Here is a 72,089-nt window from a genome sequence, read left to right as displayed (position 1 = left end):
AAGGAACATTCTGAAAGATTGACAAGAGGAAAGATTACAGTGATTAGTGTCGTCGTAACTCCTTGGGTAGATATAATCTACCAGTCTTTCTGAAGCAAATTACTACAGGACTTTACTCATAAAACAACTAAACTCTCCAACAATAAATTGAGCAAGAGAAGGAAAACAGAAGAAGTGAACAATTCTGTAAATATACATTATAATCTCTTACCCACAAGACATTTGAAAGATTTAGAACAGAAAGTACATCTAGTTTCTAATATCTTACTAGAAGTAATGGTAAGAAAGGGACAATAAGACAAAATACATGCATTAAAAAAGAAAATGATTTTGTAAAAATAAAGGAATAATTTCATTGTAAAAAAGATTCAGAACTTAAGGAAACTAAAACAGAAATTATACTTAAAAGCAAAGATCATGAAAAAAAGAAATATTTTAAAGAACAGGCACAAAATGGTTACAATTGGTAGCCAATAAGCTTATGACAAAGTCATTCTTTTCCATTGTAGAAGAAAATATTTGTTAATGAAGAATAATGCCTTGAAAATGTGATGTAAGTGCAGAAAAGTGGTGTTTATCTTTGGCTTGTGATGCTGACATCAACAATAGAGTGCTCATATTAACCCACTGCCCTTAAAAATAAACAGCAGTGCACTTTAATCTTGGTGTTTTTACTTTAATCTGAGATCAGTCCCTCTGCTTTGTTGAACTACAATTAAAGGGGGAGAAAACATGTAGAAATTAAGCAAAAATTATGAGTACTTTTTAGAGCACAAGAACTTTATTAAATCCTCGTTTAGGCTGTTATGTCAAAACATTTCGAAGATGCATGAAGCCCCTGTGCCATTCCAGCTTTATGACCACAATCATTTATGTTAAACACTTAAGGAGTATTTATGTTCTCAGTGTTAAATATTAGTCCTTGCAAACACAGCTCTGGGTGCTTGCTCCTCTGCATTCCCTCTATATTTGCTCTTGCAGTTTCCAAGTGGGGCAGCCCCAGCAATGCTGAGTTCTCCAGGCCTCCTTCCAGCTCTATGGAAACTGGTGCAAGTCAGGTCTTTGATTTCAACTGGAAGCAGACCAAGACCTGAATCTGGTGATTAGATGAGTGCTCAGTTTTTGCAAATCTGTCCCCCAGAGTGAATTTCTGCAGGGCAAAGGGTCACAGGGAGGTCTGAGTGTGGCAGTGCAGGTCCCACACCAGCTCTCCTGCAGCGCTTATGGGCTGTATGTGGTGACATTCCCGTATGGCACTGAGCAGTTCCCATCTCTAAGGTAGAAATGCCTTTGTTCCCCCCTCATGGCTCTCTTCTCTGAGTACCCACCTACTCTCTTGATAGTCTCAAAGTGCCACTCCTTCAGCAGTGAAGGGGCAGAAGCCAGGGAGAGATTAGGTGGAAGCTGAGACAACCCCAAAATACATCCACTGATGGAAACAAAGAAAAGCTGCAACACATGCTCTTGTGTCTGTACAAGCAGGATGACACAAACTCCTGGCTTGTCATTATGTCACTGACATCAACTGGTTTGCTCCTCTGCTTGTGCTGCCTGTGTGTGGGGTTTAGCATCTCTGGTTGTTGCAGCAGAGGCTGGCCCTGCCTGCCTGGCTGGTATGTGCTTTGCCCTGAGTGATGGTGGCCAGAATTTTGCTATAAAATGGTGCCATGAATCCTTCAATTTAAGCACTGTAATTGCCTTTCTCTAAAGAGACTCCTATGGAAGAAAGGTAATTTTTCTGTGCAGAGCTGCTCAAGCACTAAATGCATCACACACTGCACTGGAACACAAACAAGTCCCAATAAGTGAGAGTGAATTGATCAAGAAGGGATGACAATGTTGTGAGAAGTTTGACTGACATCTCCATTTAACACCCTAACTTCTATAAAAATGCTCCCCTGATATTTCTATTCATTGAAATGTTAAAAAAGGGAGAACAAAATGAAATTACTTCTTTGGTTACTCTAAACATAAATTTAAAAACCCAACCCTTTCAATCCACTGAAAGGAATCTGAAAATCATGTATTTTAGTAAACAACCTGTTTATATCTGCTCACAACTTTTGGACCATCTTAAATGCAGCCTTTTCAAGCAAAAGTTTGTTCCTCTGCATCTGCTGCACATTGGTGTGTCTAGGTGCTACTGTAAAGCAGTACATGCATCAGTTTGTGTGGAACTGAGAAGTGAAAAAGAGAAGACCACCAATTTCTATCCTGCCAGATCATTATAACTGAGGACTGTCCCTTTCCCTTTTATCAAGTGCTCAGAACCTTCTTAAAAAATATACTCTGCTTTCTTTTGCCAGAACACAAATGCCAAACCTCAGAAAGATTGCTGTACTTTGGAGGTTTCAGAGCTGAGGCAGCAGTGAGCTGAGCACTGGCTTGAAAACACATTGATTCTCTATAGAGAAGCATGGTGGCACAGAACACAGAAAGGAAAACAAAACCTCTCAGCAGCATGTGTGTCAAACCTACAAGCATCTAGCATCTTTCTGGGATGCTCTGCCTTAGCACAGACCCATTCACAGGGTAAGGTGCAATTTAAGAAAGTCAAGGACCAACTAACAGCACCACGTGCTCACTACAGTAACACAACCAGTAGGATGGAAATGAGGGATCAAGTAAAAAGTGAGATCCTGAATGAAGGTGATTATTTTAAGACACTTGTTGGAAGATAAGAAAGGAAGAAGAAAACAGAGGGAAAAAAATTGTGTTTTCCCAGCTGCAGAGCAAATCTGGGATGTACCCAAACGGAAAGACTTGCCATGTACTATTGTGATTTCTCTTGGGGACTCGAATAAAAAGGTGCAATCTTCAACATCAAAAATCCAACTACTATTTTTTAGGTGGATTTAACTGAATAATAGCCCTGATGTTTGTACTGTTGGTGTACTGAGAATATCAAGAAAATTTGAGCAATATCCCTCCCCCAGACAAGGGTTGCACATTGATCACTTTAAAGAGCTTCCTTCATTTTTTTCTGCACTGCAAAACAAGCTCTGTAGCAGGTTGTGCAGCACACATCACACTCAGGCTTTTTGCAACCTGCAGCTTGTAAGTCATAAACTCCAGGAGCCTCCCTGGCAGGTCTGAGAAGCTGTGCTATATCCTTGCCCTGAGAAGCTGGCAGTCACATGGGATCCACTTCTCTGGCTGTTCTAACATACCATCATTATATTTCCTTTCATTTGGCTGGCATCACAGAAAAGGGTTCGCTGAGGAGGACATTCCACACTCCTTGCTGGATGTGTCAGGAGCCTTTCTTCACTGCAGGGCTGCCCACATCCTGCCAGGACTGTACGTCACTCCCTCACATTCCCTCACAGGGCATTAGCTCATGGGGACTCTACAGAGATGTGTTATTCCCCCAGAAGGACCATTTCTTACAACAGACTTATTTTTGGAAATTTCCTATTCCTCTTTGCGTTTCTCTGGAAACAGGTGAGGAGAGGGGTATCCTCTAAAAGACCTGTCTTTTCCTGTAAGCCTGAGAAACTCTTTGGAGGTGAAAATACAATAGAGGAAAGCTGTTTCATCTCCCATCAGCTAAAGCAGGAGGTTTACAGCTCACTACTCAACTCCTGAGAGATCAGAAAGCTGTGCATGAATATGTAGGTATGCACAAGACAAGCAAAGCAGATGTTGTAGCAATCTCTGCTGGGGCATCTTAGATCACAGAAGCTAACCTATGGCATCTTTTCCAGCTGCCAATTTAACTATTCCCTCCTCCCCTTGCAAACACAGAGCTCTCCCTGCAAGACTGAACTGCTTGAGCCTAAGGAGTGAGCTGAGCTGAGAGGGCTGTGGCTCTCCAGCTATCTGTGCAATGGGCTCTGGAAGTGCAGCTCTACATCCCCAGCCCACCACAGCCAGCCCCTGAGCATTCCCACCTCCAGAGCTAAGCACATTCCTTTATCCCTGAGCCTCCCAAATGAGCCTGCTGCTACTAGGGTAGGCACCTCACTTGTCCCACACTGAGTTTTCCAGTTAATTCTACCTACAGAGCATAGGGGAATCACAAGGGGCCAAAACCTTCTAAATTAACGAGTTACAACTGTAAGACCTTCCTGCTGCCAGACCCACACCTCTCTACCCACCACATCTGCAGGATTTCAGGAATTAGCTAACCCTTTCACATGCTATTTTGCTGGTAGGGAAGAGCCATCAGCTTTCTGTGCTGGGTGAGGCAGAAGGAATCTCACCACATTTCATGTCACCTCCCTCTCTGCCTTGAGTACTAAGTGGGCAAGGCCAGGGCAGCTCAGAAGGGAAATACACTGTTGTGCTGGCAGGAAGAAACTGCTGTCAGAAGATTCCTTCAGCTTTCTACCGCCAGGGAAAATGTAGCTGAAGAAGGAAAGCATGGAAATTGCTGGCTACAGAGGAGTCAACCCATATCCCTGTCAGCTCCTACAGGTGGCATCCACCTCCCTGTAAAAGCAGACTACATACTGTCAAAGACAGAAGACACCCCAGTTTTTAGTTAAATAGTTTCTGTGTTTCTCAGTAAAATAGTTTCTCACTGACAATACATCACCTGTTCCTCATTCCTGTTAATAAAAGCAGAAATACTTGCAATCAAACCAAAGCACAAATAGCCCATTGAAAAGGAGAGGCAATACTCAACCTCAGAAAGCACCACTGAGGTTGCACTGGGAAGGCATTGAGAATACAACCTCTGAAATACGGAGAATGACTCTGTCACTTTGCTTCATAACACACCCACACCCACCATGTCTTTGACACCTCAGTGAAGAAAAAGGTTTGATTCTTCTGTAATAAGGACAACCAAAAATGTGACAGCAGACAGCTGCTTGTACAAACTGCTGCCCTGACACTTTTCTCTGACTGATGATGGTGGCTAATAGCAGAGGAACTTAAAAAGGGGGAAATCTGTCAAGATGTAGAAAGAACTAGAAACAAAATCAAAGAACAATACAGACTTCCACGTATTTTTAGTATTTGTGTAGATATTATTTCCATGAGACTAAGCACCATGAATAAACTCACAAGGGAAAGCACAGAGAATCAGACCTGGAAAATACTGGGAGTTAACTGCAAATTTCTCCTGCTCAGAAGTGAGTGCTCAGTGCACTCTGGCTCCTCTGAAAATCTCAGCTTCCATTTAGGTATTTGCTGGGTCGCTTTTCTGTTTAACCAGAGTTACTAAGGAGATCATGTTTTAGGTTTCAGCCTAATCTTTAGAAAAAAAAAAGAACAGAATAAATGGAGAATGATATTATCTGATTTCAGCACACAACACTAAGCAAACATTGGAGTATCTTCTGCTAGCACAGTTTCCTCTGGCTCTTCCTTTGGGGACATTCTTGCAGCAGAGATGACTGACCACATACAGCCATGCCAGACTTTGTGGGTTTGTTCCTTTCTGCCTGGTTCATGTAAGAGCTTACAAATCTGTGGCTGGTGACAAGCTAGGAGAAGCCATGGGAGCTCAAGCTGGAAGACTTACATTTCCCAGTGCAGAAGTCCCAGAGTTACTTCCCAAGAGTTATTAACATCACAAAACTACAACGGTCCCAACTGACATTACATCGACCAGTGAAAACTCAGTACTTCACAACCATGCTTCCTCCTGTGCTGGCTCCTAATGGAAAGATGAAGGTCATTGTTTCTCTCTGCTGTACCTGCACAAACTCCACTGCTACTGCCTTGTGGCATCCAGTCAGCTTCTTCCAGGATGAGATTGTGAGGCTTCCTAGCTCCATCCTCCTGCCTGTCCTCACACCTTCCCATCAGGTTCCTATTGAAGGAAACCACGTGTCCACCTCCAGATCTGGCTGCCCTATGCACTGCAGACACTGTGCCCCCACCTCTTTAAAAACACAATCAAATGTATTCCATTTCAGGCATAGCACATGACCTGAGTGAGAATTTTATTGCAATTATTTACTGCACTGTTGCTGGGATTTGACCAGAAGCTTCTCCTCCTCCCATAAGTTCCGTGATCACAAGATAGTAAAAACTGCTAGGAATTGAAAGTTATTGAAATGTGAAGGAAGAACTACAGCAGCTTCAGTGCAGCAGACCATCTCACTCCTCAGGAAAGTACCCACAGAAATAATTGCTTGGATGGTTATGCTTTTTTTTCTAAAAAATACAGCAAGAGTCACAAAGCTGGGCTTCTCCAAACAAACAAAACCACACCAGCGTAACTGCAAGGACACGTCTCTTTGAGTCTGAAATGTTTCTCTTGTGTCCAGAGCGTCCACTGAAAGTTACAGATTATGTTGGCTTTCTTCTCCACCAGGCCTAAGTCAGAAAAGCTAATAATTTGAGGAGCTGGCATTTTGTGACTCACTTAGCCTCACCAAGGCAAGCATAAACTGTGCACTAATGCAGATGTTTGAAGGGGGAAAGAGCTGTATTTTCTCTGGAAGAGAACGGGGAAGTGACAGCCATGGAGATTTAAATGACAGTGTGTGGCATTAGGAGCCATAATTAAAAATCATTATAGGTTTCACAGCAACAAATTATCATTACATGCTACTTCATCAGAAAAACAGTTACAAATTAATAGATTGACCAGTCTGGAAGGAGAAAAGACCAGAAGGGAAAAAAAAACCAAACATGACACAAACAATCCTCTGCTCTTAAGTGATTTGAAAATGAAGGAAAAGAAGAATCCTAGAGATCTGACAAGTGCTACTTAGGTATTGCTAATGCACATGGTTCAGTGCAGGCAGCTTCTGCTTGAGGAGGGGGCAACATCATAGGGCATTCCGTGTTTTTCTGATAAAGGAAGTTCAGAGCTTGAAGCAGGAAAGTATGGACACACTGCCCTTTCTTTTGTGTCCTTCCCCCTGCTTTACAAATGGTGGATCACCCGTAGAAGAGACCTTACAGCACCTTCCAGTACCTGGAGGGGCAGCAAGAGCAATGGAGAGGGATCCTTAACAAGGAGCTGTAGTGACAGGACAAGGGGCAATAGCTTCAAACTGTCAGAGGATAAATTTAGATGCATGTTAGAAATTCTTTACTGTGAGTGTGGTGAGGCACTGGCACAGGTTGCCCAGAGAAGTTGTGGATTCCCTGTCCCCGGAGTGTTCAAGGTCAGGTTGGATGGAGCTTTAAGTAGAGGGAGATGTCCCTGCCCCTGACATGGTGGGGTAGAACTAGAGGATCTTTGAGGTCCCTTCCAATCCAAACCGTATAACTCAATGATTCTTTGATTCTACCTCCCTGTATGTCAAAACTTACTGCACCTGATCCATATTAATGGAAAACTTCTCTCCAAAACCTTCTTTCAAGGCATCCGTACTGTAAAATTGAACAGGTCTGGGAGACAGCCTTGAGCTCCTTCACTGGTTTTTTGTGCACTCTAGAGTGTCTTTGTGCAAGGACTTTACAGAAAACTCTGTTCAGCTCTGACCAGGGCAAAGCACCAAGAGACAGGTCACTGAATGTGGAAGATGTAGTTCTGGATATATTGATAGGCGTCTGATAAAGCTCATAATAATGTAATTTAGCTAAGTGCTGTTCTTTCACATTGTGTTGTTTCCAGGTCTGGAAGCAAGTAATTCCAGAGAGAGAGAACTCTTTTTCCTTTACATGTGTCCAGCTACTTGACATAAAATATAATGAGAATGATACTAAGAATGATCATCAAGGCTCTGAGTAATTTAGTAATGAGTCATACTGGCTCCATATCCTTGTGAGGTTCCTAAAGGTGATCATGAGTTATTTTTACTGTCTGAAAATTACCCTTTAGTGAATAAGGAGAGCACAGGTATGTCCCTGTAATGCTGGAAATGGAGACTGTGAGCCCCTGGATGACTGACACCAGCCTATCATTCAATCCCACATATACTGATCTGAACGTTTGCACCTGGAAGTGATGGCAAGTTATTCCCACTGTTGGGGAGTAACCCATGGGTGGGCTGTGCTCAGTTCCTAAGTCTCTACTACGTCCCCCTTTGGACAGGGGAATAACTAAAATAAATAAATAAATAAAAGGACTGAGCACATTCAGAGACTGTATGTCCCCTAGACTAGGGCTATTACATCAGGGCTGTTCCTGAATAGAGGCTCTCTTTGCATATGGGTGTGAAAATCTCTTCCCCAGAGAGCAAAGAACAGTTTCAAATAGAAAAGACAAAGCAGAAGAACAGATACAATTTCTTGCTAACAGTGGGCATCCAGTCTTTTTTTCTACCAGTTATGTGCCCTTCTCCTTCACTGATCAATCTGAGTTATGGCAACACAAACTCCTTGTGTGCCTTAAGCAACTACTGATAACAAAGCAAGATCTGTATTTGTAAACAGACAGAAACATGGATTATTCTGTTACAAAATTAGAGATTCAAATTACTATTCTATATACCTGAAGACCTCCCAGCAGCTCCTTAAGAAACTGGAGCTTTGTCATAACAGATGAGGTTGGATTGTCTCATCCAGATTTAAGATGGTTAAAAGTTTGATGGACAAGGAAGAGGTACCCACAGTAGGTTGCATCTGCATTCAGTACTGGAATTTCTGAGGAGCATGTTTATTTAAGGACATTGAAAATAAGCCAAATGAAGTTTACCTTGGAAAAGCCCAATTCTTTGTGTGCACTGCCTACAAGCAAGGCCCAAATGGCCACCTCTGATGTAAAATAGCTCCGTGGTAGATGCCAGAAATCATCCAGCCATATGGTCATGCAATGCAGTTCTTCTCTAAAGAACTCTTCCTTTACACCATACACATCCTCAGAATGAGAAAAGGATCACTGTGCTTAGTCCAACCCTTTCACAACTGCCCTGCTCTGGTTTTCCAGGCTGAACACCATGCCTGGGACCATACTTTTTAAACCAGTGATCTGCCATCAACTAATTTGTCAGTAAGTCACCACATTACAAAGCCTTCCTTGGGGACAGAAAAAGCCAACAAACAAAATTCCAATTGGTCAGGATGCTAAGGTGTGAATCTTTGCATTTCTCATGACTCGATCTACAAAGATCTTTCACTGCATCCAGAATGGATGCTCAGAAGACTTCACTGAAGAAAAAAAAAAACTTACAGCACTCACCATCCTTTCATACTCACATAGCACTTGTCAAACAAACAACAGGCAGAAAATGGCAGAATGTTGTTGAGTGGCTTCTAAATTTTTTGCATTTTTTCCTACAGTTTGGCCATTGTATTGTGTTTTGCTTATTTATGGCACCAAGTCTCTTCCACTGAGCCAACAATTTCTCTTTTCTTCATCAAATTAAAACCAACAAAGATAATAACAATATATGTCTAATATGATACATGATTAGGAACCAGAAATTTTAATAGAAAGATTATTAAGTACAGTAATTTCACGAATACAAGCCGCACCAATTTGACCAAAATTTTGGTGGAAACCCGGAAGTGCGGCTAATATTCCGGGGCGGCTAATCTATTAACAAAATTCTAAAAGCTGCCAACACGGAAGTGAGAGCCCGCGGCAGCCCCAAGCCAAGCTGGAGCCCGGCCGGCCCCGGCTGAGGTGGGAAAGCCTGGCAGAGGCGGGGCCAGCAGTGTGGGGGGCGGGCGGCAGAGCCTGAGCCAGCAGGGCAGGGCAGGGAGGGCGGCAGAGCTGGGTCAGTAGGGCGGGGGAGCCCGGGAGAACTGGGGCTAGCAGTGCAGGGGAGCATGGCAGAAGCAGGAAGGCCGGCGGGTGGGGCTGCCTGGCAGCGGGGGAAGCCCAGCAGAATCGGGGCCAGCAGCGTGGGGGAGCCCGGCGGTGCGGGGGCCTGCAGTGCCGGCCAGGGCGAGGAAACGCGGCGGCGGTGCAGACGGGAGGGGGCGGCCGGCGAGCCTGGTGGCGGCGGCGGCAGCCCTGCCGGCGGGGCAAGCGAAAGCGGCGCCGCTCGCGAAAGCGCCGCCACTCGCGAAAGCGCCGCCGCGCGCCGCCGCTCGCGAAAGCGCCGCCGTGCGCCGCCGCTCGCGAAAGCGCCGCCGCTCGCGAAAGCGGCGCGGCGCGGGGCGGGCGCGGCGCGGGGCGGGCGCGGCGCTCGCGAGGCGCGGCGCGGGGCGAGCGAAAGCGGCAGCGGGGCGAGCGAAAGCGGCAGCGGGGCGGGCGGCGAGCCCGGCGGCGGCAGCCCTGCCAGCCGGGCGAGCGAACGCGGCAGCGGGGCGGTGCTGACGGGAGAGGGGGGCCAGCGAGCCCGGCGGCGGCGGCAGCACCACCCGGCCAGCCCCGCCGAGCCGTGGCGCTGAGCTGGGCCACCCGGCCCCGTCGGCAACCATGAGCGGGCCGAGCCTTCCTGGCCCCGCCCCGAGCCAGTAAAGCCCGCTATGCCGCGATCCTGTTACTAATTGGCCAATTTGTGAAAGCTGCGCACGGATTCTCGTGACGAACGAAAGTGCGGCTAATATTCGGGGTGCGGCTTATCTATTGACAAAGACAGCAACATTGTCGAGGCACCGGGGGTGCGGCTTATAATCCGTGCGGCTTGTATTCGTGAAACTACTGTATATTAAAAGGTATGAAGAAAAAGAGTAGGACCTTAAAGCCAGGTGACAGTAGCTGATTTAATCAGAAATAATTATTAAAACATGATTACATCATGCTCATAGGATCTCCTAAAATATCAACAGAAAAAGAACCTAACAGTGGGTGTTTTAACAGCAGGAGTAGCAAAAGACCTGTATTGACTGAAAAGTGAGTTACAACATCATCAAAACAGGGAAATGATGAATAAAAATCACCAACTTTGTGTAGGAGAACACTTTTGCACATTGCAGCAATGCAATCAATTTAATTTCTCTTACTAATGCATACCTTTTTTCATACTTCTTGTATTTACCAGACATGGATGGATGCAGAATGCTTCACTCATTTTCTGGGATCTAACCTGCTTCTACAGAGGCAGCAATGTCTGTGCACACATACCATTGATACTCTTGTCTTTATTTATCTCGTCCTCACTGGAATAAAACCGTGTGTGCAGAGACCAAATGTAGCTTAACAAAATGTAAAGAAGGCTAAATGAGCTGGGCAAAATTTGAGAAAAGCTGGCAGCTAGAATCTCATGATTTGCTGAGCTCTACTGCTGGATTCTGTACCTGTGGGAACCTGAAGTACCTCCCCTTGTTAACCCATTTGTGACTATACTGTGAGCAGGACTCCTCCCGTGACCCTGGAGCAGTTATTCAGCCATTTGGAGTGAGAATCTCTTCCCTCTCCCATCTAAGGCAGTAAAACTGAGTCTCTGAATCAGGGGCAAACCTACAGCATAGCAACATCTGGAGAAGAAAAAGAAATAAATAAAAATAATATCCCCCCCCAACCCCCAAGCCCTTGAAAGTTGTTTTGTTCTCAGAAAACTGAGCCTGGCCAAAACTCCTGTCCTCATCCCCTCCCAGCTCCTTCCCATAGCTCCCATCATTCACACCCAATGTATTTATTCATTTTATCAGATCAGAGGGCAGCATTTGGATTATTTCACACAGTTAACATTAATCATTGAGACAGAACCTGCAGTTTTTACATGGTGGGTCTGTGCTGAGCTGCGAAGCTCTGCCGCAGGCTTCCAGCGTGAGCAAGAGGCTGAGTGAAAGCAAAGATCATCAAAGTCCAGACTAAGTGTCACAGAAACTGCTGCTCAGCCTGAGACTCCTATGGCCTTCCTTTTCATCTTTGTTTAAAACAGAGATGCTAAGACAGAAACATCTCTCTTGAGCCATTCAACACATCTTCAATCACACAATGGAATGTCAGTAAATACAACATATATGCTGCTGCTATTCAGATGAAACCACTGCATTAAAGTGACTACAGCTGTGGGTGCATCAGGCTGTTTTCTACATGCACATCTTTAAGTGTAGATTTTGTCCTTTGGGAAGGGGCATTCCCTTTGCCAATTTGAGATGGCTTTTCATTACTGAGTTATTCAGATATAGTGTGATCTCCTACAGAAACATTCCTCTCCCTTCCTTGTTTTCAAAATAAAGGTTACGATGACTGAAAGAGCACTTTTTTGCCAGAGGGAAAAAAACAATACTTAAACTGAAATCAGGCTCCCAGAAAAAAACTTCTCCTGACATGGAGCCAATTCATTTGCTCTTTGCAATAGTCACATCATTATATCTTCCTGTCTTTCAAGCTGCTCTTCGTTTTGAGCAGCCATCATTCAGAATCAAGCTTCAGAGCACCAGGTGGTGTGATATAATATTTATGGATTTTAACCTTTTCACTAGCTACTCTTCTATACCAAACTATATATAATAAATACAAGTTTGCTCAGGAAAACAAATTGAAACTTTAAACAAATGTAGCCTACATTATACAGAGGGTCAGAGAAGGTGTGCATAATAGTCCCTTCTGGCCTGAAAAATCTAGAAATCTATGAATTTTGAAATAACTGCATAAAATACTGCACTTCAACCCTAAATTTTACAGTAAACCTTTTCAAATATTAATGAGAAGCTGTGCAGCTGAAAGAGGACGATGCCCTTGGAACCTTGGATAAGGGATGTTTGCCAATCTGTCCTGAAAAAAAACCACCTCTTGCAGTTTCTGAATGAAGAGAAGTAATTGTCTTATGTGGTGGAGTAGTGAGCAATGGATGTTTTAGCTCATTAAAAGATCATCATCATCATCATCATCTACAACAGCACCACAAAACAACCAGGACATGTTATCTACAAAGAAATGAATTGATGAGCAGAGGTGACACCTCTAAGGTTGTTCATGCCACTGATTCTTTACTGTCCCAGTGTTCTTCTGGGTGTCACTGTAGATGGGAGATTTGTAACTTGGTACCAGGAATGGTGCTCTCTTTTGCAAAACTCCAATTTTTACTTGTAGTAACAGGTCACATAAGCCCTGCTCTTGCATGGACGCTATCCAGCAGGCCTGGCAAAAGACCTCCAGCACAGACCAATGAAAGAACAGTCCAGCCATTGCTTTTACTTTTAAAGTCCTCCCCTAATCCTGTCTGGACTGGGCTTGGGGATGCCACCATAACAGAAGGTGATGGCAGAAATCCTGCCTTGGTTGTGGTTCTGCTGGCTAAAAAAGGTACTGCTCCTCCACTGCACCTTCCCTGATAATTTTTTGTCTCCCATCAGGCTTTTGGTAGTTAATTCATATTTTTGAGAAGTGCTGAAATACTTCTATTCTGTCTCCCAATATTTCTTCAACTTAAACATGACGAAAAACTCCCAGGCTGGCATGTGCATGTAGCTTAGGCTCTGCTCTTCAGAGCAGTCACAGAACCCTTTCAGACAGCACTAATTTTCTTTTAATTCTCAGACATGAGGCCTTGTTCCCCTGCAGAGAATGACAAAAAGTCCTTTTTTTGTCCTTTTCTGCCAGATATCAGTATTATAATGTTGTTATTCAGTCCTGAAGAGTCAACTTGAAGAAGCAACCCATGGACAAAGGTCACATCCCTCCTTCTGAGCACAAGTGGAGGTGTCTGTGCCAGTAGCCTTGAGGAAGCAGACTGAGGGTCATGCCACTCCTCAGAAGCACTGGTGCAAACCAGGGCTGTCCACTCTGCTGGGCTGTTTGTTCCAAAATAGTCTGTTGTCATGTTCCCACTGCTGAGCCAACAGTGCATGTGACAGACCTACACATGGCAATCTGTGCCTCCTCTCTGCAACACACCAGGCTGGTTGGTCTCTGCACATGTGGAGTCTGGGCAGATAAAATCTGCTGAGCTAAATTACACCTCTGGTCTCTCTGGAGACATGCTGGAGAGACTTGAGCTGCTGGGGTTTGCTGAGGTTCTTTGTTCTTAGAGAGAAGGTCTGCTTTAGAAGTTGAGCATAAACAAACCAAGATTACAAAAATAGCAGCAGCAGCTGCCCCCATCTCTAGAAGTTTCTTTGCATTTGGCTCAACCACATTTGAGCTAGGCAAACATGGAGAAAAGTTTTGTAACATAAACCATCAATAAAGTGACTCAGTCCACAGAAGTTTATATGGTGGCTTTGCTGAGCAGCTCCCAGAGAAGAAGGGAGTGCTGAAGCAGCCTCTCAATCTCAGAGAAGCCCTGTCAACTCACAGAAGGCTGGTTCAGGTAATTCTCTTTCCATAGACAAGGAGGTGTCTGCCTGGAGGGCTCCCAGCTCAGGCACAGCCAGATCCAACAAGTGAAGTCCTTCCCCTGCCGCCCCTGCACATTTGTTTTGTAGCCACGTACCAAGTGATGTGAGCTGTCAGACTGCTTGAGTGGGCTTGCTATTAAAAAGGTTTTACAGAGGATAGCCAAGAAGCACAGGAACCTTAAAGGACTTTTACAATAAAGTCCTCTCCCTTTCCTAGCTAGCACTCTCAGCTGCAGAGAAAGAAGTACATCACATTTCTTGGTAAACACGTCTTAGTAACTTAAAAACGTTAGGGAACAATACCTCCCACTTCCCTCAAACAGTTAAGCACAAAAGTGAGATTAACATTTCTGAAGTGTGTGTGTATGTGGAACGAGATAAGGCCTTTAAAAAAACGTGTAACAATGGGGAAGCAATATCCCCCACAGCGAGACTGCAACTGTCTTTATACCATGAAAGAATAGAAACTCTCCTTTCCACAGATGCATCTCCAGAGCTTGATTCTTCTTCCCACAGTTTGCCCAGTCAGGGTAGGGGCCACACACATCCAAGCTGCTGTGTCATCTGGGATGGAGCTGCTGCCACAGCTTTGCACTTTCCAAAATTCTGTATCCAAAATGCTATGCGTGGATTTAAAACTGCCAAACTTTCTTGGGATTTTCAAAGCAGTGACCATTCACCTGTGTATTTCCACAAGATATTTTGTAAACTGTCTTTCTCAACTATTGGGGAAAAAACCACCCACAAATAAAAATGTCACTGTAGGCAGAGACTTTTACGTGCAAATCACATATTCTATGTTCAAGGCTTGATAAAGAGCAGATTGCAGAGGGGAATAATCATCTCACTTTGGCAAAAATTGCAGAAAAAGGGTGTTTCTCCTCTGTCAAATAATCAGGATATTCTCAGTGTATTCAACCCACTTGTCATTTTCCTCAGCACCATTTAGAAACAGAGGGAAATCTCAGTTAACAATAGTGACAAAGACCTTGCTGGCATCACTGAGAAGAGAATTTTATCTACTTTCCTGGTAAAGGACCATGGAAGCCCTCCCCAGACCACCCCAGCTCTGTCAATGAAAACATGTTGCCTGAAGTTCTGGAAAGAAGGGAAGCAGCAGGAAGGAAGTTTGAGGTGATATGGCGCAGCCTTAGGAAACATACAGATAGCATTACTATTAACAGTGTCACCCTCTTACGAAAAAATCATTTAAATGACAGAAAAATAAGAGCTGATCAGGATATGGTGCAAGTGAAGAGTGTTCACTGCAACAAAAAAGTTATCTGAAGAGTGCTGAATGGCACTGAATGTGTGAAGGTGTGTGAATACCTGCAGAACCCTGTAATAAATTATTAGCCTCCCCATGCCCCTACTCACCTGCCTGCAGAGATGGCTCCACCTAAAATAACTGTGTTGTAACTAGTAACTCTAAGAGGTTTTTGAGGACTTCACTATTTTCACTATTATTTTTTCTTTGCATTGCTTAGTGCCCAGCATCCAGTGTAAGAGTACAGTAAATTCACGAATACAAGCCGCACTGACTATAAGCCGCATCTCTGGGTGTTGGCAAATATTTCGGTTTTTGTCCATAGATAAGCCGCACCCGAATATAAGCCGCTTTGTCGTTCGCAGCGAGGACCCGCGCGCAATTAGTAACAGAACCGCGGGAGGGCGGGGTTTACTGGCTGAGCTAAGGCTGTGCAGGCTCGGCCCGCTAGGGGCCGCTGACGGGGCCAGGTGGTCCAGCACGGTGCTGCAGCTCGGGGCCGGCCGCCGCTGCCACTGGGCTCGGTCACCCCGGGTCGGCGCTGCCCCGCGGTGGCAGGCAGGGACGGAGCTTCTCCTGCTCCTACGGCAGCGGCGGCGGGCGGGGACGGAGCTTTCCCGCGCCCGTGGCGCCGGCGGCGGGCAGGGACGGAGTTTCCCCGCTCCTGCCGCGGCGGCGGCGGGCGGGGACAAAGCACCCCGTCGGCTCCCCGAGCCGCGGCAATGGCTGCGCGGGGCTCCCGTCGGCTCCCCGGGCCACAGCAATGGCTTGTGTGGGGCTCCTGTCGGCTCCCCGGGCCGCAGCAATGGCGGCGCGCGCTTCCCCCCCCTCCCTGGGCCGCAGCAATGGCTGCGCGGGGCTCCCGTCGGCTCCCCGGGCCGCAGCAATGGCGGCGCGGGCTTCCCCCCCCCTCCCCGGGCCGCAGCAATGGCGGCGCGGGCTTCCCCCCCCCTCCCCGGGCCGCGGTAGGGGCGGTCCGCGTCCCCCCTCTCCTCCCCGGGCCGCGGTAGGGGCGGCCCGGGTCCCCCCTCTCCTCCCCGGGCTGCGGCAATGGCGGCGCCGGGCCCCCCCCCGTCTCTCCCCTGGGCTGTGGCAGAGGAGGAAAGAGAGCTCTCCCGCCTCTCTCCCCGCCCCCCGTGCTGCCTACAGGGAGCCAGGCTCCACCTGCGGTGCAACAAAGTAGCGATTTGTAACAATCGCAAAATGCCGACTTTGCAGCTGCTCGGCTCAGCACTCTGGCAGGCACTTCTGAGGTTGTATTAGCCGCTCCTGATTATTAGCCGCATTTCCGGTTTAGGAGCAAAATCTTAGTCAAATTGGTGCGGCTTGTATTCGTGAAATTACTGTAACTATACAAATGCAGAGCAGAAAATTCTTCACTGCCAAATGGGTCATAGCAGAACAGAGTTAACAATTATTTAAGCCCAGAAGCCATCACAGAGTAGTAGCATCTATACACAAAGTCTGAGGTGTTCTCAGGTTTGTAGAAGTAAGGAAACTTACTTAGAGCATCACTCGGAAATGTTTTTTTCAATGTTTCCAAATTTCAGAGGAAAATCCTTATCAAAGCATTTCTCTTTTAAAATTCTGCATGAAAAATTTCAAAACAAGAGGCCTGCAATGGGATGAGCCACAGACAGGTATGAAATTCCTAGGTGCTAAAACTGTATATCCTGAGACATAGAAAAGTGTAAAATAATTGCTCCTTTCATGAAGGACAGAATAAAAAGCCAAATCTTATAACTTCAAAACAACAGGGAGGTGGGACACTCACAGAATGGGTCAGTATGGAAGGGACCTTAAGGATTATCTCATTCCTACCTTCTTTGCCATGGGCAGGAACACTTTCCACTGGATCATGTAGCTCAAAGTCCCATCCAACCTGACCTTGAACACTCCCAGGGATGTGACAGCTGTGTGTGTCTCTAAGCCTTGCTCTAAATAGATACATAAACAGAGTAGTAAAGTCCAGAAAAGTCCAAGAAAATCTGTGCTTATGAAAGGACTTTAGGTGTCCTGAGCTGGGGATAACTGCTTTTAACACTGGTGGAAGGTTTCTCCTTCCCCCTCTTCCCCTGTCTCCAAAGATTGGAGCGCCACAGGAAAAGAGCAGGGCAGGCAAAAAATGGATGAGGCATTGTTTTCTTGGCTGGAACCATAAACCATGAATGTAATGAGCAAAGGGAGAAAGAGTCAAGGTTACTGGAAGCCAGTCACACATTCCTGTGGCTCTTAACCTTCCCCCTCCAAAGGGACACAGCATAGGCTCTGTGTTATCTGCTTATTTTAAGGTTGGGAAAAGGGGAACATCTACTGTATTCAAATTTGAACACAACCTACTGCACTGTACAGCAGATTCTCCACTACCATCATCATCTGCCCACACTATTAATTGCAGAGGCTGCTAATCTGCCTGAGAAGCCAAAATTAAATTAGCTTTCAACAGGATTTACATACATTCAGTCTTACTTCTGCATCAGCTAGCAATTACAGTTTAAACTGTTGAAGTTGCAGCTTGCTGTAGGCCTAAGTAGTATTTAATAGTATTAAGAATGCACTTCCCAATTATCCCCACATCTCTTTACAGGCTCACCAATTCACCAGCCTTGCTGTTCAGCACCAGTATTTGCCTTCATCCCAGCAAGTCAAACAGTGTCCCAGTGCCTGCTGCCCCAGCCCAGGCAGAAAATCCTGGGGTGAGTCCTCTATCAAGAAGGTCTTCTGCTGTCACTGCAAAGTGAACTCATTGGAAGGAAAAGAGCACAAAGAGCATGACAGACATCAGTGTTCAGAAGATGGTGGTGGAAAACGCCTGGAGATGAGAGTGGGCTGTGCACTGGATAGTGGATTACCTGCATTTGGGCACATTGGCTGACCAGCCCGTGTCCTTATCTCTGACCCTTCCTGACCTGTGCAAAGCTGGGCTGTGTAATCACAGCTGGCAATGAGATTTCCCTGCCAGAGTCCACCCTCCAAATGATGCACCAGAGGAGGAGCAAGGCATCCTCTGCTCCTGAGAAACATGCTTTTTCTGCTGCTCAGCACTGTTGTCTGGCAAGCTTGGAGCACTGATGGGCTAAACACACCCCTCCCCTGTTGATGTCTCCATGACACACAGCATTTTATTTACATTCAGGAGCTGATAAAGACGGGAATGACTCTGGAGTTCATAGATTATATGCTCTTATCTACTGCCATCAAAAAGAGTAGCAAAGCTTTTGTTTTCTTGGTGTGGAACAAAAGTTGATGTGACTTGAGAAGGTAGATTTAGAACTAGGCAAAACCACAAGTGTTTCTCTGAAGCAGACACAGAACTGGGCTACCTATGCAAACTATGCAACATATACAAAATATGTTTTTATGAGCATCCCTGTGAGTTGCATATTAGTATTCCTGCCTATTAACCCTTTTGCTAGCATTTTCATAAAAACAGAGCACAGAAGGTTACACCTCTGGCCACAGGGAAGCCATTATAAGTAGATGAATCAGACAGCTCTGAACGTTTGTTAATTTGTTAATTCTTATGCAGTATTCAGTCTGCTCTATCAAATAGTTATTTTCAGTACCAGAAGGAATCCACACAGATGATTTGCAGTAATAGATATCCATTATTATATCATTTGCACTTCTTTTTCATTGTCTTGGCAGCAAAAGACAGACCTCTCTCTTTTTTTTTTCCTTCTTTTAAGCCTTTTATACTTTTATATGTTTTTATATAAAATATTGGAAGAGAAAAAAGCTCAACTTACAAAAAGGGCTGCCAGCGCTGCTTTAACTTGGTTTTCCACCTCTGTGTTTTACTTAATTGACATCAAATAAAATGGATTAAGGAATCAGTTAGGAGACAGACATATATGGCATATATGCATGCATCCAGGCAAATGGGGAGAGGTGATAAGGAAGCCCTCAATCAAATATAAAAAAAAATAAAACCCATAAAATTCAACACATACTGATTTGCTGTAACACACAGCAGTACTTAGATACCATGAGAACATTTTCCAGCCAAAAATCTTGCCAAACTTTTCACCTCTGATGGATCCCCAGCCTTACCCGGTGTGGCTGGGAACATTTGTCCTACAATCCACAACAGGTAAATCCAACATACAACTTTAAAGAGGTCTTCTGACTACTGTGGGTCTATGAAGCCTCTGTCCCTGACAACTGCCTAATTTCTGGCAGGTCTTGTGACCAGGTAAAAACCACACCAGGGCCTGGGCTTGGGTACTGCAGCTACCACAAGTTGTAGATGCCAATGCTCCAGCTCCCAAAGGGCAAATCTCCCTTCTCACCACATGTGTCTAGGCAAAAGCAGATTGATGAGAGGTTTTGGGCAGTGCAAACCAGATACCAGCTGACCTTGGGATTTAGGAGACATAAAAAGCAAGTGAATGCCTTTCTCCATATTTGTTCTTGGCTGTATCAAGTCAAGCTCCAGGAGCAGATGAAGCTTGTCACACCTATACAAAGATGACTTAATAAACTGATTGGCACCTCATTGCTGCCTCAAAGGCACTCTACTGTTTTAGGGATGTCCAAACAGATTAAATATCAAAAACAAATATATAGGGCAGTTCAGCAAGCTGCAGCTTATGTCAAGATCATAAGAGAGAATTTATAGATAGTCCTTGGGTTCACCTAAAGACACAACAGGGGATGGAGCTAGGAAAAAAAATTCTGATAAAAAATACCAGCAATCATGAGCCACAAGATGCAAATATTTTTATATTTTTCTGCAACAGAAAGACAACAGGCTGCCACTACTCAACATAAATGATTCTTATAAGTGCACCACCATTAAGGAAAACTGATTGCATTTAAGTGAGGGTGGTGGGGGGAAAGTCCTATTACAGACAGAAGAGGAAAAGGTTGGAAATCTGAGAAAATGACAGGCTTGTATTTTACAACCACAGACATGTGAAGCCAAGGGTTATAAGGTGTGGGTACATAAAATAAAACTATATACGTTTGAGTGAATAAGGCAAGAAAGGCATCAAATTACAGCACTACCCAGCCTTGCTAATCCATACTGGGGCCAGTAGCTATTGCAATCCCTTATAAAATCAGTATTATCACAGCTGTGTTTGCCCTCAGCTCTTTTTGCCTCCTCGGGATTTTCATTGAGCTGGTGCAACTACCACGTGCTACTTACTAAAGCCACTGATACTAAATACATCAGAGTGATATTTTGCATATCACAGGGCTTGGTCTTACAGAGCAGCAAAAATTCTGGCTCCAGCAGGGCTCTAGTGACGACAGAGGAGGTAACAAAGAACAGGAATTTTCTCCTCTTACGTGAACAATACGTCAGACTATCATGTCACCTCTGGGCTTGAACCTCTGTGTGCATCTCAAACTCTCTGGCCATCCATACTGCCTAGGCTTTGCTTGTGGCTGGCTTTTCTCTGAACTGCCTGCACCTTTGTAAGGTGATCCAGGTTTTGGCAGAGCTGTTTCCACTCCATCCCAGTAAGAGCAATGGGCATAACTGGTGTGAGCTCCCAGCTCTGATACTTCTTGCACAGCTACCCGAGGCACAGAAGATGCACCATATCAAATTCATCCTCTAGAGCCAGTCTGTGCCAGTGCTAGAGAACACAGCTTCTACAGCAGAAATGTCACAGCAGAGCTTCAGAACCCCTGAGCTGCCACTAACTTTGCTAGCAATGGCTTTTGCATGCTCAGAAGTTTATTAAAATCTGAGAAGCCAATCCTTCAGGCACCCACCGGTGAAACATGTCCTAGGTCTTTAGGAAAGGTATCCACCAATCCTTGAAATGCCCTGAAATCCAGCCAGTGAAACTCCAGAGTCTGCCCTTGTTCCAGTAAAAAAAGAGTTGGGATGCTCTGGGAACAGGTTTAGTCACTGAATTTTCCTTAGGGTGGAGAAGGGCATGTGAGGAAAGAAAATGTACTGAAATAACATCAATAATTGCTCAAAGCTGTACTCAAGTTGCATTTTATAAAATAGATAAATAAAATTTATATGGAAGCATGTTAGTAGCAAATATGTGCTGTATATAGTGAGATTCCATATCCACCTGCCTTTTCCTACGGACATCTCCATTTATAGAAGCAGACACTGACTTGGAGCCCCCGTGTTCAGACTCAGATCATTTGGGTGAGGCACAGAAAAGCCTCTCTAAGCTTTATTAAAAACCAGACATGATTTGAGGCACTGTGCTATTAAATAAATACCTTTCCTAGAACTGGTGCTCGTGGTCTGGCAAGAATTTCTTCCTTACAATACCTCTGGGCAGACAGAAATATATGTGGGATATTCAGGATACTACAGGACAGGAGGTCAATACATCTGGCATAGGATAAGAGATTTTTCATCACAGGTCAGTGGAAATCCACCAAGTTACCTTGATAGGGTCTGTGTAAGGCTCCATGCAGACTGCCAGATGTACCAGTCAGAATTGCATCCATGCAGGTCTTCCAAACTGGTGTTTAATAGTCACAGACTGGGAAATCTGACTCTCTCTGACTAGTGTTAAAGACTGTAACCCTAGGAAATCATTCATATATCAAAAATTAAGACAGACGCTTATTTGCTTTTAAAAGCAAACTGCAGAGTATGTGCTAAAATATTCTGGATGACTGTAATTTATACATAGAGATAGTGATTACTTTTAAGTGATGAGTGCTAAAGCAATCCATGGCAGAAAACATCCCTGACTCAATGTCAGTGGGGGAAAATAAAAAGGCAAAAAATTATTCACATTATTTAGGATATCTTTGTCTGATATTTACTGCAAAATGACTGTAACACTTTGTACTGAGTGCATGTAACAGGGTGTGCTGGAGGCAGTACAGCACGTTTGGCTTGGAAAAGAAGAGAGTTCCCATTCTGAGAAAGCCATCCCAGGTCATCTGCCTTCCTGAGCTGTAAACCTTCCTGACTGTCAATATAGACACGGAACTGCTTCAGCAAGGTGACTGAATTCAGGGCTGCTATGAGGCTCATGAAAGCACAGAAACCCATCAAGGGAATCCAGGGCTGCCTTTCACTTGGCAGCAGTTCAGTTACTTTGTCATCATCTGACTGGGCACCTGTCTCATTTGATTAATTTTCTTTTTGGTTTTTTTTGCACAAAACCAACTCTCTATCTTCATCTGTGAGATCTGAGGAAGTTTCCGCTGTGTATCCTGCCTACCACTAAATGCCTGTGGCACCTGCCTGTGACCTCTGGCAAGGCTGTTTGTACTCCAGCAGCTGCAGTGGTGCCAGGAGACTGCCACGAGACGGCAATGTTTCAGAAGCTGTGTGCTCTGTCTGGACAGGCAGCGCTACAGCTTTCAGGAATACTCGCTGTTTTATGTTAAAGCCCGGGAGTAATTCATTGCCACAGAAAGAACACCTCCAGAGAACTAGAAAAAAAAAGGACAGGCAGTGCAATTTTCTGTTATTTAAATTTGGTTGTTCAAGCAAAATTGTGTCATCTGCCTCACATTGCTCATTGTAATGGTCACTTCATTTTCGCTCCTTTCTTTCGCAGCACTGGTGTCAGTGAGCCTCGCCTGAAGCTGTGTTATATTGCAAGCATGTTTGAGATGATTTGGGCTGCTGTTCTCTCTAGATAACATTGTCAGGGCTGAATATGTTCATCCCTAAAGGTGAACAACAAAGCTTTTGTAACAGCATATTTTTACAACTGTAAATGATCCCAAGTAATTTAGAGAACACGGGCAAATGCCTGTGTTTAATCAGGCGGGTGAGAGTGCAGGCAATTGAACTGTGCCAGTTCCTCACCTGGCATCAGAGCTTTCCTGCAGCTGCACATCTGATGTGGAAGGAATAATCCAGCCTGAGGGGAGCTATTTGCCCCATGCAGATTTCTCTCTGCTCTATCAGCCAATACTCATCACTGGTTACTGTGACAGTGGCAAGGCTTTGGGCTTTGGGCCACTGCAGTACGGCCATGCGAGTCCAAGTGTCCAAAAGCCTGTCCATTGCATCCACAATGCATTGTATGAAGGATAAAAAAATGCCCAAACAAGGCCTGATTGCAAGCCCTTTTCTAAGTATTCACTGATTTTGGACCTTTCAGTTTGGATGAAGCAAGATATTCCAGGTAGCCCTTTAAAGGGGGATTATGTCTTTCTGAGAACCTCATGGCACTGCTGGATTTCAGTGCTGATGACAGTCAGCTTATCTGCTCTGCTTCATCTGGGGCCAAATTTTATTCCTTGGAAAGGTGTAAAGCCAGAGACTGCTGTTTCTTCTGCCTTTAGTCATGTCAGAGAAGAGAGCTTGAGATGTCTGGGCTCTAAAGGATACCAACAGCTCCAAAGATGACAGAAACCAAACAACAACACTAACAACAACTATTAAAAAGGGCCAAGCTCTTAAACACAAGGGGACTGAAGCAATACCCTCCAATACTTTCTGAAACCCATGCACAGGGTAATAGATCATGCTGTAGCTTCTAATGGGCCAGTCCTTACTGTTGCTGAAGTGTGAGCCAAAAACAACAGGGTTTGACTTTCAGCTTCCAGGGAGACTGTGAGCTGCTGATAGTAAGGAAAACCATCAGATTGCTTGTAGATAAGCACCTTTGATAAGAAACTGCTGGATGATTCACACTGCTATTTTTAAAGTTACATTTTGGAGCTAGACCTGCATTGCTTAATGTGCAGGATTCTGCTCTATCTCTGTATATGTTATAAAATTTGTAGTATTTCTGTTTTCAGCTTTCAATAAAATAAGCATCCTGTGTCAGTTGTACCAGGCAATTGAAATACCTGTACTGATCTTCAAAAATGCCCTTTCATCGCAAGGGCTGTTGGGAAGCTTGCTATTAAAAACATGTATAAACAGCATAATCAAAGCTCTTACTTCCTACCTACGTTTCTGCCAAGCCCTTTTGCATTCAAAAGCTTTAGATTCTTTCCATTATTACCCAACTTTTCCATTTATGCTTGAATTGTTTAGTAGAATGCATGACATACATATTAAACTCATAGCAAATACAGAGCATGTATATTCAATAACTATAAACCAGACTTTTTTCTGCATATGAGCTCATTGCTTATTCTTGTCTGGTATATTAAAACATGCATTTCTGGGAAGCTGCAATAAAATAAAGTTTTGTAAAACATGCTTAATCACAGAGATAAAGAAATAAAGCTGCATCTGGACTGAAAGACCATTCTTAGTAGTTATGAATATGATTTTATCTTGCCTGCTGAAACAGCCAGGAAAGTTTGAACACAATATTTATTCTGAGTATTTGCATAGAATTTATCAAAAATTATATCCAAGTTCTTTTTGCAAGACAAGAACCATTTTGGCAAAACTATTTTTGCTTTTTCCTCCTCTGCCCCTCCTCACAGAGCAAAACACAAGCACCTCATAGTTGTATGGCTTTTCTGGAGGGATGCCCATAAAGCCTTGGCCAATCAACATGTAAATCCCTGCCCTTTACCAACATATCATACCATCATATATGTAAAACCACTGTATTTCCTAAGACCCTGCCTTTTCCCTGACCCCACCAGTGTAGAAGTGACAAAGCTGTAGTTCTGCTCCTAATTTTGCCCCAATGCTGCTCTGAGCATCTGTCCTTTGCCCTGGCAGAGCTGGAGATGTTGAGGAAGAAACCACATTCTAAAAGGAGCTCTTCCATCCAGCCCTTGACTGAGCCACCACAAATTAAGGCCAAACTGATTGAATATTCAAGTTTAATGGAATGTTTCTCATCACCAGTCATGTGCTCTAAGTCCTGCAATTTTCCTTGGATGGCAGTTCTCAAACTGCAGGATATAGGCAGTAATAAGGTGATATGTTTGAGGCATCAGCACAAGAGTCCTTTATAAATATTTTGGCTAAAGTTACAGCCATGCTTTAGCAAGCCTTAATGTCAGTACATCCTTGCAAATCCTCACTTGTAAGTACTCCTTCTGAAGTTCAACTGTGCCCCTGCACTTAGCTTTCAAAAACCCATTCAAAGTGGCAAGTGCTTATTTGTGGCTTTGTGGTTTATTTACACATGAGCATAAAAAATCCCCAGCTAGAAATCTGAAGAATTACTCTGAATGTTTATAGATACCAGTAAACTGAAAAATAAAGATACAACAAAAGTGCCCTTTTTTTCCTATTTTCATAATGAGAATTTTAAAAAAATTATTAAATGAGAAAATTTTTTCTGAGCACACTTGTAGTTTATGTGAAAACCCTCTAAAAAAGAAGAGCCCAACAAAAATGTCTTTTAAGGTAACTTGAAATAAAAATTCTGTTCCCAGACCTGGCACACTGCACTCATATTAGGCCTTTAAATTGCCCTGGAAATAGGATGCCTGGGCACCAGATTACAGCCACATGTAGATTCACCAAAAGGAAAATAAGGAAAGTAAGGATTAAAGACAACCTTGGAAAGCCACTGGTGTTGACTTGCCAATAGCCAGGTCATGATGCAAGAGAAGCAAATTTGCCTCTGCACCCACAGTACCAGGAGTGTGCAACTCTGGGGCTGGAGCCCTGCACAGCATGGGGTGTTACCTGTGGCCAAAAAAACTACCAGCAACACAAATCCATGGAGGCATGTTGGAAGATTGTTCCTTTGGATGTTTCTTTTGGAAATAAGAAGTGTTTGGTGTTCTTTGAGACTAAACAAGGCAGATGAATGGCCTCTGAGGTAACTGCTTAAAACTAGTTCTGAGTTTTTATTTCCTTTTTTTTTCTTTTTGTTTTGGATTATTCATATGATTCACAGGAAACCTTTATGAAATTGTCATTCCTGTTCTGCTTTTGAAAGATGTTCTTCATCTTGGCTTTGAGAGATTTTTCCCCTGAAAGCATTCCCAAAATATCAACACACCTAGGTACCATGGGTTCTTTGCAATTAACAGATCATACAAACAAATTATGTTGCAGAGTACAGAACAGCACCTTCCATCATCCCACTCTGCAGAAAGATGGCTCTGAGGTTCAGGTGGAAAGATGCAGACCAAGAAGCAGAGTGGAAATATGAAGAATTCCATAGAGTACCATTGCCATAGGACACTACTGTGACATTTCAGAGTAATAAATATATTTTAATTGTCATACTTGAAATACTGAAAACTATTATTTCCCACTATCCCCAACCACACATACACACAAAAGTCTCCCTTCTCTAAGGAAGAAGATCAAAAAGGAAATATTTTAATATAGCTTCAGGTGGAAAGATTTCATTCCCACCTCAGCTATCGAAACTGGATGTACCATTTCATGTTTCCTTTAGCATTTTCTGGATGTCATAAGTGTCATAATCTCTCTTTTCACCATCTGAAAACTGTAAGGTTGGGTTCTCAACTGCCTGTGCTTATTTTTTTTCCCTCTCCAGCAGATTTTTCAGCTTTCTGTCAATATTTCCAGCTAAACTGGTGCCTTCCTGCCACCATTGAACACCACCACACTGCTTCTGGAGGCTGCTGCCATTGGGTAACAGTTTGGAGAAGCATATTTTATAATTATTAACACATCAGTATTACCACACAGATAGTCTTTACTTTCACACTACGCAGCAATAACACCCTCACCACAGTAGCTGAAACATTCCCCTGGCCTGCCAGAATCACTTGCTCACAATCTGCAAAGCTGAATTAAAATGTTCCTTCTACTTCCACACACTTTGCAGGTTATTTATGTTTCCTTTAGTTTTGGACTCAAAAACCTCAACCCCACTGACACTACCCCTTCCTTTTTCACCTCCTCCTTGCACCTCTGTGGGCATGAACCTTGATTCCCAGCTTCCCACCATGACCACAGCTGGACTTTAGAGCATCTCTTGTGCCATCGCTGCTGTGGCCACCTCCCATGTTTGCCAGCCTGCTACAGAGGAGACCATGGACTTCAGCTCCTGCTGCTCCCAGCAGGCACTTGCTGGTGCACAAAATCTCACAGGAACATGGCTCACATGAGGGTATCCTTGCTGGTAAGCCTGCGTAACAAGTTGCTTTGTAATTCCATTTTTATGAGCAAAAAGACGACAGCCCTGGGTGCAGTTGTTCCATCCCTTTCTGTGGCGTTGGGTGGGTGATTTATTACAGCCCAAACACATCAAGGAAATCACAGCCATATCATGCCTCTCATTTTGGAGGGGCCACAGCACTGAGGAGAGGCAGAATGGTGAAAGGACTGCAGGGGATCTGGGCCTGCCTTCCACAGCTACTACACTTTGGGCTGATCAGTGCTAAGGGCCAGCACCCATCCCTTCACTGACACTTGCCTGGTTTCTGTGTTTAGACTAAAAGCTTCAGCTACCCTCTGTGCATATGTGGAGTCCCCAGTACAAAAGAGGCTTTGATCCTGGGATCCAAATGAGACTCTGATCTTGGTTGGGGCTCATAGGTGCAAATGCTGGAGAAATAATAACAGATGGAATATCACAGTGATATATTAATTACCATATAGAGCCATATAGAGTTAATAGGGGAACATTTCTGGGCAAAGATCTCATAAATAAACCAAATGCGAATGCATAAATAAGTAGAATACAAACACATAGGGCTATTATAAGGGCAGATGTGTGAAACTTTTTTTTGTCTGTATGTTAAGCAGTCCTTGACATCTCTTTTAAAATTTATATATTTACACTGGCAGAAGAACAATCCTTTCTACCTAAACTACAGAGAGAAACCTAAAACATGCTGGATAGCTTTACCATCAGATCTATTTTGTCTTTCTTTTCAAGTATAATCAAATTCTTTCCCATGCCTACCTGCCCATACATTTCTGAAGAACTACATGTTGGAGTCTAAGAAGGGTATTTGAAATCATATGCCTGCACTGAAGGTAAAAACCTCAAAATCAAGTTATGCCTTCTGGAAGAAGAAAATCATACTGGAACATAAAGAAAAATAAGAAATTATGTTTCAATCATACTGGAATAAAACCCCGAAGAAAAGGCAAATCTTGGCCCCTACAGAGACACTGGGCTTTCTAACACTTGTGTGTTTTTCTCACTCTCTGTTTCATATCAGAGGCTCAGAGGACACTGTTTAAGGGTTGGCTGGACAAACAGAGGCACATGGAACCCACTGGAGAAGTTGCAAGGAGGGACCATGTGCCATCAGCTTCTGTGTCATGATGGCACAGGGTGCAAGATGGGGCCAGAATATTTTCAAGCTCCCTCTCACTCAGTCAAGAATCTACTAGGTAAGCAGTGGTGAAAATATGAATGTTAAGAATTTCTTCTAAAATCAAAAAACACTCATAGGTAGACATAGGGACTAGGGTTGGTGTGTATTTAACTAGAGGACAATTTTCAAGGCAGGGTTTTCACTGGTATTCTGAAGCAAGCTCTTTCAGTTAACTGCAAAGTATATTTCATAATTATTTTTGTTAAAGAGAACTCCCTTTAAGATGTGTAAGATCAGGCTACTTTCAGTGGTAAAGGATTTCTTATATCTCCTTGTACTCCATTGCTTGTAATTTTCCTTGTGTTTTCACTTCTCAGGCTGACATTTCCCAAGCTTGAAGTCTGCCCAGAAAGAGAATTTTTTGGAAAGCTGAAGAAACTTTCCCTTCAGCTCAGCAGTGCAGTTTTAACAAGGATCCCTCACACAAAACCTGCCTTGCTGGAACCAAAACCAACACACATTTTGGTGCCTATTGCTGCAACCGGGATGCAGAGAAAGGACAAAAGAATTATTCAGCCTGAATAAGACCTCTGCACCCAGCAGGCTAAATTCTTCCATGGTGTAAGCCCTTGCAACATCCCTGAAGCCAATGGGATTACACAGTTTTCCACCCAGGCTGAGTGAAGCCGTTTCTCTTCCTGCGAGTGAGCGGCTCAGACTTTCTCTCATCGTTCTCCCTGTTATTTAAAGGTTTGTTTTTTGTAGCTGGCAGGCTCTCTCTTTGAAGCCTTCACTCCACAGAGCGTTCCCCTGTTGTGAGTTTAAAATGTTTTTGTGCCACACAGGTTGCTGTTCCCTCCAAACAGGGCTCCATGAATACTCCCCGTCCCCCTACACCTATTCCCTCCCACATGCACATCTCAGCTAAGGTCTTCCCTCCCTTTTGCTCCATTCCAACTATTTCACAACCTCAGGCAGAAAGTTGGCTGTCTCTACATCTGCAGAGCAGAAAATGAAGTGTAATTTTAGGAAGGAACAAATGGGTTGGGGTGGAAGGTAGGATATACACTCCTTTGAAAACTGCACAGATATAATATAAAGATTGGAGGAACACCTTACTCATCCTCACAGAACAAGCCTTAGCTGCTCTGAGAGCTGTGTGAAAGCCAAGTGTCATAAGTGAAATGAGCAGTGAAGAAGAAGTTAACAGGCAGGTCACAAGAAGTCCGGGCAGAAGCAGGCAGGGCACCCAAACCCTCCTCCTTGTCCTGCTGCAGCCCATCTCTTCCCCTTCACTCCCCATGGCTGCACAAAGCTGGCTGAAGAGAAACTCAAACTTTGGCTGGGCTCACCACTGGAGAGAAGTCAGGACCAAGGAGAAGCACTGACAGGGGCATCTCTCAAGAAAACAGAATAAGAGCCCTTCTTGTGACAGCTGCAATTCTGATGGACTTTTATCAAGAGCAGCTGTGTGCTTGCACACCCCACTCCCATCCTTCAGCCCCCCAGATAAGTCATCTCAGTCATCCCTCCAAAGACCCTCCAAAACAGATTGATAGAAATACCTGAAAAAGGTAAGAGGACACACCTTATTGTCTCTGAACAGGACTCCTGACCTTAAATTCCTCAGCAAATATTTTCTTTTGCTCTCTTTTTTAAAGGGCTCTCCCCTGGTAGTACTTTTTCAAGTGAAAATCACCTTCTTGCTGTGTTTAGAGGAGTAGACTCTTTACAGCTATTAATTATGTGCCCTTTAAACACAAGCCCTCACCCAAATGTGTGTTTGCCCTGTGGGAAAAGTGTGCCTTTTTCACACCTCTTATTGTAAAGCAGGCTGATGACAGACAAGGGTGAAAACCACCTGTCCTTATTCAACAAGATATATCGCTATAACACCTGCCTCTAACAACCATGCAGGGTCAAAAAGAAATCAGGATCCTATGGATGAATTTACTGGAATTATGAAAAAACCCAAACAATGAAACAACACACCAAAAACTTAACACAAAGCAAAACCACCACTCCACAAGCTTCAAGATTAATAATAACACTTACTCACACTTTTCCAATCAGTACAACCCATACAAACAAAATCCCTCTTTGTCACAGGATGAAAATGGTTCCCTCATTTATGCATATGCGACAGTGTTCCCTCGTGACCCTTTGAAAAGTAACTAAGAAATTACTGACACCAGGCTTGCTGCAGAGTCATTTTTGCTCAGTATTCTGCTTTGAACTGTCCCCAGTTTGGGTGAAAATCAGGATGAACACTGTTGAAAATAATTACCTTGCTCTTTCTGGACCCAGTCAATTTACTTATTGATGCAGCTGTGCAGAGGAGGTTGTTAATGAAGAATCAAGTATTTCCCCACACTAAAGGCCTGATTCTCACTTCAAGCTATCAAGAGGAATTCTGTGTAAATAGCATGAGTTAAAATATTCTCAAAATGAGAATATTTATGCTTGTTCTTTCTCCTTTGCCATGGAAAAGCACTGTCTATTTTGCTCACAGAAATATTATGTGTCAGCTTCCATCATGAGGAATTAAGGAAGGAAAAAAAAAAAGGACCATTAATCCCTAAATCTCCTGGGACTGCTTTGGAGGTCTCTGCTAGTCCCAGGAGTAAGTGGCACTTTCTGAGCTGCAGAAGGGCTCAGTGGCCACCAGGTGACATGAGAAGGGAATTGCAGCAATAGGAAAGCACAGACAAGGAAATAACTCTATCACACAGGGCTGGGTTTTTTAATGAAGATACCCTATGGCTACATAGGAGGGAATGTATTTATGGAAAACACTGAAGTACAGTGCCCTTATCAGAGAGAGTGTGTATGCTAGAGGAACTGGTGAAAAGTGAAAAATACAATTGTACTGAAAATTATGTTTCATTATTATGTCATAAGACTATTTTTAATGACAACCTATTCTATTCTAGTACTACTTTTCCACAGAACAGTTCAAGGAGCTTCAACTAGATTAGATTGCTCAGAGCCATGTTCAACCTGACCAAGGATGTTTCCAGGGATGGGGCACCTACCTCTGTAGGCTACCTGTTCCAGTGTTTTACCACCCTCATTCTAAAAAAATCTTCTTGTTTTAGGAATAAAATTAAAAATTATTGAGGCACATAGAAATCTCTGGGAGGGAAAAAAATCTTTTCTTCTTTATGTGTGCTGTCCTTAACATTTCAGATAATGGCACTGATTGTCCCCTTGGAAATTCTTCCACAATTGCCTGCACTTGCATGTCCTCCCCGTATCATGGCTCCAGAGCACATGGAGATTTTTTTTCTATTTGTTTTTTGTCGTGGTTTTCATGCCAATGTGCAAGATTAAGACTTTGACTGAAGGAATTATGTCCATGAAGCATTGAAAGCAAACACATAATGAAAGACTGAACAGTTTGGAACACTTTAGTCTGGAAAAAGAGATGACTGAGGCATATGACAAGGCTGATAAACATAAAGTAGTTTGGAGTAGGCATATAGAAATCAACAGTTTCTTCTTATACTTAGAAGGCAGGAAAAATGAAGGTACAAGTCAAGTTCAAACTAGACATAAAGAAATGGCTCGTCACACAGGAATTTGGGAACATGAGGAACTCCTAGGCAAGGACAACATAGATGAAAGAATTCTGAAAAGCTGCCAGATAGGCAGCTAAAGAATATTTGCTGGAAGTTAGTCAACAAGCAAACAAGATGGGGATCATGAAATATCTTTCATGAGCAAAGGATGGAAGACTCTTAAGGTCTTAAGGACTCTTAACTCTGTAAGATTCTCTCTCATCTGTGCCTCTTTTAAATATTTTAACTCTTCTGGAGTGCCTGAGGTGTATGGTTATGGTTGTTAAGCTCAAATTCTCTCCTGGCACATGACATATCTTTAAGTACAACCAAAACCAGGAATGGAACAAGGCTGCCCTCCATAGCAGAGCTGCATAAGGAAAACTACAAACCATCCCTGTTCTACAGAATCAGCTCTAATGGGATGAAAGCATCATGCTTTCATCAGCTGATGCATCCCTGTGATTCAAACATCTTGTGGCCAGTGAAATGTGAGCTCTTTGAGAAGATGTAATATTCATTTGTGACTGAAATGTGTCTCTGCATTTAGCTCCAGACTGAGAGGTCGTCTGGATAATTTTCCCCCTCTTGTATATATTGTGAAATGGACACCCAAAATACTGTATTGCCTGTATGACATTATCATTGCTCTGTTGGACAAGGCACACTTTCCAGGTCTGCCTTGCATTTGGTAGATTCATATACCAGGTTCAAGGGTCTCGGGATTGCAAATTCCTGACTGTTAACTCTATGATGTAACTACAAATCTCTCACCCTTCTGAGTATTAGAGATCATAACAAAGACACAAACTCACAGAACTGTCAGGAGATGGCACACAAAAAGTTTATTTTCCTTATTTTTTTTCTTCCTTTTTTTTTCCCCCCATCCATCTAAATGGGGGAAGATACAGAAGTGCCAAGGCTTTCCCTTCTTCCCCTGTCGGCCGCCTTTCAGATGCACATTGTATGGAACATTAACTTGAGAGGAGCTCAGACAGATGCTTTGCTTAAGCAGGTTCTCTTGATCCTGAACCTGGGAACATTTGAGTTAATGGGAAGTAGTTAACACTTAGGCTTGATGAAGTGATTGCAGCAGTTTATGCTGCAGGTAAAAAGGAAGCTGGAGCAATCTACGGGACAGTTACTCTGCCATCAAAGTGGAATAATGCGTGTGCTCAGACTGCTCAGATTTTCTCAATAGAAAGAAATAAATCTATGTTATAGTCACAGTAACAAGAGCAAAAGTTTAACTAGTTTCTCATAAGCTGAAGAATTTCTTCTTGATTGAACTTGGTATTTTGTGTAGCCATTTCCTGTCAGCAGAAACACACAGTGCACGGGATATGTGCTTTGGTAGCAGCGTGAGGAATGCTCAGCCAAGTACATGGATGTCCTCTTCCTTACACTAACACTGCCTTATCCAACTTTCAACAGGTCTCACAGCCCTTATGTACCTCATTCATCAGTCTAAGACAAATAATACCAGGCTGAATTCAGAGGTTCTCGTGGGGCTTAAGAGTAGTTTGTAAAAGCATGCTAGAAAAACTTAACCAAAAGACCTTTGCAGCTGCAAATTCTCTTAATTCATTAGGCCATCTCTTACGCCATGAAAGTACTGAAGTGATTGCTACTATTGTTTTTTCTACTTCAAATGCAAGACGAAAAGTGAGATGTCTAAATTTGCTGGTGAAGACAGGGTAAAGAAGTAATAATTTAATTCAATTTATGAAGAAAGTGGGTGATGTGTTGCCACTGAAAGAGCTGAGATCAAGATCTGTATGCTGGCTAAATAGAAATTCTGTACCACAGCACAACGCTGTTGATTTGAAAGAATTTGGTTCAAGTGCTGCATAAACTGCTAAATAGACAAGGAATATACTACTGGCTCTGAAAGACATAATTTCAGCTGAGGTGCTTTTGGAGGAGCAGTGCTATGTATCAACAATGCACAAATAATGGAGAAGAGTTACAACATTTGCAGGGTTGATAGAAAAAACTGAATCCTCAAATTCAGTGTGGCATAAAAGTTCCAGTATAGTCACAGGTCCAAAGGAGTTTTTAAGTGACTATTAGACACATTCTTTCTTAGAGAGTTTCCCTGAACAGAATACAAAAGCAAAAGCATTTCAAAGGTGAATACTCACTGGAGGAAGGAAATTTTCTTCCAGCTGTATTACAAAGATTTACCAAGATGATTTTATGTACATTTTGCAACTTGCATGGCAAGTGCAGGCAATTTTCTCCTGAGATGCTGTCAAGCCAGAGGATCTGTGAGTAAAACAGTGATGACAGATGTGGAACCGCCGTTCCCGTTTCTCTTCCCTCAGGAAATCTGAAGCAATTTGCAATGAGATTTAAAAAAAAAAAAAAAAAAAAAAAAGCAGCCCTCTAACTTGTGTGTGACAGCTTCTCTAGAATCAGCTAGATTTTTCTGTTCACATAGGAACTATGGATTGGTGGGGCCCAAAGGAAGGTGGATCTCACAAGGTTACAACCAAGTAGCTGCCATTTCTGAGTTGCCTCACCAATGGTCAGAAATGAGGGCCAAAAATAACTTCAGCCTATGATTTTTGGTCTTCTGATGCTGGAAGAATTGTTAGCCACTGACATAGTTCAAAGGACAAGATAAATTAATTCTTGTCTTTCTGTCTCTAAAATCCGAAGTTCTTCCTGCCTTTCAGGCTGCTGGGAAGTAGCAGTATCTGCCAGAGATGCTCTTCATTGTATGCTACTCTATATTTTTCTTCAAACATATATAATACAGGGGGAAAAAAGGCAAAAACAACTGAAATGGGAAGGAGGAATCTTCTATCAGCCTTGTCTTGCAATTCCTTTAAAAAAAAATCAGCCACATTCAGCTTGGTACATGACTGCCTGCTAACAAAGCATTGAGCCAAACATGGAGATATCAAGCGGCCAAAGTGCTGTGTGGCTTTGGACTGAGAGACAGCAAATGTTCATGATTTCTGTAAGAGAAAGGAAATAATCCAGCAGTCTGCACCATGCTCCCTTCTTACACAGTGGAAGAAGACAGCAGACCACAGAAATCCACCTTCCTGAGCATTAAACCCACCATTTTGCTGACTGCTTTCTACATGATTTTTGTCAATCCTGTGCCTAAAAATCTCTGCCTGCACTGTAAGACATTCATCTTTAGGTTCAGTATATGAGACCATCATGTGCATTTCTTGCTTCAAGTGCTTCTGACAACTTTGAGAAGAATTTGCTTTTCCTGTTATGGAAAAGGTCAGTACTTAATATTCTTAGTTTGTTATTGGGGGTTGGCACACAGAATGCCCCCTTTGGAGATAAATGAGTGGTTTGATGACCATTTATATCCATAAAACTCTCACAAACTTTTCCAGACAGAAGAATTGGACAATGAGGAGGTGCAGGAAGGGACTGAATCATCCTCTCAAAAAATTCTGCAAAAAGCTGGTCACCAACTATGCGCTGCATGCTCAAGACATCATCATTTTATAAGAGCACTCAACCCCAAACACCTGGAAGCTTGCAATATCGACACTTCATTTAAAATTGCAGCTTGAATTAAGCAACAGCCAGCAGTTCCATAGGACAGCAGAGTCATGTGTGGCCAATCCTCACTACCCAATCCAGCCTGATGAAACGTAATTAGATTGACTTCTCCCCCAAAGTCACTCTCTTTGGAAGTCAGCTGTAAGAAGACTGATGCAATTTGTTGGCACTCTGTGGGGGAGCAAATATACTTTAAAGATACTTTTGTTGTTTGTCACTAGTAGTGATTTTTTTCTCAATGAAAAAGTACTGTCCTCTAACTTGGATGAGCTCTAATTCTTCTTCAGTAATAATACTACAGAAAAATCAAATTCTTTAAGATCTTATTCCAGATCATCTTTCCCCCTTTTTCCTTCCTTCCTATGTATAAAATAACTAATACTCACCCATATTCAGCTAGAGCCACAAAAACATGCATGCAGATTGGAAACAGCAAGCAGCGGGAATAAGGTAATGAGTGCAGGAATTAAGCGAAAGCAGTTGAAACAGTGAGATTGTTTCTGATTTGGAAGATGATGATGAGGTTTTTGGTGGGACTCAGAAAATCAGAAGAGGGATAGAGGAGTGGGAAGGTGAATTTTCCTGATCTGTGGAAACGAAGTTTATTTTAGCAAGCATGTTTTGGCAGATGGAAGGGGACAGTGAGACAAGGTGTGGAGGTAAAGAGATTATTTTGGTCTGGTAGGCAAGACCTTGACACGGACACAGAGTTAATAGTGAATGAGCAGGAGGGCAGAGGATGTATCAATCTGAAAAATTTGAGACTGTTCCTACAGAGACATCAATGTCCCAGCTAAAGCATTTTTCCAGCAGTTTAGCTCTTCAATTCCTGAGGGAAGCACAGCCATGTACTCCTCTATCTGCCAGTGTCTGTGTTTCCCTCCCAACTCTTCTGCATTATGTCTTGAGCTGTTGCTGTTTGTACCTCTGAACATAATTCTGGGCAGGAAATATTCTGGCTCTGACAGCACAGTATGGATGTAACTATAGGTGAGTGTCTGTATTTGCTGTCCAAGGTAGGACTTGTGTACTTGTCCTGAATGGACTTGTCTGATCAGAATTTCTGCATTAAGCTCCCAGCAAAGGCTCTCTCAGCAGAGGTTCTTATAAACAAGGCTCAGTCAAGTATGCAATTATCCAATGATTTTTGAAACAAATCCGAGAGCTGTCTCTCACTCTGAATGCTCCTTTGGCATAAAGGCTTTCTAGAACTGCATGCAGTGAACACATGGAAACAAAGATCAGAAGAATACTTTAATGCCGTTACAGGCAGTTGAGCAAGTCAGAAAAACAGAAAATGAAACTAAATCAACAGGGGAGCTGATGCCACACAGGCTGTGTTCTGTGCAGCCTATGAGCCTCTTCACCTGCACACACCAAAAAATCCAGTTACACCAGGTCCCAGCAGGGTGTCAGAAACATCAAGCATATCAGCAGTGCTGCTAATTCTGAATTAAATATAGCACAGCTTATTCTCTCATAGCTAATGGAAAGAAAGCCTGAGAAATCACTACATCTTCTCTTGTAACATGTACACCATCCTGTTGCTGCCAGCAGGAATTAATGACTGAACTTCAAACCTCTATCCCCCTTCCCTCAAGGACGAGGAAAACATCTGAATAATGGTGATTATGTCAGAAATTGATAGCAAAACACTAATCTCTGATGTTTCCTGGCTGTGTTTTTATAGTTGTATCATATATCTGTAACTTGTGTATGTTAGAGTCTCTCTCTAATACTTTAACAACCCATGTTAGCAAATATCCAGGTGCTGTAGAGTTCATCTCAGCTCCCTAGAAAATCATCCAATTAGAAAGCTATAAGGATTTTTCCAATTCCCTCAGCTTGTTCATGTACATTTAATTCTTCGACTTTGTATTATGTTAAAATAATTTTGTCAATATTTTTCCTATATTATCTTCATTCACAAAGCAGAAACTGGAAGACAGTTCAATAACATGCTAAACAAGCCCTAAACTTCAGTAATTCAGCTTGGTTGCATCATTTTTCTTTAAGCATATATTTAACAAGATGAACAAATTATGCCTAACTCGGCCATATAATAATAATAATATAGGGAAATCAAACAGTATGTGGGAAAAAAGCGCATGAAAGATGACCTAGGGGAAGGTACCAAATAACCTGTTACTCAATATGTGCTGCCATGCACATATCCCATGGCACTGCAGCCTGGACCATCAGAGCCCAAAGCCCACATCATCAATCTCCAGGCAAGATGTGCTGAACTCAGGGTTTCTGTTTCAGCTTAAAGATTTACATGTGGAATATGACAAAGGAAAACAAGAGCAGCCTGAGATTGCTCAAGAGGTAGAGCACACACACACAAAAAAGAGAAGCATCTGTTTTCTTAAAAACCAACCAAGAAACTGCTCAATGCACTAGATAATCAGCTCAGTTTTTTCAGATTTCTTAATGGAGTAGCAGGTCATGCTCTGCAATGCCCAGAGCTCTACGAAGAAAACAGCAGTTGCTTTTACATTTGACCTGTGGACATGCAGGAAAGAAAATCAGCAGAAATGCTGCACTCCTGTTTAACCACAGAAAGCAGGAGATAGCAGAGATGATCAGCTGGGATCAGCTGCAGCCACTGCAGTGAAGCAACTTCCCTCCCCCTTTAAATAGTGCCTGTCAAATTAGTATGTTTATTGGGTATTATGCTACTACAAATAACAAAATGACATCACATGTAACACAGGAAATCATAGAAAATTGGATAAATGGAGCTTCTCAAAGCTAAAGAAAGAAGTAATAACAGACTGTACAGACTAGGTCCTGTGTGACAAGAGTAAAAACAAAACCTGAAACAAAGCAGTGCCCAAACTGAAAAAATAATGCTAGGAGACTAACCTGAAAACTTTTAACAAATTAGAATACGCAATAATTTATTTACAAACCAAGTAATTACATCTATATGGATCAAAGCTGATCAGAAGAAGTTTGTCACTCAGGCAGTTCCATGAAAAAATTGTACTTCTGTTAAAAGCAAAGCGTTTGATAAACATATAGATTGTGACAAACCCCAAACCACGAAGGATAATCAGTTTTTAAGTCACAAAGGTACTTCAGTGTTTTTATTTGTGCATTTCACTCATGATCTCATAATTTTGCATTTGGCTTGCTGAGTTCTCCTGTGGATGTAGCTGTAACAGCAGTCCATATTCCCTACTAAGGATGTTGTTTTACCTACACTTGCCCAAAATATAAGCATGTACATTTGTGCTGTAAATAAGAACTGGACAATGGTTTTCAGCTGTATCCACCTCAATGCTCCCCCACCTCCCCAGCATTAATGCTCTCCAGATTATGCAAGTTATCTTAATGATACCATGCCTTTTTTGAATGTTTGGTTTTGCAGGATTCCTTGTATGCTATGGAAGGAACATCCAACCATGAGTGATGCATCCTACAACCAGTAAGAAAGAGAGGGAGATATGGACTGTCAATGATCCTGAAAGCCTTTCAGAGTGGGCACAGTCTCACACAGCTGTGGTGGTAAGCATCATATTCCAGCACAAAAGAGTGTGCCAAGAGACTGCTGGAGGTGAGTGTCATGCAGCAAAATCACAAAGCACCAAATGAACCCACGCCAGTGACCACAAAGTCTATGGCAACCAGGCTTTCTTCACAGAAAGAGGTGCCAGCTATACTCTGTAATGCAATCCACTCCTAGACAGCTTTAGAACAAGTCCAGTTTTCAATCCTCCCAGTCTATTCAACTTATCACTATGTGAAGTCACCCAAAAAGAATACAAAAACCCACAATCAGCATTTATTTTGGTGTGCTCCTCCTCCCTTGATCTCTCCCCCTCACCCCTTCCAGAAATTGCCAGCAAAATTGAATACTTGCAGTGTTTCTGTTCCGTAAATGGTTTCATGCTTAGCAGCAGGCACCAAAAAGGTTCAGTTCTTGCTCTGATCCTGTGTTTATACTGAGCTGGAGGTGGTTTTAAACCATCTTCCATATTTGGGGTCTACTCAAAGCTGAGTGACCTAAGGGCAATCTATTGATGCTCCATCTCCCACGTCTACAGAGAGGCCCTTTTGAGCCTTGAACAAGTAAAGAACACCCATAATATTCTCCCTCTCTGCCTCAGAAGATTTAGTGCAGAAACTCTGTCCTGCCCAGAAAGTCACAAAGTGGCCTTGCCACCACTGACAGGCCTTGAAAACAGGAATACAGACAGGGAGAAATCCCATTTCCCTTTTCAGGCTTTTTGGATAATGGACTGAATTGCCTGAAATGGTAAAAGTCTCCCCTGAGATACATCACCAGGCTAAAGGAACACCCTGATTCCTTGTGCTTCAAGAGGTTGTGCCAATGAGCAGCACTATGAAAGAAATGACAAATTGGGAAAAGCCTTCCTTAATGGATGCTTTAAAAAAAAAAAAAAGACAAAGAAAAGAGAGAGGGGCCACTTGAGGCACCTAAAGCTGTTAATAGTGACAAGACAAGAAGGGATTTCTGGTTAATCAACATCAAGGTCAGAGTCTTGTGGAATAAATTTCATATACAGTGAATAACTCACACAGAGTGATGGCATGTTTAGCATCAACTCTTGGCAAAGATTTGTTTGCTTAATGACTTTTCTCTTTTTTTTTTCAGGCCAGCAACCTTTGACTGAAGAGAGTTTGTTAAAAGAGCTAAATGTCACTGAAAATGTGCTGTTAATCCCACTCATCAACAAACGTTAACCACGAAGTGATAATAAAGAGAAAAAAGAAAAGAAGTGGCTCCAATCAGGATTATGCTGGGTAAGTGCAGAGACCCGCATGACTCTGTAACAGGCGGCTCTCATACTGGTTCTCCAAATACATGTCACCAACCCTGGTTTTGCAAAAGGCCTTTGATGTTCGTTTGCAGACGGATACACTGTACTTTTCCTTTGGCTTGTGCAAACAAAGAGAGGCATTTTGGTTTTCTCGGCAAATACTGTCAGATGTTTTATGCGCAGCAATAAAAATTAAGTAAATCTTTGATATTACAAGTCTTCCTCGCTTGAAACAAGCTTGGCTCAGCTACTGGTGGATGTAAAGAAAAAACACGTCATTTTTTTTCTAGATAAAGAAGTTTACAGATGTCCGTAATGTTTTGAAGATCTCAGCAATCCCTGACTTTAATGATCTCTGTGGAAGCTATTGGGAAGCAAGAGTTGGGGAAATGAGCACATTAAACCAGCCTTGAGCTCTTCCCAGATTCTGACCTTTGCTGCACACATCCCTCCTAACTCTAAATCATCTCATTGATCAACGTAATTAAGTTGTGAGCAATTATTCTTCTCAAGCAAAGTTTGCTGCTCTGGTTTCATGCTGGAGGAACACTTGTGCCCTCAAAGGCTTGCCTTTTCATCCTCATTCCAGTTAAAAGCAACAAAACCTCATATCTAAGAAAAGTTACTGCTCTCCCATCAGTGCTAACTACCCTCAGGCTGTGTTCTACTTTTTCCCAAGCAAAAGCACAGCATAGCTACATGTATGTTTGTGCAAGCTTTTAGATTTATTTTTTTTTAATCAGGGTTGTAGTAATTTTCAGACACCTTTACAGATCCACTAACACTTGGTTTTAGTTTTGGTTTTATACCAGCTGCGGTTAACAGGAGTGAAACAAATATAGCAATTTCTTTCCAGAGGAGAGCAACAGCTTCTCATGTTCCTTCTCACGTTCCTTCTCACATTCAAAATACTTGGGAGAAACCTGTGCAAGGTTTGGGAACCTCATGGAGCTTCGCCACTGAGGTGAAATGGAAGGTATGAAGCTACAGCTTCCTCTTTCTGAAGCTCTCAGATCTTCCACTGCTCCTTCCTGGAAAGCCTACAGAATAATTCCTGGTTTTATGAGCACAGACTTTCTACACCACCATTTCAAAGGCATTGCTTCTGATCTCATGAAAGAATGAAAAGGACCATTTTTTTAACCTTCCTGTTGCAGCTCAAATCAAGCCTGTAGTGCCTGTAGGTGGTTTTGGGCATTTTCCACATCTACTATTTAACTATAGCTAGCACTATTTGAAATTAATTATATCTAATTCTCCAGCAACACGATCTGGAAAAGCTGTGACCCCCAGTAATTCTGTAAGTTATAAAATTGCTTCTTAGAATTTCATCATTCATTAAACCATGCAAAATTTTTGAAAATATAATACTCATCATCACTGTACCATCTCCTCTTACTTAGTAGAACTACACATATATGTGTAATTGCCCCTAAATGTACTTTTTCATAGGAGCACACACTCACCTATATTGTTTTGCATTTAAATATATATTGCTTTTAAATTCTTAACATGGATGTGACTGAGAGGATCTCTGCTAGCGGAGAAATTAGATTGTGAAGTCAAGTGAGAAAGCCAGAAAATACAAAGCCATTAAAATCACATATTATATTCAAGGAGGGTAGAGTTTGATCTTCTCTTTTCCAGTATTAACTCAGGGCCACTCTACTTCAGCTGATGAAGGAGTTAAAAACCAAAGCAGCCAGAACAACATGTCTCTCCTTCCTAGAAAGTAGGAGTCAGCCTTTTAAAGCATAAGTTTCTCTTTTCAGTGGTTTTGAGCATTTGTAGGCCTCTTGAATCCAGACTGCCAAATGTTAATAGTCATGATTACTTTAAAAAAGTATGTTTAAAGTAGGCTAAATCCTCCTTTCATGAACTTGAGATGCGCTTGGTACTCCTGGTTCCTGCAGAAATTTGTGGCAGCTCCAAGGTAACTATCACTATCACTTCTTTACTCAGGTACCTATTCAGAGGGGCATTCTCCAGTTTATTCTACAACTTCTTGTTTTTCCCAAGAGTTACAAAGTAGAAAAGGACACATGGAATATTCACATCACATTAGTTGTGCTTACAAAGAGATCTCCCAATGCTGTCAGATATTTATAGGGCACATTTCCTTTCTACAGATTAAACCTAGGATCCACAAAATTCTTTCATTTGTTTCCCATGTGTTTCCCCAAATATCCAACCATATTTTTGTATCCATCACAAAGAAGCTAAACTGAGGGAAAGATGAAAACTTCTCCTCTGCTCTTTAGAGACATAATTAAGGATTTGATTTTTATGTTGCAATTCTTTAGGCAGAAGAATTAAACCAAACCCTTTGTACCTTGACAGAAACACCAAACACAAAGTTCTCAGTTAACCCTGTATGGACAGAATAAGCAGGGTGGGCTTTATCACCACACACTGCTCAACAGGAATAAAGCAGATTGTTTTCCCTGTTTATCCACCCTCTCTCATCAGATGCCAGGAAATACTGAAAGAAGGAACAGCTATGCTTGTCATGAGCTCTAAGCAAGCAATTATGCAAGCTAATTTTTGCATGTAAAAGACTGTGTTATTCCTATAGCTACTGAAACCTACACACAGGCAAATCTCACAGGTATTTTGTTACTCGTGCCTTTCATGCTGTTGCCAATGTTGCTCAGATGACACTGCAGAAACTCAGGATAATTGGTGAGCAACTTCACATTTGATACTTGGGATCATAGTCGCTGTATGACAAAGCTGGGTCGCTCCACAACAGAGTTAGAAAATAATTTGCAGCCTAGTGCCACACCAAGACTCAAAGAGCTGTGCTGTCCCGCTCTCTCTCTGCCCTCCATATCATTAAATCAAACATTCACGTAAGGTATTTAGGACCTGCTTGACAGATTGCAAAGGTAGATGTTGTTTTTGGCTCTCCCAACAGAGCTGAGCCCTGAAGTGAAGCCAAGACCTGTAATCATTTGCCTTGACTGAAACAAAAATAAACATACCCTGTACTGTATGCACTTCTGAGGTAATTACTGCCATTAGATCACAGCCTGGAAATGAATTTTAAACCATGCAAAGAGACCGAATACAAAAAAACCCTATGTTAAAATCATGTTAAATGTCCAGTTATAATACGTCAAGGCAAGGAGGGCTCAACTGAAAGAAGGAACTTTAGCTCCATCCCACCTTGCCAGACTCAGCCAATGCAACCCACATAGTGAAGTTAAACTGCCTCTTGGTAGTAGCTGACCCACAGGCCCAGCAGAAATGGGGTAGGAATCCCATTTGAGGTACTATTGCCTCTAGCAAAATAGGCATTGTGCTCCTCAGGCACTGCTTAACGGGTGTGTTACATCTACTGCGTGTTTGCCCCTCTGCATTCTCTAATTTCTCTCTGACTGCTTGTCTCCACTGCCTCACAGGCCCTTACCAGCTGAGCATCACCCAGCCCAACCTCATTTCACCCAGCTAACTCCTCCCAGACCTCAACAGTCTAAAAACGGGCACTTTCATTTCTTTGTAAGGATCTCTGGAAGAGGACAATATATCAAGAGGGTGAGTTGATTTCAAGTTCTCAAGCAGCTTGGTCACCCAGCACAGCTGCTTTCCTGGGATGTCACATTACCTCCCTATTTCAATCCACTTTCACAGATGTCAAAGGGACAAAAGCCATCCTGCACTCCCTCAAAGGCATGGAATATCCACAGGAGATCATGAGAGCTTTAGACCCTGACTGCCCCAGGAGGGAGCTGTCCTGCCCCAGGATTTTCCTCTGAATCCCCCACTGACCACATCTTGTACTGGTGCAGCACTCAGCATTTCCCACCAGCCCACCATCAGCATCATGTATAGCCCTGGCTCCTCAAGCTCACTTCTGTAACAACTCTCTCCCATAATCAGATTTATTAATTGTTGCGCTATTCCAGCCTTTAAAGGCAATAAAGAAATGCTCCTAGCTTGGCTGACAAAAACACTGTGTGGCAGCACTGGTGAGACTGGGACACTGTTAGGTGTGTTTGCCTTTTCCTTGACCTTGCTGTTGCTGTGAAGCCATCAGAGGCTGCTGCTCAGAGTGGCTTCAAGGTCCTTTGTTAGACTTACTGCCACTGACTCGGTGACAACAACACGATGTCTTTAACTTCTGATTCAGAAAACAGTCATTCAAATAAAGGATACACTGACAGCCCATTAACTACAGCAAAGATTGTTGTTGCTGCTACAGTTTCAGAGAGACCTATTTAAAAATAGATTAGGGTCTTGGAAACCACTCAGCTTATTCTGCCTTTTCCCCCCTCTTCTCTGCAAGACAAGTCACCAAACCAATCCTGGCATTTGCTTCCTCTCTGATCTAGTTACAACTTCATTATAGCAATATTGGCCAGCAGCAAGTAACTTATTAAATAAATGCCCTTTAAGTGCTTCTACCTGGATAGTTGATTCAGATAACAGAGAGATAGAGGGAAGGAAGGGCCTGGCTCGGCTCTGCCCATTTTCCACCTTCCCATGTAGTAGCAGGGCCAGGAGGCCATTCCAGCTCTTCAGGCACGGGTGAGCATCATCTCCCTGTGCTGCAAACAGAGGAGAAATCATGCAGCCCTTTCAAAGCAACATTGGCCTTCACAACAATATTTTTAAAAACCTTCACTCTAATCATCCAGTATTTGTTCTGGGCACTTCAGCAAATGTAGCTTCGTAGGAAATTTATTTATTTGTGTGTATGTATTTATTCACTTTCTCAACAAAAACCAGTTTTCAATCCTCACAAATAATTTTTCAACTAAAATTATTTTCCTATATTTTTATCCCCTGCAAAGTTGACAACATCACCCAGGAAGCCACTGGCATCCCCTACCAAGAGACAAGAGTCCTGCCTGCAGAAGGAAGAGAGCAAAGGGCTCAGGACAGACAGCTTGACACAGTGTGTCACCAGAAGGGTGATGCTGGCTTGGTGGTGAACAGTGCAGATACTTCTTTTAGAAAAAAAGTAAAAAAAAATCCCAACCTTCTGAAAGAAATGTTCGACTTTAAGTGCTTAAAATAAACAAGATCTTCCATAACCACTCCACTACAGGCTTCTGGGCATGGCTGCCTCTTGATCTCATTCTTGATGTGGCTCCAACACCTAACTCCTGTCAGCATCATCATTAACCACACAAATCACCACCCTCACCTTTTCCCCCACTCTTGCTGTGGGAAGCCACCACCAGCAGAACTGTCCAACACAAAAAAAGTTTGCAGAAAGCAGGTGACTATTTCTGGCTATTTCACAATGAGGTGGCCAGAGATGACTCAGCTAGAGGGGATTTGTTTGGTTGTTTGAGTGAAATGTTTTGTTTGAGTTATTTTTAAACTTTGAGGGGTAGAGAAGTGTCACAAAGTGAATAGTTGACTCAGCCTAAGTGTGTATGTATAAGTATACTCAAAAACTGACATATACACATTTATGTTTACCATTTCTTCAGTCCTGTTTGACGTGAGCAAATGCTTAAATTCAAACATGGTATGAGATGAATGCTCGGAGTTCATGACACACGTCCTAAACTACCAGAACTTGTGACCATCCACAGGCCAGATCAATTAGCATGCTCCTTATGGCATTGCAGAAGATCCCATCATGGTTTCTCATTAGTATTTTTTTCTCTGCCCAAGATCAGAAGTCTTAAACGTATAGTCATCCATCTGTCATTAGATCTGTGAGATACGAAATTTATTAAATCCATGAGCTCTACCCCTTTTATTCCCTCTAAAAATTCAGAAGTACAATAAAAACTTAAGGTTTTTTATATTTTATAAGGATCATTTGAGGTAGTCTTGCATTAACTTTGATGTTTGCCTCCTTCAATGATGTAATATACTGAACATCTACTTCCTGGACCAAGAATTTTGCAAAGATCACTGTATTATTACAAGAATGTTTACTTGCCATCTAACCTCACTTTAAACCAAACATACAGTGAGGTTTTTCTCCTTACAAAGAGAAATTGTTAAACAACCTTTTCCACAGGCCTATAATCAACCCTTTAAATCAAACATGAATAACAGACTTTCATTTATCAATTGATCCACTGTTTTTTGGCGGGTTTTTTTCCTTCACTTTTTTGGGTGCAGCAGATAAAAGACCCAGTTGTACTATCATAGCCCATTGCTTTGTAACCAAACTCTGCATGGGAGAAACATTCCTCCTTTTTTTGTGATGGGGAAAGAAGGAACAGAAAGAGGAAAAGTTATGTTTTTTTCCTCCCTTGTTTTCCTCTTTGGCTTAAACTTTGTTGTTGTCATCGTTTTGAAGCTTTGGGAGGAGGGTAACAGGAGGTTGTTGTTCCTATAAAAATCTTTCAAAGCCATTGTGTAGGTGGGTCAAAGAGGAACCAAATTAAAAACTAACAACTTTTGAATTTCAGCAGCCAAAGTTAATGTTGACTAAGAACCAAAAAAGAAGGGGGAGGAGGTAGGAAAAAAAAAAGTGGCCCTATGGAAAGCAAGGGCCAGCTGAGAGATCTAGAGGACGGCAGGCTCTGAAGGGGCAAAGCTGCTCCTTTTGATGTGGGAGGTCTGCAAGTAACCTACTGGGACACTCCCTGGGCTATCTCATTAACCATGTCACCAAAGCCCCCCAAGGTCCAGAGAATCATAACATTATCTCTGACATTACCACACAGATACAAGGTTCCTTAGGCAGTCTATAAACATGCCTGTACTAACCAATTCATCGTGGTTTGACACCCCTGCAAGAGCTGGATGCCCTTTAGTGAGCCACATGAATTGCCCCAGTCATTCATCAAAGTTTCGCAGAGTGCATTTCACACAGCATTAAATTTAATTAAAGCAACATTGACTGCATTGTAATCCTCTGGAGGCTCTTTGTCAGAAGGAGCTGGAACACTTTCTACTTAAACATCTATTGTTTAGGTGGGATTTTTTTTTTCTTCTTCCCTTGTCTGAACCCAAGTGATTTGCTGCCTCTCCCTGTTTTTTATTTAAAAACTCATATGTCATGAAAAAGTTCTGTCATGCAAACAGAAACCCCAGCCTGACACGACAAACTGCTCAGCTCCTATGCACTTGTCTGCAGATGCTGGAGAATACGGAGGATTGCCCTAAAACTGACAGACATGTGAAAGAACAACCCTTGACACACACAAATGAAGGTTAGTAGCAGAAGAGATGTGTGCAGTTAAAGCCACCTGTTTGTCAGGACACATCCCTGTGCACATCTTCCTGCTTTGGTGCACCAGCCAGGGGCACTGCCACCTCCCCTTGGTGCTGGAATGAACAGTGGCTCCAGGTGCACCAAGCACTCCATAGCCCAGGCCAGCTTTGCCAGGAGCAGTGGTTGCACCAGACCCCCACATCAGTGCAGGGCTCTAGCAGTGTGCATTCTTCTCAGTGGAGGAAGTACCAGGCAGAACCCAAATCTTTCAGTCCCTCTTCTGCTGGGTCTGCTCATCCACACCGGAATCCCACTGATTTCATTACCTTCTATTTTCTACCTTCCTTTTTAGATCAGCATCACAAGACAAGTTTTTTTTCCCCAACCTAGCTGTCTCTTGATCCTTTCTGCCAGACAGCAGCAGTGTAAAAGCCCTACTCTTCTGTTTGAGGTTAGTCTGGGAGAAGACACGCCACACCATTCTCAGAAACATGAAGACTATTCTAACACTGCACTACAGTGCACAGATGGAGGCACAGTTTTGCCCAAGGTGGTTGCTGCACTCACTTTTCCTCCTTGTGATCAGGAGCAGCTTTTGAGAGCTCTTTCTCTGCATGCAGTAGGCAGAGGGAGATCACATACTTTCATGAACAACACAGGTGAAAAAGTCCTTTACTGTAACAAAAGCAAACTGCAGAATGGACTAAGGAAAATCTATCTACAATAAGATTTGGTGGCTAAAACAGTGATTTTGCTACCCTACTGTCTCCTCACTCGTCTATAACTTAGCTTACTTCTCCGTAGCGGTGATTTTCCATTTTTAATCTTACCAAATCATTTGGGATCACAAAGACAACTTCTCAGTCTGTCTGCTATGGATGTATGGAGTAACATCCTCCTTGCTTTATTCTCCAGCATGTAATCCTGAAAAATCAACCTCATTATTATTACGGCAGTGGCCTGGAAGCTTCAGATCTTTCTATTTATTTGTGGTTTTGATGAGGAGAGTAGAATAGAAGGCACTCACATTGCCATCATTCATGGTTATTAGCAGAGGATAAAAAAAAAGAAAAAAAAGAAAGTAGTTTTGTATTTCTGCAAAGAAAAACGACTAAGCAATTCTGCCCAAAAATGGACCTGCTTAGGCCTTGAGGTTTCAAAGGACCTGACAGGGGGGTCTTGGGAGAAATTCTGTGTTATGCTCAGCCAAGATCAATGTTATTGTTTATCTCAGAGAAGTATTTATTTCCAGTTCTCAGTACTTCTCATGGATCCTCATGTGAGATCCTCTGCTGCCATGCCGTCATGGAAATGGTTCCATAAAATAACGGGAGGGGCTGAAGAATCAAATCTTTTTCTTCACAGGATGAAGACACATCTAAGCCACAGACTCATTGCACCACAACACCTACCAGCTCAGAACATTCCTCATTGCTTGCCAGGTCTGAGATTTAAGAAAAGACCCCAAAAGAGATTCAAGTCCTGCACAGGGCACAGCCCTCACCCACGTAAAAGTATATTTACAGTTTTAAGCAGAAGTGATATGAAGCTTTTTCAAAGCTGCAGGCTGAGAGCTCATGCAAGTCCTCAGCTGATGAGAGCTGAAGAAGCTTTACAGAAGTTATGGAGAATGGGCAATTGGTAGCTCTGGAAGAAAGAGCCTCTGCTTTTTATTTCCCTATAACTCTGCCCTAGAGGTAAAGAAAGGAGAGAAAATTGTGTAACCAGATTAATTCAAGCAACCCAACCTCACTACAGTGCAAACACCACTTTTTCATTCTTCATACACACTAACAGAGAAGAGAACCTTACTAACGCAAAAAACTAAATTCTCCCCAGAAAACCTCAACACTCAAACTCAATAATTTTTGCCTTAGAGAAAAACACAGCAGAGGGAAAAACAAACAGTCTCTATTCTTTAATAGCTTTCCCAGGAATTTTGCCTTGTGCTGTTTGAGTGGAACAGAGCTAAATGCAGAGCTGAAATGAAGGTACAAGTCCTCCAGGTCTCACACACACAGAGGCCATCAGATAGCTGTTAATGCTGCTCTGGGGTGCTGCCATCTGCAGAGTGCTGCATTAGTTATGCATGGCACGCTGATTTTACTACTGTAATTGCACACATATTCACACCCCCCATCACAGCCTCCACGGTAAAACTTGTGCATAACATTATACTTTAGACGACCTCCTGCTGACTTCGAAAGAAAAACTCTAACTTTATTCTACACTCCCTTGGTATTTACTTCAGTTTCCCTTTCAAGCTTCTCAAACACACAATAAGCTTTTGATTATCAGGGTTTTAAGTGCTCCACTGGACACCCAGTGTGTATTTATGAATGGAATTAATAAAGAAGCAATCTGACTCCATCAAGGGAGCATTTTCAGCTACTCTTAAGCGTCACTGAGCAACACAAGTAGAAATTGAGACGAGTTAGAGGCCTCCAGTCTTCATTTTTTACATTAATTTAGTCACACCCAGTAAAAGTCTTAGAAATTAACATTTGTCATATTGGGATCTCGGTACAGCCAATTCATTTAATGAACTGAAAAATATATTATGGGCTGCATACGCAAGCAATCCAAACTATAAAACTACTTGTGTTGCTAAAGTAAGGCAGTAATATTACCACTCTAAGACAAATAATTTTGATTTAGGTTTTCTCCCTCCTCCACACAGATTTTTCAAGTCCTGTTTTCACCTCTTTTTTGCAATTGTCAGTGAATTTTCATAGAAATTCTTAAAGTCCAGAGTTAAGATTCCTTATAAATAAATCATGAACTCAAATGACATGGCACAAATAAAAAGAAAGGAAGAAGGTGTGTTAAACCTTGCTTTGACAACTTAACTTAGACTACTGTCCTTAACATTAATTATTTTGTCCTTAACATTAAATATTAAATGCTCATGAAGGTTTCAATGAGTGTATTTATAAACATATCTAAAATCAAGTTAGTTCTCTTGCAAGACACTGTCCACAGCAGCCTAACCTCTGCTGAATTTTTTGGTGCACCAGAAATCAGGAAAAATAAAGAAAAGCAAAAGGGAGGTTGGGACATTTCAGGCACAACAGGAATCAAGGACCAGTTGAAATCTCTCTAAAGAAAAGAAGTCAGAAGAAAGATTTGCCAGGATAGATGAGGAAGAGTATATGAGCCTTCCAAGGAATTAGATACTGGCACAGGACCAGGGGTACAGGGAAGCCACACTCTGCCAGGCAGCAGCTTCCAGTGGAAGCCAAAGCAAGGGAGGTACAGCAAACCTTCAGCTGCTTCACAACATCAAAATTCCTCAGGTTTCAGCCAAATTCCCTTTTGTTATCACTTTATAGGTGAGACCATCTCTGCAAGAGCTGATCATTTTTGTATGTGTCAACGTCAAGGCACCTGCATCCTTTGAGAGATCCAGGTCAAAAAAATTTAATATTTCTCTGCATTAATTCTGATGTCACAGCAAGACAATAATTATGTCTTAGGAATGATGACCCAAAATATGATGTGGGAAAGACTAACAAAACTGTGGCATTTTTTATATATATGTTTATGTATGTATTATTAATGCTCAAACCAAGGAGAACCAACCTAGGGAAATCCCACTCGATTTGCTAAGCATGCCTTGCCTGGAGAAGGAAAATGTGTGTCCTGCCAGTGTGTCCTGTGCACAAAACCCCTGATAACACAGGGATGGTGTCCCTGACAAATCCCCCACGCTGTGCAGCCACAGCAACACGGCCACCTCCTGCCTCATTGTGAATGCCCAGACTAGGCAAACAAGACGACTCGGGGCTATTCAGACAAATTTGGGCCACCATGATGGGAAAGGTGCAGAGGGAAAACATCATGACCCGAGCTCTTTTGAAACAACCTGACAGTTGATAGATGAGCATCCATAAAATGACAAAGGATCCCTGTGTAAAGCCCCTTGCTACCAACGTCTTCTCCCTGGGAAACTAATTGCCCACTACTGTCAGTGAAAATATTATTTTTCCGGTAATTATTTTCCCTTTTCAGTGACAAAATGACCACGAAAAATCACCTCACTTCTAATTTTTTGCCATAGTCTAATTAAAAGTATCGTGCAATACTGTCCATGTGATTTTATCTCACTGAGCTCCTTAAATCTGTAGAAATAAGTAACACTAAGCAAATTCTAAATCACCAGGAATGTGTTTTTATGATGCTGATTTCCAATTGCTGTTTGTTGTGTGGGCACTGTGAAAGACAGCAGAGACAGCAGAGTTTATCTCCGGGTTGCTGTAGCAATAGAGAGAGAGGGGTAACACTTGTTGGATGGAAGTTGCTAAAGGCAGAATGTTATCTATCAAAATGTGTTCTTAACAAATATTGGGTGGTGCAGTCTTCTTCCTCAAGTGCTGGGTTCCATTTCCTTTGGTTAAACTTTTAGTGAAATTGTCTTTGCAATGAAGTGTGTAAAAAAGCAGAGAGGATGTAATCCAGCTCATGGGTGTAGTTAATTCCAACCCTTGGGAGGCTCAGGACCCAAAATCATTACGAAATTTTAAGTGTTACTTAACTTGTGTATATGACCTAATTTACATGCTGCAAGATTTACAGATCTTGAAAGCTGCAAAAAGTGTTTTTAGGACACAGGGAATCTAATTCAGGTGGATTGTTTCTGTTTTGTTTTTTCTTTTATTCCAAACCATTACAGACTCTGTCATACTCTTTGAATCTATAGAAATAAATAACATTAATTCTTAAATTTAAGCTTCAGACCACTTTTTACATTCACAAAGGTTAGAAGAAAATAAAGATTTTTTTTCTACAAAAGAAAACTATTTATTTGATTACTCAAAACTATATGTTTAACTCAAAGTTTTAGTGCTACTTGTCACATTATCACTGGCTTAGTATAATAATCTAGCATCTAACCAGAAAGGTATATGGGCAAAAGTTTCCTAATTGAATTGAAAAGCCATTAGACATTAGCTGCCAAAAAAACAAAGAAACAAACAAAAAAAACCCCACCAACAACAAACCCACACCAAAAAACCCCAAAAAACCAAAACAAACAAAAAAAAAAAATTGAGAAACAAGGTGTCTTTCAGCTAAGTGTAAAGAAGAAATATAAAGTGCCATGGACTGACTCAGCTTGTGAGTGTTATCCAGAGCTGGGAACTCTGAGTAGTCAAGCAGGTAGGACAGGAAAACTGGAGTGATTGACCAAACCAGAGAGAAAGAGCTGCCGAGACAAGGAGAATCTTTTACCTGCTGACCCAGTTCACTAAGGCCACAAGGACTCCAGTACACAGAATTAACTATTACTTCAACTAATAACTGATAAACCCTGTTGCAAAGCTTGCTTTGATATTAAAATACACACACAGGGCTAATTGAAGAGGCAATTGAATTACCAGGGTCAGCCAGCAATTCAGTGTTGTTAACAACAGCCAAGGTCAGAGGGAGCCTTCTGATCGAGTTCAATTCAAAATTTAGTTCTCTCAAACAGAGAGACTGAAGTTTTCATGTTGTTAGCATAATGTGACTCTCTGGAATCTCCCAGTCACTGCATTTCATGTTCAAGTTGTTGTCTGCTTCCCCTGGGTAACATTATCATCTCCAGTAAATATTTTCACATGATCTGCTAAAGACAAAAGCCTCTGTTTCCCTGTATAATTTCTTCTGCGTTGCAGAGCACATTGAAAAATCACCATTCTTACCACCTCTGGGAAAAAGCCTTATTTCTTGCTAGAGCTTCTTTCAGCAGGGAACAATAAGCAAGAAAAAGAGAAGAGGTTTTCTGTTCATGTCATTCTGTGCCATCCTTGCACAAGTCAGGATGTAAAGTAACTCAAATAGTAAATGTCACACCTCTGCACCATAGCAAGTGAAATAATCAGAAATATCAGCTCTGATATTGTTCGGAGAGACTTCTTTTTAGTGGAAGAAATATCAGCTGTTCAGGTTTCTTATGAAATGCTATTATTCAAGTATAAGGATCAACTCTGTGTTGGTTATAAAGTTGAAAATGTGACAAGAAACGCTCATTTGAAACATCTCACCCCTAAAAGTTAACTTGGGAAAAAAACAAGTTAACTTCAGTAAATATGCAATATAGTATCTGTAAGAACATTCATCCTAGGAGAGGGAACCTCTTTAGACAGCCAAACCAAATCCCCATCAGTTCAGTCTAATTTGTCCTTCACTTCTCCAGTTAAGCTCCTCCTTAGGAGGAAACTTCAGTGGTCTCTAATCTCACATTACAGCCCTGCTCACCAAGACCTCACACCTGCATGGGACAATCCATTCTTTTAACTTCCCACTTGTGGGGGGTTCTGGGTCTGACAGAACCACCTTGCTTCAGCAAGAGTCAGCTGATGGACACTGCTGGCAGGGAATTTAATCTAAATTAGGTTTCACATGGACTTTGCTCTGTTAAAAAAGACCACCCAGATATCTACAGTGTAAAAACCAAATTTGATTCTCTGCTTATGCCCATGAACCAAGAGCCTGGGGTGAAGCCACTTAGTCAAGCAGCTGCAGAATTGGTCTGAAGCCCTCTTACAGATCTCAAGTGGTGAAGAAAGCTATCAATACCTGAAGGATTCATTCAGGTTTCAAGGACAGGTTTGTCTTTCTTCACTGAAACTACTTTGGCATTTATTCAAAAGTGGTACAGAGCAATTTAATACAAGAGCAATTAAAGTTTTCAGCCACACAATAGCAAATCTGCTGCAACAAGAATTACTCAAGTAGAAAGAGTACCTAATCTTCTCTTAGTTTGTATGCACAAACATAGAAATCCAGAAATACATCTTTGAGCTACAAGCAGGTAAATAATTCAAAATGCTTTCCACAATTATTCATAGGTTTAAAGCAAAAAAAACCCACGTTGCAGACATTCTTTGGTTTGTTTCAAACAAACAAACAAAAAAACCAAAAAACAAACCAGCAAAAAAAAACCCCAACACAAAGTCTGGTTTTACACCTTTTCTCATAACTGAAAGATTAACTTAAAATTTATTTTCACTGAGAATCGAATGAGAAACTAAATTTTAGGACTTAAGTTTCTGCATTTGCCAAAGATGAACAGTACAAAACCAATAAAAAGAAGGTTAGATTGCATAAGGCTTTTAGCATGAAGAGATCATGTTGCACTGCACCTCTGCTAAAGCCAGACAGTAATTTAGTTCCAACTTTAGTAAAATTTTTCACCTCAGTAGTGCAAGCATTTCACACCTTCCCTAAGGTATCCATAACCTTCAAAGGAAAAAAAAAAATCAGCGGAGTCTTATTTCCTGCTGCCTGGACTGTAAAAAAGAGGTGCCTTTTCTTGGCCTGGTTGTTTGCCACCCCAGTAGAAAGCACTACAAATTGCTTTTTACAAGGCATTTGATGTAACTACCATCAAGAGCAGTCAAAGGAAGCACAATGCAGAGCCCCATAATCAGCCATACTGCACTTTATTTAGCAGCAGCACACTGAAGAGGGGGTTAAGAGTGTACATTTAGAAGTATAACATGATGCTGATTTATCTTCTGTGTCAACAAAAAAAAATAAAAGCCCAGTGAATGAAGAAATGTGTTTACTTTTAAAGAGTGCTGGTTTTAGCTAGAAATTGGTTATTGGTTAATCCTAGCTTCTACTATGCTTCACAGTAGTACATGGGAGCTCAGATGACTGAACATAAAGAAGAAAAATGCCATCTGCTGTCCCTGATTGTGATATAGTTATCAGGGGATGGAAATGCCTTCAAAGCAGAGACTGCTCTCACACCTTGAAAAATTAAAATTCTTACCTGCAAACATTGCAAAGTCCATTGTAGAAAACACTACATCAATTTCAGTGACTATTCATCAGCAAATTTTGCCAGTGTTACCGCAATGGTTAGAGTCAGGCTCAAGGTTTCAGCATTAAAAAATACAATTTTTGCCTTCCCATATATGTCAAATCCATATTTTGCCCAATTTTCAATGAATCTTCACTGCACTAGAACTACAATGTATTAGAATAATGCTCTTAAGAGAGCAACAGACATTAAACTTGAGCCAAAGTAAGGCTGAAAGCTTTCTCTGTTAAACAGTGAGGCATGATATGGTGAATAGGTAAGTTGCAAAAAGTCATAAAATATTTCTTTCTGTCAGAAAGTCTAACCTGCTCAAAGTACACATCCTGTTTACATTAAATTGATTTCAACCCTTATTGCTATATAGATCCCAGTGCCTAGGAAACATAAAACAAGGGTTTTTTCCCATGATGGCGGAAAAAAAGAGGTTTACATATCATTCATGAAAATGCAATGGGAAATGAAAGTGGAGGGAATCATTTACCAGACTGGAAATTTAACAACTGGGCAGTGTAGTTCTGCGACAGGTCATGATCTCAAGAAAATCACCTAATTAACTTACTTGGCCAAGGGCCAAAGAAAATAACTTTAATCCTTTGGAACTTGATAATCTGATCTATAATCACAAGGGCAAAATCTGCATGTGGACTTTCCACAATTCTAGCTACATGGACTATTATCCTAGCACAACGGGGAACTACAAAAGGCCGATCCACAGCCCAAAGCTAAATGTTTAAATATGCCTTCAATGTGCGTCTGGGAGATGGGATCTATTCCAAGAAAAAGTGACCCTCTCTCTGGGATGAAAAAGAAAAATGAATCTCCAAGCTTTGGCAGGACTTACACATGTATTTCTGAAAGGTGCCACAGCAAGATTTGGAAACTCTTTGAAACCTTTTTTAATACCATCTGTGGCCTAGGAGTTGGCCTCTCCAAAGCAGATGGTTCTCAGTAGCTCTTGCACAATAAATAAAACTGGGAGGTTTTTTGTTTGGGTTTCCTGGGTTTTTTACAGCAAAGACTGTAATACACAAGTCCTTAGACTAAAATCTGCATTCTAGAACAAAAACAAAACAAACAACTCAATCTGTGCAAACTTTGTTGAATGAAACATTAAGTCAAAATTAGTTCTCAAGTTTAACTCCCTCGAATGGCAGGTGATGGAAAGAAGTCTCTCCAAGTTTACAGCTCTTATAAAAGTCACATTTCAGAGATCAGAACAAGCAGGAAAAAAACAAGTACAGAATGAATTGGTGGTGGTCCTGAAGAAGATATTTCTGTGCTCTCTGCTATTGTAAACTCCAGAAAGCAAGAGGAGTTCACAGCATCTATGAATGGAATACTTCTACACTCTAGCTGCTGCAATCCCCACAGAGACAGACAGAGATTATATTACAAAGGCCAATGAACTACTGTAGTAATTGCTCTCACAAACTCAACACAGAGTGCATAATGCTGATGAACTGGTGCCCTCTGAAAATCACACTCTTAATTCCAATATTATTTAGTAAATGTTAACTATATCCAAGTGGTAGAAATCTCTTTCAGTGCAAATCATAAAATCATAGCAGCTATTTAAGACCTCAAATGCATAGCCTCTGGCCTTTCTTCCATAAAACACATTTCCCTATATTTTAGACACTCTTAAAAATTCTGGATCCATTTCCTCTTTTTATTATGTCCCATTATCTAAATTTTAGGTTCTGTTCTTGTTACTTTAGTAGACATCACCTACCCAAAATACTGAAGTTGCACATTCATGGTATCACGAGCTCTTAAGTGCAAGTGGGACCCCAAATACAGGTATGCAGGTAATGAAGGTGATAGTGGTTTTCAAATATAATCTCTTTAAATGGAGAAACCAACACTTCATTACCCAGGTAATAACCTGTTTGTCTCTACTCATTAACAGCCTTTCCAAATGGTAACTCAGCTCCCCAACCTCTCTGCATAAGTATTCCCAGAAACTGGATGAGTTTGAAAGCATTTATACACATTGTGGTTTCCTCCCTGTCCAGCATGAATTTTTGTGACATTAGCAGTGTTAGTCCCTTTGTGCAAAAGTCAGATGTGCTCACCCCATTGCTGACTCAAAAGCACATGGAAAAAAATTAACTGGAATCTTAAAGTCCAACTAGTGTGAGTGAGAGACAATAAAGATGCCCTATAAGGATCTGAACCTCCAATTAAACACCTCAAGCTTTTCAGGTACCCAGATGAAAGCTGTTTCCATCATCACAATCCCTCATTTGACATCATCTTCTTTGTTGCATTTAACCTGCTGAACACTTTACTATGTCTTGTACTTCAGCACTTCCAAGTGGAGCTCTGGTCCATCTTAAGCTTTATTAGAAGATCTAAGGCAACAGCTGTTATGACTTTCTGCTCTTTTCCAAAGGCTGCCTTGTTGCACTGAAGTTTTGAATTTCTTACAGGTCAAATTCTGCAAACAAGCATTCCACTGCAACAATACTGGAATTGGAGTTTTATATAGGAAATCCACATTTCTCTGTCCCTGAGCACACGAAAAATTATCATTTCTCCTGGTTAGATTATAGGAACAGATGTACTGCATCAGACCACAGGTCACATTGTGTCCAGCACTCTGCCTTCCACAGCAGCCAATGGCACAAAATTAAAGGAAGAGTAAAGAACACAGAAGTGTTGAATCACTTTGCACACACAGGCATCAACAATCTGGGTCTTGAAAACTTCCTAAAACAGGAGTTGCTATACTGCTCTTAAAAGCTGTGCAAAAATACACCTTGATATATTCATTGTTTTACATCCACTGAAATAAGTAGAGATTAGTTCAAAGAGGTAAGTATGCATAACTTTTTCTTAATTTAAAAAAAAAATCACATCCACCAAAATCTTACTATCAGTTCATCTTCCTCAGTTGTCATGGTAAACAGGTCTTCTCTCTTGCCTTCCTCACCCCAGCCTGCTCTTTACACATCTCTCTGATAAACCCCTCTGGATAATGAGACAAAACCTACATACTCTGACTTACAAAGAGTGGAAAGAAATTTTAAAACAACAACAATATCAAAACACCCAGGAAAAAATTCTTCTTTGCCTAACCAGATTGCTCCCAATATAATATCCTCTGAAGGAAAGCTGCATATTCATTTTTAGAATCATTTGTACAGTTTCAGCTGAGGGATAGGGAACTGGATCTAGGACAAGGTGTAGATTTGGGGTTTTTTGTTTGCTTTTTTTATAAGACAAAGGTGAATAGGGAGACAAGACTTTCATTCTATTAGGAGAGCTGAGAAAGAAAATCCTTGGGTATTAGGTAATTCATCTCAGGGTTGTCCACCATCATTTTCCCTCTCTAGACCTCACAAGAAAAAAGGCATCTTAGAGCAAAAGAGAAATGCTGGTGGATGTCAAACATTTAGAAGAGAAGATCACAGGCTGCAGTGGAGATGGCAGGGCTGTGAGCAGTGCCAAGAGCAAGTGATGCATAAAATCATTAAACGTGAAGGGCCGGGCAACAGTGCCTAGACTTATCTGGAAGTTTAATCAGAGAGAAGAATTGCAAAAGAAAAGAATAGAGATGGCTGAAAGCTGCAAAGTTATGTGTTTGACCTTTTTATAACAAACTCCCCATTCTCCCCCCAGCCACAGGCAGGGGATAAAAAGAACAAAAGAAAAGAAAGGCCAGGTAATCTCAGTGCATTCTTGTGCTTATTATCAAATGAGTATGCACTTATTTGTAGCTGGCTTTCTTGGGATGCAATTTTGACTAGGGCACAGGCTGACAGCTGTTTACTCAAGGCTGTCTCCACTAAGGGAGACCAGCTTTCAGTTTTTAGCTCATAGAAGATGCAGATAGATTGCCAGAAATATTTGGGCCAAACAACGTGCCTGTGTCACTGGGCAGGCTTTAGATATCAAAATTCTGCAATGAGATTGAGTGATTTCATGCTGCAGGACCTGTCTGTCAGGCAGGCTGTATCCCTTCCCCCCACAGTTAAGAGCTACTCTGGGTGACTGAATCTCACCAAATTCTTCAGAAAAATGCAGTGGGTTCTCAGTGGAGCCTGTGAAGGACACCATGTCACCCTTGGAGAGGTGTAAAAACCTATCTCTCAACTCTATCAAGCTCCCTGTGGCCACACTGGGAAATAAATGACAAATGAGCTTTGTCATTCTGATCTTTGAATGCCACCTTCCAGAGAGCAGGTCCCACTCAAAAGAAAGAGTTGGAGGCCAATCAAGACCAAGTGTGACATGATATAACACAGTTTGGCGGGTTTTTTTCCCAGATGGACGACCTGCCCTGAGACAGAGTGGCTTAAAATGGTTGCTGTTGACATTAATAATTGTTCTGCTCATCCTTCCTTATTAATTCAATCAGTTATTTACTTTTGTGCTCCACACGCCTTACATCTTGTCTTAATATTTTCTTGTTGAAAGAACCAGCTTTATAAAACTTCAGGCAATATGCTCATGCAATGGTGCAACAGAGTTTAAAGGAAAAAAAGGTGTCCTGCAGGTCACCTCCTGGTCAACCAGTCTTCCTGAACATAAAAAAGGTGTACAAAAACAGCTGACAAGCTGAAAATAAACCCTCTGATGTGGGATGTCTAAATATCCCTTTAAATGCTCATATTTGTCCAGACAGCCTGTTTCTCCAGCACTCTGTTAGCTATGGATCTAACTGATAGAGACACGGAAAGAGCACTGCCCATGTTTAGCTCCAAATCACAGACACTACCACTACTGCAACCAACAGAAACATAGGTAAAGTTGCTTCCCCAAAATCCAGCACTGCATTGGATAGTGACCATCTAGCACTTAAGTAAAGAGGGCTGTCTTTACCTTGTAGACGCAGAGCCCCAAGAGTTGGACAAAAAGACCAGATTCTAGGAAGAGCTTCTAAGACAGGAAAAAAAGAAAAAAATAATTTCTTAAGCATAAACAGGCATCCAAGTACAAGGCTAGATTAATGACAGCCACAGGACTAAGTTGGAAAACATACCCAGCTTGTAAAGGAATTTGCAGTGGTGTGTTCCTCCTAATCTTTCACAGAAATGTGAGGGGATGCACAAATTGTGAAGTGTCCACAGGCTCTTTGTCAAGTGGCATTTTCATATCAATGGCCTTTGAAAAGCCTTCCATAAACCCAGGGATAAACACAAAGGGCTTAATCCCTCTTGCTTCCCTCAACATTTACACAAGTGGTTGATATGCAGCCTGGGGTATTTTGAAGGGACCATGATTTTCAGTGAAAGAAGAGTTAAAATTTGGAGGCTAATAAAACTGAGTAAGATCAACTGAGATTTCTGGGGGAAGCGGGGGGTGTTTCTTAATATTTTGAGGGATCTTATGATACTACCACCCTAAGGGATCCTCTATAGGGACATCTTTGTGAATGCCAGGGTTAAGTTAGACCTATGACTCAATTTCCCCCTCTTTTTTTTTTTTGGCTAACTGTTTGACCTCTTTTCACCAGCCATGTTTTACTCATTCTTTTGTGGTCCACACTGCAAATCTAGACTTAAAGCACAGTTCTTTTCTCCCTTTTACAGGATAACTGGCATCACCACCAATCCTGGGTGCTGAGATGACCCCAAATCTGTTGTATGTTCTTCCTTCTGCTGAGGGTGCTGCCCTGAGCCTGACTTCACATCCCAGCTCTGCACACAGAGCGCACAGTGGGCTCTGTTTGGTCACTGCCTCTCGCTGCAGCTGTGCCGATTGCTCAGTGGGGAACATGTCTGTTCTCACAAAGAATTTAACAAATTAACTATGAACAAAGTAGCCTGGAAACGACATAGATTAACACATGCTGTGTCATGCCAAGAAGCAGCTTGTCAGATTGTTGTTTTCGCAAATCTGAAAGGAAAATTCCCAGGACCCCCTAAACATACGGAAATGTTTCCATGTTTAGCTGTGTTGGAAAAGAACACAATCATTGCTGAGGAGAAATAAAAAACAGCCCAGAAAAAAATAGGGTATAACAAGGCTCCCAGGAAGCATTTGCTGCACAAACAAGATCAAACACAAGGAAGAATCTGTTGTCTACATGAGAACTCCACAACCAAATGAGATGCTAAGGATGAATTTGGGGGTTACATACATGTATTTTGTTAACAACCATGGGGAAAGCCCAAACCTGAAAGCTTACAGATGTTTAGCCCTCTTTGCTCTTATCCATGAAGGAGTAGCTCCAAGCAGCCTCCCAGATTTAACATGAAATGTGTGCATTAGCCCTCAGCATGCCTTTATGCACAACAGACTTTCTGTGAGGGTACAAAATAGCCCAAATCTCTTCAAGGCAAAAAAACCAGCTGAACCCAAAATATGTTGGCAAATGTCTAGTACTGTTCCATGCTCTTTAGTTGGTTCCTGCTGCAAATTAGTAAACTGTCATGCAGAGATATCTTAATTTACTTTACATGACCTCATGAGGAAGTTCCTTAAATTCTACACCATCTGGTAGTGCTACTCTTGGTACATGCACACATCAAAAGCTGGACATGAAGGAACTGAAAACCACCCTGAAAACAGCCAAGATGGTGTATATTTACTAAATCCATTTATTAAGAGTGAAGCCACTGGGTTGTTTTAGACTAAAGGGAATGAGGGAAAAAGAAAAGTCTAACAGTGGAAAAATGCTTTTGCAAAGCTGAAAGGAATCACCTGCTCCAGTAGGCATTGTTAATGGGATCAAACCCAACAGGATTAGGCTGCAGCAAGGAAGATTCATCTCACATATAAGCAAAATGTTTCCAACAGCGAACAAGAACAGGCTGCCATCACAGGCAGTCCTGTACAATGGACTGGGCAGACACCTGTAAGGATCTGCCCTGGGTCTGACAATTTGGCTACATCATCTCCCTCACAGCCCTATTTGTTTCTATGATTTTACCAAACTGAAACAATAAAAACCCCAAACCCAAACTTACATAGAAGAAACACAGTCAAAACACTAAAACAAAAAGTCTCAAGTGAAAGAAACCAAGACAAAATCTTAGCAATATTTGAAACCATCAGTTATGGTTGATGGCAGCTGTCAAGTAAATGTGATCTTTGATTCTTGAAATGCACTAAACTCAAAATATTGCTGGTGCTATGGATACAAGCCCACAAGCTCAGTGTGCAAGGCAATAGGATGCCAGGTGAGATGGCAGAAATCCTGGTCCCTGGGGACCTGATCACTGACTAATTAACTGTGATCAGCAGAAGCCTTTGTTCAGGACCTGGCACACTCACTCTGTGGTGAGCACCTGCCATGGCTCACTGATCCTCCTGGGAAAATGGAAAATGCCTCTTGGAAACCTCACTATTAGATAGGTTTTAAACAAGAAAAAACGAACACAAAACAAAAGCCTCAAAGTCCTTCATGGGCTGGGAAAAGCACAACGATGTAGATTAGTCATTCACAGGTCACACTGGGAAGTTGGAAGACCTTTGCATCAGCCACAACTGCTTGTTGTGCTTTATGGTGAGCTTTACTACCCAAAATATAAAATGTGCACAAAGACTTAAGAGCAGATGGGAGCTCCCTGCCACCAGGGCCTCTGCCACTGCCATTTTGAACACACCAAGATGGCTTAAAGTCTCTGCAAAGTATCTTAAATATGCTGGTCACATGCTATTAGTTTATTTTTGGCCGCATACCATGCAGTTACAAACCCAGAATTTGCATCTCAAATACCCATTTACCATCTCCTCTCCAGAGATAATTTTGAAATAAATGGGTTTACTTATGGGATTGAAGGTTTCTCTTTTGAGCAGAGCTCAGAGGCTTTGACTCACCTGTGCAGTTCAGAAGTGTTTCATCAGTACAATGGATCTGTGTTTTCATCTACCACAGTATTTGATTTCAACACACAAAGAAGCAATATTTTACACTGTCTCATTTATGCAAGGTGAAAACAAATTTATTGTGCTGGTGGTAACCTATGGTGTTAAGTCTTCCCTTATGAATGAGAAAGCTAAAATTACTCAGGAGTGTACTTGGTGCATGGGTTCCCTGAACTTATTTCTTGGCTTTCATTATGAAAGAGGTGAAGTGGAGAAAGTGAAACAGTTTGGAGAAGGTCATTTTGATGCTTTCTTTAATAACAATTCCTACCCTTGCTGTGGCTGTAACTGCAGTGTTTTTTGTTTGGGAGGGAGGGGTGGCAACCAGTGGCTACAGATTTATCTTTTCTTGTCAAATGCAGACCATATTTTATTTCACAGAATGAGGAAAAACATCTTACAACAGTTTCTACAAGCCGAGGGTTTCCCAATTTGAGGAAAGCAGGGCAATTTCACAGGACATTTCAATCTAACTGCACATTTGGACTATTAATGTCGAAGTTAATGAAAACAAGGCCTAAAAGATAGGAACCAGCAGTGAGTCACCATTTTAGATATTCTTGGATTGAATAATTTATTGTTTTCATCAGCCTGTTGCCAGAAGAAAACACACTGTGGTACCCTTTAGAGAACAAATACATTTCTCTCAGAAAATGAACATCTACAGAATCCCAGTGTAGGGAAAACTGAAAGGTAACCATTTGGAAAGGACAAGAGCAAAGTAAATTAAAATTTCATCAATTGGACAGAGAGTTCCATCTGACAGCTGTATTTGGTATTACTCCATTTCCTGATGTGTTTGAACTTGCCTTTTGAACTAACCAGAGAAGGTCATATGAAGTGCCAGCAGTAAAACCCACTGGAAATACAGAGTTGTTCTTTGGCTTTCATATTGTTCATCAACTGATTGCAGCTTCTAAAAAACCACCTTCATAGCTATTGATTACTTGGCCAATTTGCAGACACTTTTGGAACACACTGAAAGCCTAGAAGAGCAGGCACGTGAGGGTGAGGTTTTCAGCTGGCCAAACCTTTGTTCCATCAGTTCCTGCAGTAGCTAAACCTGAGTTTACTAGCAGTCACTATTTTTAATAGTGCCACCCAATCAATGTGAAGGAGTTGATCCCTTTTTAGACTCCTGAAACAAAGGTTAAATTAATGACAGCCACTGGAAACAGGAAAGACCACTGGCAGTGATGGAATAGGGAACAAGACAGGGAAGCAGTGCTGAGAAGTTACCAGGATACATCCTTACACCTTCCACATGGCAACACACAAACTGCTATATCCAATGAGATCCAAAATTGGCAAGCTTTGGCACTTCATGTCAGCAGCCTCTTTCAGCCATGTCACATCAAGCTAAGAAATAATATCCTAGGATTTCCTACTACAATTCCAATGCAGAGGCTGACTCACACTCCTCAACATGTGGATTTTGCTGCACTTCCAAAAATGTGACTAATTCATGGCTAGTTAAGAACAGGATGGTTTTTAATATGTCCCATTAACCCCTTTGAAATAGAGGATATATTTCTCAAGTAGCTCCCATCAGCACAGTACACCACCAGGGTGGAATGAACTGTGTACCTAACCCGACTTTTTTAAGAGTCTATGGATACAGACAGCAACAGGCCAGGTTCTCTGTGGCCTGTTTAAGAATAACTCCAAGATTGAGCCTTATGTTATCTTGATCAAGACACTACTGCACTTTTTTATTTCCAAAACCAACAAATTAATGGCTGAAAAATGCCTCAGGCTTTCTAGTGCTGCAATTTGACTTAATTTAATTTATATTAAAGAGGAAAGTGCGACTTCATCTGGCTGACACTCTCTATTTCAGAGTATTTTGCATCTCTGGCAATGACAAAATGAAACGGTATCCCAATGCATGATGTCCTTTTCTTTTATTCACTTTGGCAATGCAGATGGATTTCAAGGGATGCTGATAGCATGACTAGTAGGTTTCAGGTTTTATCTGCTACCCATGAGATGATAATATTTTTTTGCAAGACAACAGGGAACACATGTTTATCTGAGTGTGTTAGGTATGGGATGCATTGGAGTCTCTCTCTTGTGGCCCAGGATATACTTCAAACACAGCTAAAAAGGCAGAAAGGAAATGAATAAAAGAAGGTTTGAAGGAATGATGAAGTGCCTCAGAATTTACTCAATGAAATATGGACAGTTAAAACATCCCAACTATTTGATTCTCTTCAGCTGGAGCAGAGTTTTGGACACCCTATGATGTGGTGAGATTTGCTTTCAGCCAACTTGGGGTGCCAAGGAAAGAGACATGCCACAGAATCTCTATTTGCCAAAAGAAAGGGAGTATCTCATTAATGTATGTTTAGTAGCCATTTGTGAAACAATTAATTAATCATTTTGACACCAAACTTAACCAATATACATGCTTTAGCCAGGACACAGGTTTGTTTTTAAAACAGCAGGAAAAGAAAATAGAAAAAGGTCCTTCCTCATGCTCAACTCCCTAGAAAGAGGCAAGATGAAAAAAAAAATAAAAAAGGAGGGGGGGCTTTGCATTCTGGTCTTGTCCGATTTCATCTGGTGTGTCTTTAAGAACAACGCCGCTGGAATGGGAGCTCTCTAACATGATTGATGGCTTCTCCTGTTATCTGCAAGTTGAAAATTCAGAAAGTGGGTATTTTTTCATAGGCCTCACTGCTTATTGGTACAAGAGTTATTTCCACTTTGCTGCAGAATTGATTTGCAACAGCAGCATATGAGTTTGTGTATTTTTCTCACCAGCCCGTCATGAAGTATCCCGCAGTAAGCCTCCGGTGGCATGATGGATTGTGGAAATGAGAGCCTCACGACTTCTTTGCCATCAAAGACCGGGATAATTGTCATTAACTTCTGCAAGTAGTGGAGCATCTGCATCCTTGCTCTGGATGTCTGCATTTCACAAAGCATATTACACAGCAGATGTACAAAGCATATACTCCCATGCTAATTTAATTTCCTTCCAAGTAGGAAGCCAGACACCTTCCTTCAGAGCAAGCTGTCTTACTCCTCAAGTGAAAGAACCCAAAGACAGGCTTCTGGGTTGCATGTTGAGTTGTTCTGATTCACAAGGTGATGGAAGATTGCTGATCTTTCTGTGTTTCAATTCATCCTTCTGGAAAATAGCTAGTGATGAAACCTGCCACAGGTTGGCTTATGCTTTGTGGGGGTTTTTATTATTATTGGGTTTGGTCTGTTTTGGCTTTATGGGATTTTATTTGTATGTTTAATGAGTTTTGGTTTTTTTCTTTTTAATATGGCCCATTATAGACTATTTATTGATTTTTCATGGTTATCACTGGAACCAACACAGTACTTCTAACACTACAAGAGCCATCACTCCATTTTTCTTCTGTACTGACAATTCCTTGTTGGCCTTATCCAAGCACCACCAACTTCAGTAATGCATTTAAATAGAAGATCAACATCAAGCACGGATTCATGCAACAGGACGTTGTCTCATGTAGGGCTGACTGTTTCTTTGTTGCACAGGGTGTTGCAGCATTTAACACGAATGGCAGTTGCTTCAGAATTAGCTACAATTCTTTTCATACATGTCAGAAGTTCTCTGCACTAATGTCCATTGCAATTGCTGGGGTGTGTCTTGTTGTTTCTAACCCTTTATTGACAACAGTCAGGTGGAAGGTACGACTGGAGCATTGCTGCTGGATCTGATACTGGTCAATCCTCCTGCTTCAGCTGTTCATGCAATTCCTTATAAGAATCTTTTAATTTTTTTTAAGTGCCAATATAAAGAAGTACAAATTTCCATCCCACTCCTAAGGTCCCATGAATATGTGACTTGTTCTTTGGATGTGGCTCTGCCCCAGCAATGCAGGCATTTTGAGCCACTGGAGGGAGAAGCACAGAGTTCATGCAGGTTAACAAGCTGTTCACCTACAGAACAATTTCTTCAGGTTAAGACTGAGACAGAATGTGCCCTCACATTAATTTTAGTGGGATCCGGACTGTCAGAGAAGGAAGAAAACTCTTATGATGCCTGATAAGACCCATGTTTTTGTATTTTCTGTGTGGATAACAAAAATCATTAACCTGACATCTTTGACCAGCAGTAAGAAAATTTTAAGTACTCATTCATCCATCAATTCAGACAACTCAAGAGGCAAAAGGAAGTTCTTTTTCTCTAATATCAGTACTGGCACATCAGGTTTAAAGATCCCTCTACTCTTGTGTAGGGATATATTAATTAAAAACACTCAATTCTCACACCAAGCAAATGACACTTCTGCAGAGAAAGCTGGGGAGAGGAGAGGAAGCCCACTTGCCATGTCAACAGTTTAAGAGCTACATTCAACATGAGAAAGACTGACAAGAAATGCAGACTATCAACTGAGATTAATAAATAGGTACTGCAGGGAAGACTGTGTGACCAAAAGAGCTCTGGATATTGCTTAAGGCTTAGACAGGAATGCAGAATTCCAGCTAATTACAGAACTTATTCTGCTTATGTCTGGAGAAATAAGCAGACAGATCAATGTTCTGGCTACAAGTGACCTTTTTAGCTATTTAAATATGAACTTCTGTTCACATTTGTGTGCAAATTGTTTTTGTAAAAGAAAAATATTCGGAATTTATTGAAAATAATCACAAAACTTTTGCATGTCTTTTAATCCTGTTACTCTGCAGTATGTAGAGTCCTTTTTCAGCTTCACTCCAAATAAACTCCATTTGGTAGACTAATGGAGATGAAGCCCCAAACTCCTTTTCACAGCACTCTCCACTGCAGTAATCTCCCACATTATACAAATACTGAGGAAAAGACACTTTTGGAAGAGTTCTCTGAGGCAGAGTTCAGCCTGGAGAGACAAGCTATAAGGCAGAGTGCCCAGCATGGGCCCAGGGACCATAACTAAGCTGAATTGCACTTACTTAGTAGCAATGTTCAGCTCATAAAAGTATGAAAAGGACAAAGTTAGGGAGAAATATGAGGTTTTTGTTCACAGTCTGTTTATTAACAAAATCATATTTTATCAATCAGGACCAATTTCTGTGCATTCTGCCACAGAAACTGAATCATAAACCAAAGCCATCTCTTTGGCTGTAGCCTCTGTACCAACACTATAAACTTAAACAAGGACCAGTTCAGAAGCTATCATACATAAAAAGAAACTCAGAAATATTCCTGTGAAGTCAGTCATGCAGAAAAAAAAAAAAAACCCTCCTACCCACATTAGGACCTTGTTTAGATCAATTTAAGCATTTGCAAGTCCTTGAGTATGTAGACATCCCATAAACTGTATTATAACTGTGTCCCCAGCCCATCCTAAAACTCTGACCATGCCCAATAAGCTTCACAGTAGAAGCCACAGAAAACCCCCATGGACCAGAATAAAAAGCTTGCAGCCTTAGATTGCATGCATCATCACAGCATCAGCAGCTGCTTCCTCATTCAGATGCAAAGCAGTAAATCTAGGAATGCTGCTGCACACATATCATGTGCTGGGGAGGAAACAGGAAAGAAGACTTGGCATGAAAAACGAGATGCTGACCAGCAGAAAGTTCCTGTCCACCTAAGAAAGCTTCAGCAGTGCAAGAACTGCTTTCCATTTTGAGGCATTTAGTAGTGCTTGAGCAGCTCAGCCCTGCTAAGTTGTTCTGCGTGTACTCAAATCTGTCAACATCACAGCACAGCCCCAAGCCTGCAGCACTTTCCTTTCCAGTTATCATTTTTACAGAAACATTTTGATGCAATTGAAGAGAAGTGGCTGTCAGAATACCTGAAAAGTTTTAAAGTTTTGCTGGTAAAAGCATCTGCAGGAAAAGCTTTCATTCAAGGAAATTTGCATCCCCTTTTTACTCAAAAATGTGGCATAAGACAGTAGACCACCTGAGGCACTCAACAGAACAAGGAAAATTTTAATTTATCCTCTTACTGTAGCTACTTAATAATGGTAGAAACAAAACATAGAGATCAGTGGCAGAGCAGGAGCAAACAGACAGAGGCACCTTTGTGGTATTTCTTGTCTGAGGGATTCATGAGTTTGTGTGAATTGCAAAGCTGATAAATAATTCCATAACTATTGAAATATCAAGTCAAAAAGTTCTCTACTTTGGGAGCTGATTTTAAAAAAGCAATTCTATTATCTTTCCTGTCGGATGAAGTGTGTCTCCATCAGACACCTCACTAGCATTCTGAGTGCTTCTGAAGCAGCCCTGTTCCTATCCTGCACAAACCAGCCCTGGCATGTGCAGCCACACTGAGACAAGCTTATAAATGGGGTGTGACTATTGCCAGTGACAAGGACACTCTGTGCTTCTGATAATATTTTGTGTATTCATTATATTTCCTTGCAAATAATGCTATTTCTGCAAATGAGAAATGCAGAGGCTTGCTCAGAGCTCTGAAGGGCAGGTGATGAAGATAAAAAGTACTGCCCAGGTGAAGAGAAGCAAGGTATTAAGGGCAGGCATCTGATCAAGGAATATAAGGATAGGTCTCAGAGTTAATGTAGAGCATCTGCTGTTATGGCTTAGCCTGAGACTTGTGATGATCTTTCCTTTGAAGTGACTACCAATGGGGTAATGGAAACCTCTTTAACCTTAAAAAAAAATTCCCTAGAATCACATGGGAATTCTGGTAGCCTAAAAGAGTTTCTCCTCTAGAGCAGGGTTTTCCTTTGGTGCAAGCTTGAGGCTGAGTAACACTCAACAATCTGTGACTGCTGCAACACACAGAACTCTGCCTGGTTATTCCCAACCCAGTATCCTTGTTACCCAGCTGCCTCCAATAGGACACCATCCTTCCACAAGAGGAATTATCCCTTTTCATATTACCTCTGGGAAAAACAGGTTACAGAAAGTTTACAGGTTCATGGAAATGCTGATAGGAAAAATCCCATATATTTTATCATGGAAACATAAATGCTTAGTTTTCACAGTAGAGAGTAATGCTGTTTTTATAATTATTATCTTTTAAGAGATAATTCACTTTTTAGAGATCTGCACCATCCTGGGTGGTGGAAGAGCAACCATTTTGGAAAGGGGGTTCAAAACCTAAGTTCTAAGACAGTGTTACAACATCCCAAAATTTATGCTTGCACATCCCAAAATTTATGCTTGCACATGGAGCGCCAATTCCCAGTCCAGACAACGCACTCCTAGCACAGAGCAGGCTACAAAGGTCATGCTACATTTAGTGTCATCAGTTCCCTTCCTCACCCCTTGCAGAATACAAGTAGTAGAAGGAGACTTGTTAAAAATGTTGTTTTGGTTGATAAAACTCATTCACACTGAATATCTCCCTGGTTTAGTTCTGCCTGTCCCTCAGTCCCCACATTCCAGAGCAAAACAGACCCATTAAAAAAAAAAGTATGAAGCTATTCCTATGCTAAATCCCACTAACAAACCCCCAAGATCTCAAAGCAACTTGATAAAAATGCTGTGGCAAGAAGCCACCTCACAGTGACAAATTTGAGATGAAAACCTCCTACATTTTTACCCAGCTGTGTGAAGAGCTTGGCAATGTACAGTTCTGCTAAGATGAAGCTTTAATTCCATTGTTCTTTCACACATTCACACACCTATTTGGTGTGCGCTGTTCCCGTGACATACGTCTTTCCAGATGTTCATGTTTTACCAGCCCCTTTTTTTCCCCAGTTTTTATCAGGCCCATTTACACAAAATGTACTATAAATCCTCCCTCACTTCATATAGTATATCATATAAGACACCCTGATAAACATGCAGATCCAGATATATGAAGGCTAGTAAATGTAACAGGAGATTTAGCATGCTACTTGTACAGATACGCTGTTATTCTAATCTTGTGATTAATATGGACTGGCACTACTGTACAGATTTATTTTTGACCATATGCTCTTTAATTGTCATTGCTTCCCCCAGTTTGCCCCCTTGCACATCTGCAGCATGTGTGGGCTGAACATTCTCTCCTTTTGCCTCAGCAAGATGGGAGAACAATTTCTCAGCTGGACACTGCAATGAAGAGAGAATTCTAGCAACCTTGTCTCCAAGGAGCAATTAAAGTAAAATAAAGTTTTTTTAAAACTGAACAAACAGAGGGTGGGAGGGAGAAAACTCACTGTCACTGATGTTCTTCATCTGCCCATACTCAAATTAGCTGGAATATTGTTTAATTGTGAGCTGCTAATGTGCTGCCTCAAACAGCCAGCTGTTGCTAGAGCAAATGGACCCAGGGAAAAGACTTTCAAGTCCAAGAGCAGATGAGCTTGCAGAGAATGTGAAAACACTACCACAGCTCTCACAGTGACAGGTCTTACTGATTTAAGAGCCTTTTGACTGTAAAACTTGGCTAAGATATAATTCAGCAGAGACTTTGATTCATTTTGAAAAGATTTACACTACAGTTTTAAATGAAGCCCAAGTTAATTAACTGTCTTCCTACATTACCACAGAACAGTTCCTCTAAGCTGTTTTTCCCCTTTGTGAACTTAAGTTTTAAAGTTCAATAATCTTTTTCCTTGTCCTGAATTAAATATAAGAAGACAAAATATGTATTTGTGGAGCAATTTTCAAACAAGCTCCAGATTCTTGCAATATGTACCTTTTAAAAATATTTTTTTATCTGCAGGAAAAAAGTTTTGAAAGGTAAAAAATTAAACACATTTATCTATTTTCTTCTATTTCTAATTAGTTACAGCTTTATAAAACCTTTTCTAAATGAGACTTCTCAGTGATGAGTGCCATAATTTTCTATGCAAATCAGATTAATAAATTAAAGAAATTTGCCTGCATATAAATGAGGAAGTAGTCAATTTATGTGCCTAATAATAACTTTAAGCCTTCTCTGCGTGAACTTTGCTAGGAATGTTTTTCATGTAGACAGATTAACAAAAAAAAGGCCAGTTTAAAAAAAAAATGCAAAAGCTTTTTATATCTGCCATTAAATTATTTATAAACTTGCTTTACAAAGGATCTTTTTATATGGTCCCTAGTAGGAAGGGGAGGGAAGAGAAGCACAAGCCCCAGCTGTGCACGTGTCTACACTGCAGTGTGCCTCAGGAGCAGATCCCTCAGTTTGTTGGGAGACAAGAAACACCAGGGTGGGCAGTAGTGT

This window comes from Catharus ustulatus, chromosome 5 (assembly GCF_009819885.2).
Source record: "Catharus ustulatus isolate bCatUst1 chromosome 5, bCatUst1.pri.v2, whole genome shotgun sequence".
NCBI classification, from domain to species: domain Eukaryota; kingdom Metazoa; phylum Chordata; class Aves; order Passeriformes; family Turdidae; genus Catharus; species Catharus ustulatus.
This window is presented reverse-complemented; position numbering follows the sequence as displayed.